The sequence below is a fragment of the Cebidichthys violaceus genome, unplaced genomic scaffold (assembly GCF_023349555.1).
Source record: "Cebidichthys violaceus isolate CVI_PGR_0920_01 unplaced genomic scaffold, fCebVio1.0.p SCAF_74, whole genome shotgun sequence".
In the NCBI taxonomy this organism is placed as follows: domain Eukaryota; kingdom Metazoa; phylum Chordata; class Actinopteri; order Perciformes; family Stichaeidae; genus Cebidichthys; species Cebidichthys violaceus.
Window position 1 is genome coordinate 317,792 of NW_027176958.1, and position 69,883 is coordinate 387,674.

Genomic DNA, 69,883 nt, shown 5'->3' on the forward strand with positions numbered 1-69,883 from the left:
CTGGCGCGGGCGAGGCTTTGGATTTGTATTCGTGGAGCTGTGTGGGGCTGCTAACAGCTCCTCTCTGGTTCCTCTGGGCTTTCTCTCTTTCTCGGCCCACTGATCACGCCGTCTTCCTTTATGTACACACTCGGCCTTTTTGGCTGCATAGTTGTTGTTGTAGTAGCGAATGATACAAGTTACGGAATATGAGGTACTTTTATACGAGTCGGTTTTATTTTAAAATATACGACAGCTGACCTTTTGATTGGTGGACTGACTCGGATGTACTTTTTGTGACTAACACACCTGTGTAGCTCAGTAAATACTGCATCGTTATCCTCACACTTCATCAGAGATCGGTGTGGGATTCTGTCCTAATTCCAATTATCTTATCCATTGTCGGGGTGGATATTCATCATGCAGTCGCTCTAATTGGGATCCTGTGGAGTCATCCATCACGCAGACATTGCACAGAGATGACACTTTATTGATTTCACGGGGGCATGCTTGGGCGTAACCGCATCGATCTCCAGGTGACAGTCGCTGCAATAATTACGTGCCACTGCTGCTAACGGCTATTCTGTTTGACCATCGCGCTGACCAATTAACCACGCGTGGGGGGTAAAGAATCATAATGAGGCTGTTATGATAAGATGAAACCCGGGGATGAAGACCAACCTGCTTTCTGTGAGGAGCAACTTTTTGGTCGTGCAGCGCCGGTCTTGGAGCCAGAGGCGCCACCGAGCTGCGAGTTAGCTCGCTACCGAACATGGCAGCCGATGCGAATAAAGTCAAAACCGTCTGCCTTGACTTTTTCTGCTTGCTCCCCACCACCCCCTCTTCCTCCCTCCTCCTAGAGCAGAAATCATTGGCTGGCATGCTCTAACGGCTCTGTTCATGACATGCTTGGTGAAGACTGGGAGTTGCATTGAGCTCAGGGTAAGCAGGGGGAATTCTGCTTCTCTGCTCTACTTGGCACTGGCCTGCAACACTGCCTGATGTCAGACAGATCACAGCCAGGGAGACTGGCCCTCTTCCCTCGCGCCTGGAAAAAGAATGTTACTAAGACTTGAGACAAGGTTTTTTTGGCCTGGAGGGGGGGGGGGGGGGTTTGCACTGTTGTAGGTTTTCATGCACATGCTCCCTCTTTTTCCACACGGAGCTGGGTTCTTGCCACTCGCCACATAAAAGCAAAAGGGACATTATTGCTACCACATTGCCTCACGGGTCTCTCCGATTAAATGCAACGTACTAATTGGAGCTCCTAGATTAGGTTGCACAATAGAAGGTACTTCTTTGATGATGAGTTCATCCGCTCTAAATGTTTGTATAGACATATGTTCTAAATAAGTTTCCATTACAGAGCGGAGCATACGAGTGCAAGAGTAGCTACTTGCCCTCGAGAGGCCTAATGCCCAGCTTCTCATTTATCATAGTTAACTGCAGGATTTGTCCCAGAAGTCCCTGATTAGGTTGTCTGAGTTTAATGAGACATATCGGAGACCGTGACTGGGGAAATCGCTGCACATCGATCCACCTTGTATTTCAACAATGGTAATGACGGCCGTGGTGTCAATGCAGTGGTCGTAGCAAGTCAATTAAGGATATTCACTTTACTTCACTGTACTCCAGAAATGGAAGTTAATGTACCTGTAATACTTCCATTATCGTCGCCGATTGTGTCAGCGCTAACCTTTTCTTTGCTTAGTTATACTTACAGCCTGGTTGGATACCTTATCAAGAGGAAAAAGGGAGAGTCCTGCGGAGCGTGAAGTTGAAAACCCATTTGTGACTACCGACTGAAAAATATGCTACTTTATACTCCGACAAATAGAACAGATCCATGATTCCGACAGCATGGGCAAAGCTGTTTTTTGCGGGAAAACGCCGTCTTTCTCGCCATAAAGTTTTCCCTTCTCCTCCTGGCCTGTCACATCATCAATTCGGCGTTTTGTTGTTCCTCTGAGATTTGTTTAAAAGTGTCCCGAGCTGTATAAACCTGCCCCCCCCCCCCCCCCCCTTTGAGAACGTGTCTTTACGAGCCTAGACGTGACTTCGTTCTTCAGCTCTCAATATGTCTGCACGCTTCGGTGTTTCGTTATTGCAGCAATCGCATCACAAAGCCCCCGGTCCCAGACGCAGATGACGAGGTGCACAATCGTCTTGTCGTTATAATTGGACACATTAGCATGTAGACATTAGCATGTAAAAGCTGTTGGCGTGCTGCAAAGGACCTTTCTTTCTAGGTCGTACGCAGCACTCACCTACAAATGAGACCTCCCATTTGCTGTTGATTGATGAAGCATTAATTCCAATTCATCAAGCCTGTTGCAATTAGCATATCTCACGCACCGCAACATTAGCTTTACTAATATGAAAGCAGAGCAAACACTAGCAATCAAGAGCACATGTAAAAGAATAATGGAGTTCGTCCCGAGGTCGGGCGCAGTTGTATTTTCTCAATTAGAACGTTCACAACGGTGTTTGAATAGTAAGCCCTCGACGTTCATTTCTGCGTGTGAATATATTCCATTTAGATAAGGCCGGCCGAGTAAATCCCGGTGTTATTTCCCCGTACAAAGACAGACAGACAGAAGAGGCTGACAATGTTGAACAGAGATACAGAAGAAACAATATGAAAATTGAATGCGGGAAGAACAGAGGTGGCGTTTTAGTCGCTGGCATTCAGGATTAGCTTGAAGTGACTTCATTGTCTTTTCTGTCTGCGTTGTCAAACGTACTGACAAATCTGACACTTTCCCCCTACCTAATGTATTTTCTTTCAAAAAAGTTATTTTGTCTTTTTCAGCCTGGAGACAGCATGACAAGACATAAACACGCCTGTAATTATATTGTGCCCGTCTAAGAGATGCAGAGAAGTTACCAAATATTTCTCGTTCAAAGTTTTATGACGAGTTCACGCAGCAGTAGAACAAATCTCAGAGATTTTTTTTTTACCTCCTGTTGTGTCACACTTGCAGTCGTTCTGTTTTTTGTTTTTTTGTGGTTGTTTGGGGTGTCAGGCCGCCTGCAATCGGGACAGGCTCTGTGGCGTTGACTCTCGGTGCCTCTCCTCGAAGCGGACTCCCTGTCAGTCAGACGGAGCCCTGCAGGAGGCCCGTCCCGCGGGTAATGCATTTTAAATGGGAGGGGGGGGCGCGACCCTACCCATCCCCTCCCTTCCCCAACACCTCATTAACCTCCCACTGATTGATAGACATTGCGCTGCTGCTGCTGCCTTGCAGCTTGTGGAATTGGAAATATGGTGCAGGTTGCTGGCAGTTGATAGTTTCGTCTGGGCTGAGTTGAACCTACAGGTGCTGCTGGTGTTTTTTTATGTGTGTAGTGCAGAATGCAACTCTGATTTGGTGTTTTCTCATGCTCTATCAATTCTTTCTTTTAACAATAGCCAGGTACCCACATGAGCATTGGAATAGGTTTTCTATTTTCTGTTCATGCTGATTATTAAAAGATTTATTCCTAATCCGCAGCGGGGGACATACTTTCCTCTTTATGCACAAGGGTGAACTGCTGTTTCCAGGAAACACTCCCATGCTATGAAACTCGTAACCGTATGAGTTAGCAGCCCAGGAATGCTAATGACAAGCCGAGTCAGTTGCAATTTCAGTGGATTGCTAAGGTAGGAAATTAAATTTACCAACCAAAGAATGGTCGTGTAGCAAGAAATCTCTCACTGCTGACATGTCATTTACTATTGTTGGTCCATTGATGACTAGATCAGTTATCTGTTTGACACAGACATGGCAACCACTAAGGTGTGTTTCTTGGTTCCATGTTGCAGACCCACTAAGGTGTGGTTTCTTGGTTCCATGTTGCAGACCCACTAAGGTGTGGTTTCTTGGTTCCATGTTGCAGACCCACTAAGGTGTGGTTTCTTGGTTCCATGTTGCAGACCCACTAAGGTGTGGTTTCTTGGTTCCATGTTGCAGACCCACTAAGGTGTGGTTTCTTGGTTCCATGTTGCAGACCCACTAAGGTGTGGTTTCTTGGTTCCATGTTGCAGACACATGGGTTATGTTATACCCACACTCTCCCAGGGTGTTAAAGGCATGCAGTGAGGCTGACACATACACAGTCACCACACTGGACTGTCTGTTGTGGGCAGATGTTGAGGTTGTGCATCCGACCGAGAACGCAGACCTAATTAAGACTGAAGAAACACATCATTTTATTTGGCTTTCTCTACTCCTTGGCCTCGCTTTGATCCAATGATTATTACCAGCTCTTTGGCTCAGCAGAGGAGTAGAGGGCGGAGAAGCATTGTGTCTCATGCTGACAGCTCCCAAACAAAATAACCCCCCTCCCCAGGTTGTTACAGCTGACACTCCCAGCTGGGTTGTCAGCAGTGAGGTCAGTAAGAGAATCCAGCTGCCTGCTGAGGTTTGTTCCTCTGCTGTGGATTAGCACAAGCCAGCCATCTGCTGGCGTCCCGTAGTGTAATACTGTACATGCACTCGCTTCATGTACAATACATGGACAGTGTCCTTCCCTTCACGAGTGTCCAGTAACCTCGGTAAGGGCAGCCATCATTGTAGTAGGGCAGTAAAAAAAGCAGTAATTGTGAAACCAAGAGTTTGCTCTGATGGAGATGCATAAGTAGGCAGAAGGTCCGACATTAACAAGGTATTGTGGTCATCCTTCCAGCCTAACATGGTTGAAACCCCTGAACTATATGCTGCTCTTTCATCAATTCTCACGTATAAGAAGAAGAAGGAGTTTGCCTGCAGCAGAGGTTCACTTGATTTATTGAGCTTTCTAGATAAAAACTGCAAAATCATTCGGTCACCTCAGAGAATCCCTTCATAGTGTTATTGATTTCTTCACTGTTTTCCTGTCAACAAAATCTCCTCATTCCCTTTTTTTTAAACTTTTTTTTTATCAGATCTCACTATTACGTCCATCTGCTCATCACTTGCCATCGTCTGCAATGTGCATAAGCTAATTACTGTTCTACCGTATCACATAGAATGAGTTATGGATTGATATTGAATGTTTCTTCATGGTGCATGCATGTGGTGTGAAAGTGACTGTAATAGAAAACGTCACACCAGCCTTCTGTCTCGATGCCTGCAGCTGCTCAATTCAGTGTATACTCTTCTAAAGCACGGTTACAGTTTAAATCCCATCACACTGTTTATCTTCCATGCAAGTCTGGCTTAAGACACTGTGATTGATTTTTCAGGATGAAGCCCCTTTAGGGTCACTTCTGAGCGTTTGTTGTCTTTGTCTTATTCTTTCTAGGGGGCTGTTTGCAAGTAACTATATAGAAACCCATTACCTGGAAGATGGAATTGCGGTCACAGGCTCTCACAACTTCACGGTATGTTAACAACCTTTTATTTATTTTTTTTGGGTATTATTAAGGCTGACGCCATTCTTCATCACCCACCCAGCAGCTCTCAGGGATGTCGGGCTTCTGTGGAACCCTTCTTTGTTGGCGGGTTCTGCTTCATTGTGCTCTTCTTGCTCGATGTCATCTATTGACCCAACTGGGTCAGGTGACGTCGCAGTTAGGCCCACTTTTAAAACCGCTTAGAAGCGGGTAATCTTGCACATAAAGGATCCTGTATAGGTGAGTGGGCCCATTTTTTGCTATTTGCCAGCAGATGTACTTTTGATGAAATAAAGGGCGGACACAGGTCACAGAACAGACTCGGTTTCAGGGAACGGCTCAAGTCTTTTTTTTTTATAATGGGTGAATTTCAGACCGTCCCAAACAATGGCTTGCAACACGGGTCTGCAAGAAAATATTAAACTGGTGATCATCTAAGTGCACTTCAGACGTCACACTAAATATTCAGCGCCTTTAGTCCCATTCATGAGCCTTGTTCTTGTTAAATTAAGATTGTACCTTTATCAAAAGTACATCTGTTAAGTCTCTCAAATAAATATTCACTCATTTTGACTCAGGGTCTTTAATGTTGTGGTTTTGTTTACTTCATAACTTACAAACATATCTTCTTTTTTTTTTGCAGTTTATGAGTTAATTACTTCATTAAACTCGATTATACTCGAGTGTTTTCCAACCATGCAAGGTTAGGATTTGGTCTTTTTGTGATGTGCTCCAGTGTTGTGATTAATATTTCTCATCTTCATTAAGCTTATTTATTTATTTGCCAGAGCAAAATATGTTCTGCTTTTAAATATAATGGGTCTTTGAAAACATCTTCCATGGATCCATAAATATCCCTTTATTGAAGGATTTTTTTTTTTATTCCTTAGAAACAGCAAGACTATAAGGAAGGTCTGAGTGTTTACTGCACTGAGTATGATGCACCGGGTGAAACAGTTCAGTCTGCCTCAAAGCCTCCACCTGCTTGCTTGATTTCAGTGATTTGATCATCCGCAGTTCGGAAAGCAATTAAACGTCTAATTTATGTTCAGATACCCGGAAAGCATAATAATAGACATCCTGTGAGGTCTGTGTACTAAATGCCTGGCCTACTTATGCTGAAATCCATAAAAGAGGAGATTAATATAATTCAATAATGGCCAGCCCACGCAGTGAATTTAACAATATTTTCCTCTTGAGACATGCCGCTAGTCCAGAGCTGGCCCATCATTGGCTGGGCTCGGTCAGCATCGTCCAAATTGCTGCCATTCCAAAGCAGAGAGACAATGCAGGAGTCGTATCGGGTCAGCTCAGGATGGACTCCGAGACACGGAGAGGCCTGATGGCCGTGACTCGCGGTAAGATGACTGACGGGTGATGGGTTTTAGGGCTTCTGCGTCTGGTTGTTTTCATGAAGATGAATTGATTTATTGAAGTCTCTAGAATGTTTGAGGAGTCTCCCAGAGCCTTCAGCTTGTTTTTGTTTGATAAACAGCTAAAAATATTCAAATGAAAATGATGTAAAATGGAGGAATCACTCCATGATTGGCTAAATAACAGAGCTAGTGCAAACAGAGGTCGCATTGAGTTACATTACGATGCGTTCAAGCTCTATTCAGTAAAAATGACAATTGGGCTAAGGTAAATTATAACGTTATTATGATGTGTAAGATGTAGTTTTTCGCAAAAGAAACTTAAATAAATCCAGTTGTTTGAGATCTTTACTTACACAGCAATATAAAAAAGGATTTTTAACTTCAAACAGTAGCTATAAGCAGCTTATATAACATCAAATTAAAACTAATAATGACAAGATATTCTTTAATCAAATCAAATATTTACTTAAGAATGCAGAAATGTACTTCTTAATAATTTGAATTGTGCGTTTTTATGCAAATCGCCACTATAGATGCCAATAACGGGGTAAAAGAATAACACTTATTCCAGGAAACTTGAAATTACATTTGGGGAAGGTTTCGGGGAAAGTGGTGAAAAGAGTTGGTCTGGAGCCTTGAAACCTGGAGTATGACGTTGCACTTAAATAAACAAAATTGGTTTAGTTCTGGAATTTAATCAATAAAAATGTAGATTTTTCTAAAAAGGAAACCAATGAGTTCAGTCTTATTCTCTCTTTTGTATATTTAAGTATTTTTTATGCCATTAATCGATGGAGTGATCTGTAGGATACTGAAACAAGTGATAGCTGCAGCCCTCTGAATAAACCCTTCTGCACTCCGTGGACTGGTGGATGAAAACTTGAACGCATGGACCAAAGGATCACTGTAACCTTTCAACCTCCATCCCTCCTCTCATTCCTCTGTCATGACCACAGCCAGCCCTTCATGGGAGGATCTTCTTTTACTGGAAACGGACAGATCTTTTTTTGAGACTGATCCCTAGTTAAGTTATTTGTCCCGTCGGCAGGAGGAGACTGATATAGTGATCTGGGCAAGGGATCCGGAGGGTTCGGTCGTGTGTCAAAGACGAGGTGCTGCTGGAAGCGACTTCAGCGTGACTCAGCCCTCCCTCGGTTCCCTCCGTCCGTTTTTCTTTTTTTTTTACGTACTCCCCCTTTCTCTCTAACGTCCACACGCAATATGAGCACCATGTGCCGTAACAAAAAGCCATCTACTGGGAATATCAATCACCAGCATGGGTATTAGAGAGTTAACTTAGAATAATAAAAGCATAAACAATGTAATGTTCACACCCAGGGTCGCCTCCCACTATAATCTGGGTATTAGCTATTAATCTTTCCAATCCCAGATATGAAGACGTAAGCACTTTCCTCTCTCATTCCTCTCTCCGCAGAAACCTCGGAAACAAAAAGTCTATTCATATCCTCTATATCGATGCATCACAGTCATGATCTCATCAAAGAAACATGAGGCGGTAGCATTAACTCAGCGCACTAAATCCAGCCCCGCTCCTCCCTCGCTACACAAAAATTTCATATTTCATGTAATGGGCTGTCCTTTCTTTGCACCTTTTTACCTCGACATAATGGATCGTTCTCTTTCAGCGCACCTCTAGGTGGAGATGTGGAAAGTGGCCAGACACACGAAGGCTTCTTGAATGTCCTCTGAATAAGATGTTGTGTGTCTTGGGCAGTAGGTTCGGGTTCCATTATCCATTATTTAACCTTGTCTCCAAAGAAGTATATTTATACGCTACGCAACTGTTTCTTTTTGCCAAAATACGTTTCGGGTGAAATGTAAGTGCTGCAAGGATTGTAAGCATTTTTTTTTTTTCCCAGTTCTGTTTGTTTTTATTATTCATATATAAACATGATCATATTTTGAATGTGGCTCCAAATTGTTAAAATGTCACGAATCTCATATCAAATACTTTATCAACTCAGATACAAACAGCAGAAACGAAATGAACAGGCGTTCAATATGTAATACGACTAAAACAATTCACATTTTGTTCTTTTAATATGAACTTTTGTTCTTTGTCAGTTGCAGCAGAACACACGTATTACCGCTGAATAAAGTCGTTATGGCTGATGTGTCAGCAAACGGTTGCCTAATTACACATCCAGCAGACATGGAGCAACACCAGCACTGTTTCATGAGTCATGTTTCTGCCAATGCAAAACGGATTGTAAGTCCGGTCATCGTTCTTCGTTTAGCTCTGTTTTTGGGCTGCTGCTAAATGCTCCTCTATGTCCACCAGATAGTCACTAACGTTTTGGGCTGAACACAGCTGCTGCTTAGCTGCTGTGGCTGGAATTGACGCCGGTAAGAGCAGTTACAAAAAAAACTCCGAAACCTGAACCTGAACCTCTGCCATGTGTTCAGTTTTCTGTTCGCTTTGTTTGTCAGCAGGATTACGGAAAAAAACAATTTTAATGGCATGATTTTTATGTAATTTGGAGGAAGGTTGTAGCATGAGCCAAGGAGGAAGCCATTACATTTTGGAGCAGATCTGAAGGGATTTCTTAAGGATTCAATTAGTGGATTCAATACTAGATCCAGATTGGAGATAAATGCTTACTTGGGAGGTAAGACTGAAGGAAAGTCTAGTGATGCTAATTTAAACTAGCTTGCGTCAGACGTGAGATTATCATAGTTTTATTGCGAAGAAGTTCTGGGATGCAAGATCAACCAAGAGCACCAGAAACTCACTGAAAATCACCGAACGTGCAAAATCAGCAGCCTCTCAACGATGAAGGAAGCCGGACTTTCAAATTTACTGCCTGGAAAACTCACATTTCCTTGTGCGGTGGGGCCGCGTTGGCTGGACCTCACCTGAGCGAGGCCGTCTAACTATAGCATGAAGGGCTGTTTTCACTCTAGACCAGACGCTTCCTCCCCGCCCCTCTCGCTGCCAGGCCCGGTTCAATAAACACGGGCTTCATTTCGCTTTCGTCGCTCAATGCCGCAGCTTGACAGGTGGTCCGCGAAAGCTGGGTAACCTGTGAATGCAGATCTCAGCCATCATCCAGCTGTGGTGATGAGCGTGAATGGCAGAGTTAACTTGCTCAAATTTCACAGCGATCAGCTGGGACGTCTGTTGTTGGACTTGTGTCTTTAATGCTTTAAATTTGTGTCTTTAATACTTTAAATACTGAAATGTTTTTCGTCTGTGCTCACACAGGCAAACTGCTATTACCACGGTGAGGTGGAGGGTCGTGTCGACTCGGACGTCAGCCTCAGTACCTGTGCTGGAATCAAGTAAGTGTGTCAGACACTTTTTTTATTTTCAAATATATGAATTATTATTACTGGCGGGACCCTCTCTGGTGCTCACTCTCGCCTCAACCTCCAAAATAAATTGGTTCAGATAATGTGGCTGAACTGTTTGGCTGGTTTTACAATCAATTGAGCACAATGTCATCAAACCCAATTAAAAACCGTCATCAAAGCTATGAAAGTCAGATCCGAAATGTAAGCAGCAAGAATTATCCTTCTAGTCTGACTCGAGGCCAAGTGTAAGTTCTGCTCTGAGGAATGGCGTGTCAGCGGACCTCAGTAAGTAATGAATTCATTTCATTTTGTCTGCACTAACAACAAGTGATGCACGGAAGTCTTTTTGACGGACAGCTACACATTTGCCCGGCTCACCGAGACAATTTGTTCTGGGTTTGAGTTTGGCAGAGTGCTCGGGCTTTTTTGGGGAGGGGGGGAGGGAGGGAGTGGGGAGGGAGGGGGGGGGGGTTAGTGCGAGTTCATGTGGTTGTGAATATTGCGCAAGGTTTGTGAGAATCTGACACTTTATCCAGACTCACTATTAAATCACAGAGGCCACTGTTTTAAAAAAAAAAAAAAAAAGAAAGAAAACATGAGAAAAAGTTAAGAAAGACGAAACCAGGTCAGATTCATATTCTTTATTCGCTGCATACACATCTCATATGTTTCCGTGCAATTCCGGTATTTGAATTCTGACAGAATGAATAGAATGTGACGAGGCACGTTGTCTAACCTTTCCTCTCTCTCTCTCTCTCTCTCTCTCTCTCTCTCTGCAGGGGTTTCATAACTCTCGAAGGCAAATCCTTCGTACTGGAACCGTCTGCCGATCACTCCGACGGGACTCACTGGATCTACACAGCTGAACACCTCCATTTTGCCTCTGGCACCTGTGGCCACGACTTCAACACATCCTACCCCATTGAACATGCAGACGGCAGTCCGTTCGGGGCTTTCGGCACAAGGGTAAGGATCATTAAACCGTCTGTACTCACGGTGTGATTTGAATGAGAGTATCTATCTTCAAGAACTTCTTCTCCTCTCTTTTTTCCAAGTATTTCTTTTGTATTTTATGCTTTCATTACTAAGTTGAGAGTCGAGATAACAAGGGGTGGGAGAGGTGGGGAATGACATGCTTCAAAGGATCCCACCGGGGCGCCCCCCCTGTCTTTCTTTTTTTTTAAACACGGCAACAAAGTTTGCTTCTCAGAACAAATGTTCTTCAAGCACAGAAAAATAGATATTTTAAATAAGAAGTTCAGCCTCTTTTGACCTCACCAGCTCTTCAACGGGTCAAAGCGATCAAAGTATTTTGATAAGCCCAGTGTTTCTAAACCCTGAGTATACATTCATGAAACGTTCCTCACAGCTATTGATGAAGCTAATAGTGGCGATTGTGTTAACCCTGTCTGTGCCTATGGGCTGTTTCACAGTGTCCTAAGTACGGCGGCAGACTCCTTTTAATGAATAGTTTACATTCAGACAGTGGCTCTGATTGCACACAACGTAGTGCTAAGATGTTTTATGTTACATATTTTATGCATGACATCCTAAAATCTGATTATAAAAGCATTGCACTTGCTCACATTATTGCAATATATTGCAATATGGTAAATGGTTGCCCTCGTATCGTGATAGGTATCGCCAGATTTTTTTTTTTGCAAATCCACAGGCTGAAGTGTTCTTTGTGTTGACTTTGCATACTATTTCCTTTGTGATGAAATGATGCGTACTTCCTGTGGATTGTCTACACAGTAAACCATTTGTAATCCATTTATTTGTATTATTTAAATCCTGTGAGGTCTGCGTCTTTTTTAAAAAAATATTGGATCGCCTGGAGAAATGCAGGCTTTCAACCTCTCTCCCTTTCCTCGCTGCTCTTCACAGTCGTGCTGAAGAATGTTTTTTCAGTCACCATTGTTTTGTTTTTTAGTCTCGCATTTAAAGCTAATGGAGCCCTTTTGATTCCGCTTTTCCCTTTGTGTTTGCCACTCAAAATGTTTTGAGTTGCTGTTTTAATCGCACTTGTGCTCTGAGAAGGACGTGAAGCGGAAAATCTCGCATCGACCAGCTTCAGTGAAAAATGTCTTTTTGTAGCTTGTATTTGGATTCCGGCGGCACAAAAAAAAAAAAAAACACATTTCTCATCCTAACGTTCTTTAAAAAAAAAAGCTAGTTTTGCAACGTAGATATTGTTAAGTGGCCTGTTATATATTTCAGAAGCTACTACTTGTTGAATTATTCACTCATTTCGTCCATCTCATCTAACAGTGGCCATTAGCGATGCGGCTCGCATGGAGAGCCGAGCTTGATGAACGCCTTCGGAAAGTGCATGGGCCGTTAAGTGACACCATTTGCTCCTAAAGCGACATCAGAATGCAGGCTTGTACGTCATGCCTTCAGCAGGACCCGTCCATCAAGAATTAAACACATTGCGTTTTAGAAACCCCGCCCTTGTCCCACACCCTGCACTCAGTTCCTTTCTGCCCCGCTGAGCTGAGGGATAAATCACAAGGGACGCAGGGAGTATCTGTCTTCCGAAGGGAATAGGGCTTTAAAGATGACGAGGGCCCGATAAGTGGAGAACACAGACTCCAGTGATCTCTATCTGACTGGTGAAGGATGGCAGGAGTGTCCAAACACGGCTGATTTATCAGGTCGACGTGAAAGAGACACACACACACACACACACACACAGATAGGTGGTGTAAAAGATGAAACAGATGTCCAAGGACCCAAGGAGGCTAAGCACACATTCCATAATTGTGATGCAGCATAAATGTGAGGTACTTTCCATTTCCTTGAAGCTAATTTTTTATCGTAGCAATTGTTTAATCATTTCATTAAGGGTATATTGACTTTGAGTGTGTTCTGGGGACACAGGCCAAACATATGGCTCCGCTGGCCAAAACAGAATGCCCCTTCACAGTGTTCGTTTTTTAGTTATTCGTGCAGTCATGGGGTTTTTCTGATGTTTTTACTGCCGCTTTTTTAAAAAAAAAAAAAATTTTTATTCCTGGCAAGCTTTGTCTTCAGTGTTAAGAGGGCTGCGAGGATTCAGCACAAGTGAAGAAATCCGTGAAAGTTTCCAACAGACAGGGTAAAAAAAAAAAAAAAAAATATGGTCTAATTCTTATTCATGAGACGCAACACGGTAATCCCACAGGTGATTAAAAACATGAAAACAGATAATATAGCAAAGGATATTTAAAAAAAAGAAAAGAAAAGAGGAGCGAGAGGTCTCGTTAGCAGCACAGAGAAGATCCACAAAAAGTGGGAATATATTTTTTGCTGCACTTGGTGGCGTGCAAGCAAGCTCACCTCCGCATGTTACACGAGGGCGCCGAGGTGTGCTGCTGCTGCTGCTGCTGCTGCTTTGATAAGCTACGATGTGTGCCTTGCTCGAGGGGTCCAGAGATAACGCCGCGTTTGTCGGCAGAGTGCCTCTGGATGATGAGAGCGAGATGGGGGAGAGAAAAGGGAGGAGAGAGAGAGAGAGAGAGAGAGAGAGAGAGAGATATGATGGCTGGCTGACAGGAACTGCACGACAACAACACGAGTTCCTGCGGAACCTGAACACACGTAATGGCATTTTGTGAGTGTCTTGTCTTTCATGGATTAAAAAAAGAAAGAATATCAGGGGCAGTAAAGGTCATTGCCGAAGTGGACTTTAATACGTATGGATTGAACGGACTGGTTGTAGCCTAAACTGTAGACGGTGACGATAATCTAATCACGAAGCTCCATTGTACGGTTTCCATCTTCATCCACACCTGAGCCAGCTCCATTTGCTTAATGAAGGCAATGAGGCAATACGCTTGAAAGTTCCAGTAAGCCGGTCTTTTGTTCTTCAATTCTCTTTCTTCACCTCAGTTCTCTGATACTGAAGCAGAAGTGGTGTGTAGAGCAGGAACTGAGGGAACAAGAGGGAGAATACTCTTGTTCTTTTTTGCCATTTGTGTGGCAAGTTGAGGATTTTTAAATGTTTGGGGGGGGTTGTTGGAAATATTTGCCGATATATATATTGATAGTTTCTCTTTTATACACATTGGCTGAATTGGATGCAGAAACCGATGTTTCTCGTTTCCCAGTGGTAGATTCGGTTTTGTAGTGACAATGAAAACACGCGTTGTGTCTCGTAACCTCTAACTCGTCGGCTCGTATTCATAACAGGGACGCTCTTCTTTGCCGAGTTGATTGAACATTGTGCTCGTGTGTGTGTGTGTGTGTGTGTGTGTGTGTCTCCCTTCCAGTGGCCTCCCAGAGACTTGGTAATCACCATAGGCTGCATTGAGAGCACACTTGCCCATCCTGGCTTATCTATGGAGGAGGCAGATAAGAGCAGAGAGGATCCAGGCTGCCAGGCCAGCACGGATAAAGAGGCTCAGGTTGAAAGTGGGCCATAGTGTGAAGGCAGAACACTTAGCCAGCAGGATAGTATAGGATATCTGTGTGTGTGTGTGTGTGTGTGTGTGTGCAGGTGAGACAGACCCTAGCTCACGTGGTGAGAGTGAGTTGCTGCCCACACACAGCACGAGAGCAGCATCTGCTCCGTGATCAGAGGTTGTGTTTCTCTTGTTTTTTGGAAGAGAAACAATGTCGTCTCCTCTCTTTTTTTCTTTTTTTTTTACGATTTTCTCTATACGTTGTTTCAATTGTTTCCAATAATAATTTTAGCCATGCTATATTCATAGCTAGTTGGTTGAGACATTCATTCATTCATTCATTCATTCATTCGTCCAGCGCCATCATCAGGTCAAAATCTTAATTTGTCCACCATTTGGTTTATGACCACATGCCTGAAAAAGCAAATTTCTGTTAAAGCTGTTATTTTGAATTTAGTGCTAATTAGCAAACGTGAGCGTGCAAACACTCACGTATGTATGGTAGTGCATATGAAAAACACTACACATTACATTACATTACATTACAGTCATTTAGCAGACGCTTTTATCCAAAGCGACTTACAATAAGTGCATTCAACATTGGTAATCAAAAGAACTACTAGTCACCAGAAGTCATAAGTACATTTCCTTTCCCAAACAAGCATCTAAGAGCATGAAGCAGAGCATAACTCAGAGCCAAAGTACAGTGCAGAAACAAGAAGAGCAGTTAGTGCTATTAGTAGTACGAATACAATAAGTGCAACAAGCTAGTATGAAAACAATAAGCGCTAAGTGGAAGGCTCAGGGTAGCACTTCCTGAAGAGGTGGGTTTTCAGCCTGCGCCGAAAGATGGGCAGCGACTCCGCTGTCCTGACGTCAGTGGGAAGTTCATTCCACCACTGTGGGGCCAGGACAGAAAACAGCCGTGACCGGGTCGATCGGCCGCCAGGACCTCTGAGCGACGGGGCAACTAATCGCCCCGAGGCAGCAGAGCGAAGTGGTCGGGCGGGGGTGTAAGGCTTGACCATGGCCTGGAGATAGGAAGGAGCTGTTCCTTTCACTGCCCTGTAGGCTAGCACCAGAGTCTTAAACTGGATGCGAGCTCTTATAGGTAGCCAGTGTAGAGAACGGAGAAAGGAAGTTGTGTGGGAGAACTTGGGGCGATTGAACACCAGGCGAGCTGCAGCTTTCTGGACAAGCTCCAGAGGTCTGATGGCCGACGCCGGGGCTCCGGCGAGTAGAGAGTTGCAGTAGTCCAGGCGGGAGATGACAAGAGCCTGGATGAGAACCTGCGCCGTCTCGTCAGTCAGGAAGAGACGAATCCTCCTGATGTTGTAGAGCAGGAATCTGCAGGAGCGTGTAACGGATGAAATGTTTGCCGAGAATGACAGTTGGTCATCCAGGGTCACACCCAGGTTCCTCGCAGTCCGAGTTGGCGTCACCACGGTATCATCAATGGTGATGGACAGGTCCCGGTGCGGGCAACCCTTCCCCGGGAGGAACAGTAGCTCAGTTTTGTCTAGGTTGAGCTTGAGGTGGTGTGTCGTCATCCACTTCGAGATGTCAGCCAAACACGCAGCGATGCGCGTCTCCACTTGGGTGTCACCGGGGGAAATGACAAGACCAGCTGGGTGTCATCGGCATAACAATGGTAGGAGAAGTCATGCGAGCGAATAACAGAACCCAGAGATGTTGTGTAGAGCGACAGTACACTTGCACTGTCAGCACGTTTGCATTGCCAAATGCTAACATGTTAGCGTTTGAGTACATCCTCACTGATCCACTTGCGTGGCTGTTATTTGTGTTCTTAAGTGTTTGAGTTTGATTCTTTTTGGACATACACTCCACTCTGTGTGCCGGTAGAGTCACTGTGCAGATGTCACATAAATCACCATTGAGCATCATGCTCTTTGAATATTGGAAAGAAAGCAGAGGGTAGTGTTTCACACTGTGCACTGCCAACCGTGCAGGAAGCATCGTCCAAAAAAAAAAAAAACCCCGGTGATTTATGAGTTAATATCCTGGTCCCTGTGAGAGTGTTATCACAGGTACGTGTGACCTTAGCAGCTCTCAGTGGGTCGGACTTGAAGTGCAGCCGATTGCTTTGTGCTGATGCCGCTTCTGCCGCCTTTTTGTGTAGAGCGTAGTTCAGGTTAAAAGCCGTACTTACTAAATTTAGGCTGCCCTTTCCAGAAAGCAGCGGTTAAGTGTGTCTTCCTAATGTCCTTCTTCTTCTACTCTCTCCTCCTCATTTCTCTTCATCTCTTGGTTTATCACTTTGTCATTACCACTCTCTATTTGCGCTCGCATTTGTGCTGCTCCTTATTGCTTTATTCCCTGTCCGCCCCCCTTTTCACCCACCCCTCGCAGCACAAACGCCACGTCCAGACTACGACGAAGTACGTGGAGCTGATCATTGTGGCTGACAACAGAGAGGTAAGCACCGCCTCGACCTCTTCACCCTCCGCTGCCCTATCCCACAGGAAAGGGGCTCGGAGGTCACGTGCTCAGCTGCCCCCTCAATCCCCTCGAGACACAGATAAGATGGCTCCGCCTCTCATGTGCACTCTGAATTATCTCAAAAACTCAGATCTCAAAGAGGGCAAAGAGAAGAAAGTGTTTCTTGCTGACATGAGGTCAGCGTAACGTGCTTCAGAGCCACAGAAAGTGGATAGACGCAGGGTACAAGACAAGGTGGGTGAAGGTTTATCGCGTTAGCAGAGGCTCCGCTGAGGAGCTCTTTGATGATAGCAACTGCAGCAGAAGCGCCAGTGGAATTAAAGCGACACCCAGCGAGAACATTTCCAGAGCCGACGCAGTGTTGATTTGTCCCAAATAATGCCTTTGATGAAAATAAACATTCCGGGAGGGTTGCTCACCTCCCTTTCTCCTTGCTTTTATTCCGCCTGCTTGTGTTGTTCAGTTTCAGAAGCAAGGCAAGGACGTGGAAAAGGTCAAGCAGCGGCTGGCTGAGATCGCCAATTACGTGGACAAGGTAACAATCAAATCAACAGCGGGGGAGCGGGTGTGGGCGTGCGATTTATTAGAGGTCACATCGAGCCTGCTGAGAATTAACCGACTTGCGAGCGGAGGCTGATTGGATTATGAATGGATGATCAATTCCATAACTCGACTGAGAAATGTTTTGAAGAGACGCTGTGATAAAAAAAAAAACGTGCCGTGGTTGGCTGTTTAATAAAACAGAAGCTGCAAAACATGATTTATTCATATGGGAAGTCGTATGTTGATTAATGTTTAAAGATATGTTGAGTGCCCCTCATCATTTGTAAGCGAGTGTTTGAATAGTATTTCTGTTTTAAAGGACCGGTGTGAAGGATTCTGGGGGGATTTATTGGCAGACGTGGAATATGATGTTCATCACTATGTTTTCATTTGTGTATTGTTGTGTTTTCATTAGCCCTAGAATGAGCCGTGTTTCTACAGAAGCCCAGAACGGACAAACCAAACACTGGCTCACCCTCAGATGCCACTAAATACAACATAAAGAAACCGAACATTACGCTAGATTATTATAGATTATACGCCCTTAACCTGAAAACACGTCTCTCTCTCTCTCTCTCTCTCTCTCTCTCTCTCTCTCTCTCTCTCCGCTCCACTTTCAGTTCTACCGGGCTCTGAATATCCGTGTTGCCCTGGTGGGCCTGGAGGTGTGGAGTGATGTGGACAAGTGCCCCATCACCCAGGACCCCTTCACCACCTTGCATGAGTTCCTAGACTGGAGGAAGGTCAAGCTGCTGCCCCAGAAGCCTCATGACAACGCCCAGCTGATCAGGTAGCTCTGCTTTTTAAAGCACACGCATGTAATGGTCGTGTTCCGTTATCCATGTCGCTATTTGAAAGTCATGCTTTATATATGATGTTTTGTAGTATTAGTAGTATTTAGTGTTGTAGAGTTGTTCTTCTTCTTTTGAGAACTCCCGGAGGACCTTCTTAACGTCCGCTCTACAGCGCCACCAGTGGTCAAAAACTCTCCCAGGTACCTTTAAATCGACAGTTGAAGTGTTGATGAGTATGAGGATGAGCATTCTCCTCGCCTCTCCCGCGATCTATTTTGCAAGGGCAGGACAATTGGGACTGGTTTAAAGAGAATACAAGCAAGCCAAAAGCGTTCGTTCCTCCATACACCAATATGAGAATGTCTGCAGCCGGACCTTTCCTTGTCGCTGACGCAGCGCTGTGGAGAAATCGGCCTAATGATGCGATGACCTCTGTTTTCTCACCCCTTTAGTGGGGTCTATTTCCAGGGCACCACCATTGGTATGGCACCCATCATGAGCATGTGCACAGCGGAGCAGTCGGGAGGAATCGTCATGGTACGTAAAAACCTATGTGCCGCAAGAATCTACGCGTGATAAAGTTGTCTTTGATCCATCCCAAAGGAGTACGACAGGCATACATTTTTTTGGGGGGGGTGTCTCTGACTTCCTTCCAGAAAGGAGACTGGACTCATTTTATCATCTCCCCTCCCTCCTGCCCCTCGTTCTTTGCCTGACTCCCCCCCCATCCCTCCTAGTCTGACATAATACTCTCACATTTCTCCCCTGAGTCTCTTGTGTAAGAGTTGAGCTAAGGATTCCAGAGTTGATATTAAGTTGTATTAACTTCAGGACACACACACACACACACACACACACACACACACACACACATCATTTGGGGTTTTCCAGGCAGGCCAAGCTGGTATGCATAGTGCCCTCCACTCTGATAAATCAGAGTGTGTATCGATTACACGAGTGGAAACTATTGCTTCCCAATGAGGTGCAACAAATGAGTGAATTCGAGGGTACGGCGTATCCCCCACCTGAATGAAAAACACAGGGGCATGCCGTAAATGATTACCCGGCGCGGAGCTGCAACCCTACACTATGTGCTCAACGCCATGTCGCATTAGGGCAAGTCATGCTATTATTTTACACTCCGTGTCCCTGATTGGCTGTTTTGTCTTGTAGTCTGGCTGGCTGGTGGTCAGGTTTACAGCTTTATAGTCCCCAGATGGTTCTTCACTCTTGTCCTCCCAGATGGTAAAGGGAACTTGGCCGATTGCGATAGAGCTCTACATATGCACATGCATCAGGTCAGTGACATAAAGGATGAGCCCTCCAACTCCAGACTCTTCTGCCGGGCGAATCACGACCCGGTCGTCTCAGTTGTCTCCCTTCGCTTACAAAGTACCTTTGAACTCATTAGCCAACTTCCCCTATGGGTCTCATTGTTATGTTTCGAGACAGTAAAATCATAAACATCCATCCCCAAACCATCTGGTTTATCTATTTCCCAGCCCCCCCACCCCCGAAATGCTACATTAGTTTCATTGGTGTGGCGAAACAGTGGCATGCAGCGAGCTCTTTTCAGCCTCATCGGTCAGCGAAGGTGTCTTTGTTTGTTTCCGGGGAAACAGAATCGGAGGGTTCAGCCGACGACCGTTACTCTCAAAAGCCCCCAGCAGAGCACTTCATCAGTCTGAGCCGGACTGCGCACACCGCTACTGAATAATGCACAGTGACTGAAGACTCCAGAGGCGCGGTGCTCTGACGCACAGCTCCGCATCCGCGCAAAAGAGCTGATATCTGACGCCGCTACATTATTTAGTTCGGCCTCGTCGTCGCGTTCGTGTTTTACACACCTTGCAGGAAATAGCGGCGCCTCTGCCGACAAAAGCTCTTCCTCTCTGCCGCCGTAGCTTCATCTTCACCGTGCATGCATGTCTCTTTTTTTTTTTTTTTTTTAATTTCCGTTATCTCTGCCGGCTGTGTGATTTTCAAGCTGTCCCTTCTCAGTTTTGCAACCGTTTCTGCTGGCTCTGAGGAGGGTCCGCGTCTTTGTTTGCGCGGATGAGGCAGCACATCTGGCTGGTGTCTAAGTTTGCCGAGCGAGCCGAAGGTGACAGCCCCGCAGTCTGCCGATTCATTTCTCATTTGAGTGCCACAACGTGGAGCAGAGGAAACGCTCTGATAAGCACAGATCCAACAGCGTTGTTTGTTCCATTTTGGCAATGTGCAACTACACTGACTAATGCTTCTCCAGTGGGTCCTGTTGGGAGCAACAATTTGGCCGGCATAAAATGTTTTATTATTTGTTATTTTCCTCAGAGTATGTAATCAGAAACGTCTGTTTTTAATTAGGAGCTGAACACGTTTTATTATAAGCATCATGTCTCTCTTAGATTATACTTAACAAACTTGATTCATAAAGAAAAGAGGTTTTTAGATGAAATATTGGTCAGAGGCAATGTCAAGTTCAGTTCCTGCGTGATTAATGTTGTTGTTGTTGTTTTTTTGTCTTTGTAGGACCATTCAGACAACCCCCTTGGCGCTGCAGTCACTCTGGCCCACGAGCTCGGACACAACTTTGGAATGAACCACGACACCCCAGAGAGGGGGTGTGGCTGCAGGGTGACCGTGGATCGTGGAGGCTGCATCATGACTCCCTCCACGGGGTGAGTCACTGCGTCTATCCTGACAATTAAGATTCAATAGATCTTCAAGATAGCTGACTCCGCGCCGCAATACACATTATTGGGGGAGTTTAATTTCGGCTAGTCGGCCTTCATCGGCCTTAGGACGTAACGCTATCATTCACAGCTGCAGTGCACTCCGGCGAGGCCGCCTTTGGTTCAAATGACGTCCTACTCCGAATCCATCTGAAATGCATCATCATGATGTCAAGCCTTCATTAAGTTTGCATTAATTCAGTCACTTATTTAATGCAGCGAGTGTCGCTCTAAAGAGCCCAGATTGTGACCATATGTAAATATTATTCCATCGGCTCTCCAATTTGAATTTATTGTCTGTAGAGCAGGAAGCTCCATAATGCCGTTGAACCGCCGGGCCGTTGGGGTTGATGGCAGATTCAACAGCTGTGCTAATGTCCTGAAGCGATAGGATTCTGAATGGGAAGCCGGTGGTTCAGTGGCAGTGCACGGCACACAAAAGTACAGTTCTTACTTATCCTGACGCAACCTCAAATAGCCTAAAAAAAAAAAAAAACATGTCTATTGTCTAAGTGTGTATCTAACAAGATGTCAAGACAGAGGTGTAGTTGTCACTATAGACTGTAATGTCTAACGTCTTGCAGCTGGGTAGGGATGTTTTTTGGTGGAAACATTGGGTATCAGTTCCAGCTCAAGGTCTAGTGGTCTGTGGGAGCCTCAGTTTGGGGTTCATGCTGGATAACATCCCTTTGTATTTGGGTTGGATCAGACCCATGAACAACAAGGTAGCACTATTCTTGATTACAGACTCGTAAAGCAACACAGCAGCAAGATGTAGATTTATATTTAACCCCGATTGAGGGTATCCCCGGTCAAGGACTTTATCCTAAAATTGGCAACAAGAAAACAGATAAAGTGCAAGTAATACTTGTTTCCATCTTTCTCTGCTGGCTCTCTCCCTTTCTTCCTTATTTCGCAGCCAGTTCGAGTTGTTCTATTCTTTGACATGCATGCAACTTTAATGTTGGAAAATCTCTCTGCAAGTCCTAATGAATAGTTAAATACCTCTGAAAACTGTCGATCATACAGTTGTTTTTTTTTTTACGTAGGGAAAACTCACCGCTCCCTTAAAATATCTCAATCTGAAGTACGTCGCAGTGATGAAGAATGTAGTTTGAACCAAATATAGACGAGTAAGAAATATATAAGACGTGAATATTTTTTTTTTTTGTGTTGCTATCCACAGAGGCGATGTTTTTTCTTTTCATTCCATCTGACAAAAGAACGAAAATGATCTTGGTTTCAAAAATAATCCCCCTGTAACCCTCCTTATTGCTCCATATTGCTACTCTGCTGTTTAATCCAGGATTAAGGAAGCAATACATCTGAATAAGGATGTTAAAGAACTCTGTATTGCCTCATTCTGCTTCCTCAGTTAATTCTAGGTCAGCGCCATACGCTCTGCCCGAGGCGGTACTACGTCTCCCATGAGATCCAGCTCGAGCCCCTCGTAGTTCCATGCTGGCCACACACACACACACATTGGAATCTGCTGCAATCATTTGAATGCTGTCCATCCAGCTACAGTTGTTTTTTTGTTGTTTATAGCATTGACTGTCGTGTTTTTCTTGGCAGGCGACCGGCTTTTTTTCAAAGCACGATGTGATCACGCTGAATGCCTCATCACAATGCCAGAACTTTGGATGAGTCGGTACAAAAGCCCCGCTGATTACCAGCCCCATGCATTCAATAACTGAAAGTACTCGCAAAACTTGACAGCACTCACTCAGTACGGAGTACCGAAAGTTTTTGTTTTTGCTGCTTTCATTTTAATCAAATAGAGTGCAGGAATGTCTTCATTGTCGCTGATATTCAAAGACTGATACCCATCGAGCTCTGCTGGCGTTGCTGCTGGAGATAATGGGATCCAGTTCATCGTGATTATACTGGGTGGGGGGGGGGTGGGGGTAGTAAAACTACAAGCTGTCCCAGTGCCAGCTGCACATCTGCACAGAGCACTGCTTGTTTCCTGCTCACTTTGGTCACGGTCAGTTGTCGCGTCTCCCTCCCTGTCCATCCCACTATCCCCCCCCCCCTCATTAGTTTTAAATGAGAACAGGCTGGTGGGTTCATCCTTTGAGATTATAACACACACAGGAACACAAACACACCAGCTGAGCTGCTGCTGGGTACTCTATGGACAGAGGCACATATGTGCACAAACATTTTGCATCATTATCAGATTAAAATAGGAGCTCCACAGGGTTCTGTGCTCGGTCCACTTCTCTTGGTTAGTTAGTTCTTTCATCAACAAAGTGTGGCTTGTTACCACCATTGCCAGGAAACAAGATTGGTGATTTGTTTTGAGGTATTCAGGGTAAATGAAGTCCGGGCAGAGACGCATGCACATGAATTTTCTTGCTGTCGGGGTACTAATTGCATTCTGACTGAAGCACAATTTGGCTGAAACGAAATTTGCACCAAGGTGTTTTGGAAAATAAACGTGCTGGTTTCCAGATGTAAGCAAACTATTTATTTGTCTGGTTAAAGTATTTCCTCAATTTAGTCGTGAAAATGTTGCAGCATTTACGCAGCATGCTTTGATTATTTACGTTGTAATCAAAATGTGTTTAATTATGAAGTGCCGTGAGATATGTTCCTATGAAAACAAACGTATTGTCACTTGCCATCTAAGTCAGTCACACAAACTGAGATGTTGATGGACAGAAAGACTACAAGACGCATTATCAAGACAGGGTTCAATTCACACACGGGTCAAGTCCTGAGTAAGATGACGACCGCTGGGAGCGAGATTGATATATTTCCCTCGTCATGTAATAATCAGGAATCACAGAAAGTGAGTCAAAGTCCACGGGATGCCATGGAAATGTGACCCGTGCCCCACTGAAAAACAGGAACTCTCTAGTATGCCTTGTTTAATTGGGTCCAGAGGGAAATCAATGTGAAAATGCTCTTCAGTATCTACAACGTAGACCAGACTGCCAGGCACCAAAGGCCACAACAGATCATATCACCTAATGTCATCACCCAGAGCTCAGGCTCTACATGCTCACGGAAAGCCATAAAAAGAATCATAAAAGTGTAGTGACTGTGGTTTTTGAATAACTTAAGCGAGCATGAAGTATTTGTCATAGTTACAGTTATCGCAATCATGTTTGAATTAACTTTTATTGGTGCCAGAAGATCAAGGTCTTCCCTAAATGTAATAAAAACGGTGATAGCCGAATGCAGATCAGTATTTGCAGATTTCGCATTTTTCCCTAAAAATGCTCTCAAGGACGGCGGGACAATGTTTTTGGCAGATGTGTCATTGGAAAGGCCAGCAGATCTGATTCATAGCCTCATCGGCGTTTTATGGCTGAATAGATGTGACATAAGCTGGCTGTGGAGGGGCGTGCTGGATGGGTTTACCCTGCCTTGTGTGTGTGTGTGTGTGTGTGTGTGTGTGTGTGTGTGTGATCTGAACCACGAGGACCGACGAGGAAGGAGAGAGACCTGCCCAGCTACATTTGGGTTAAAGTGCTCTGACTAATAATGTGCTACTTTGCCTTAAGAGTGTTCTAATCGCTAGTGAAACAGGTTTGGATTCACGATCATAGTCTGCAGCAAAATTATACACAAACACAATCAAGCAACATTTAAAGGTACTGTTTGAGGCATTTATGGGGATTTTTTGGCAGGATGTTTTCTGTAGTGTAAATAAGAATCAATGTGTTTTTGCTCAACACTTAATTCAGGATTTAACGACATAATTGTGCTTGAGAGTCATCAAACAACGCAGGACGTTTTCAATGACACAAATGTTGCTGCTTTTCCGGATCTCTGGCCAAAGAATTTTGAATACATTTTTTTCTTTGAAGACATTTTTTTGGATTCGACAAGGTAGGTAAGACAAACAGCAAGGTCAATGCTAAGTAGAGACAAAAGAAAAGAAACAGAGTCGATATATGATACGTTTTGGTTGTTTTTACTGATGACTTATTCTCTTACTCTCCACAAATATTTGGGTTACCTGTCACGGTTCATCTACCCCCTTGTCAAAGCAGAGAAATGAGAAAATGTTTGAAAGCCTTCACCGCCGTAGCGTTATCGCAGTGTGTGGCAGCTCATAGAGGCCTGTAATGGACCTGGGAATGATTCCTTATCACCAGACCTCCCACAGAGCCATTAAAGCTTTGTCCGGCCCGTTGCTGCGCCGCAGTTAACGGCGATTCGCTTCGTACACTCTTATCAACCGTCATAACTGCAGTATACCTCCGAAAGCTTTGGAACAATGCTGTCAAACACCGTAGGTTAGAGATGAACAAAAAGAACGCCAGAGAACAGAGAATAATTGATATCCGTAATGGAACTGGAGCAGGACCAGATGGAAAACAATGCAGCAGTATGAGACAGAACAAAGAGCAGTCATAGAGGCCCGGCAGAGGTGAACGGGACTCATCCTTTGTGCAGCCAGAACAGGATGAGAGCGAGCCCGGTCTCTTTCCTTTTGAGGCGGCGGCCCAGACGCCCGTGGGATGAGCTGTTGTCTAGAGTGTCTTTAGTTCGCCACGAGCCCCAGATGTGCCCACCGTGACTGGTCCTGGCACTGCTGTACTCGCCCTGGGGGCCCCGCAGCTGCTGAATACCATCCACTGTAATTCATCGGTACCCTTGCCTACTCCTCCTCCTCCTCCTCCTCCTCCCACCCCCGCATCATTGCAGCGTAGACCAATTATTCCTGTGTTGCCTCTCATAAAGAACAGCTGGATCCAGAGACGTTAGCGTTTGTCATGGATCGCATCGGCTGGTAACCGAAGAACGGGGCCCGAGTTCGTGGAAATTGAGCGAATGCAGCAAAACAAGGGGGTGCGACTCGAGCAAGCAAATGTGGCTGGGGCTTTTGGGGGGCAAAGAGGAAATCAACAACAGCGGTTGCTAAGGAAGTGGTCTGCCTGTTGAACAGCAGCCTTGACAGCTGTTCATCATAGCGAGATTCCCTGAGGTGCTCAGCGGGGAGGAAGGGGGGAAAAAAAGAGGGCGCAGTAATGGCTGTTATTACAGCTTTCCTTATTGCTCTTTCTCCTTTTTGCCATTTCATGTCATTACAAATCCACTCTTGATCTTTTTCGCTTTAATCCAGAGAGCGCCGAGATCCGCTGCGAGGTACCCCACTTTCACCCAACACGACCCCTGGATAGCGTTGACGTTTTCGAGAGCAGCGAGTTGTGTGTTTTGGGGAGGGGGGTCAGCAGCAGGAGCTGATGTAAGCCGCCTCCACACACCATAGAAATCAAAAGGCAAAGCCGAGAATGAGGTCATGTCAAAACATTCACAGAGTGTCGTGACATATTCTGGAGGCTTATTAGATGAGAAACCCAACAGTTTGAAAGACTTTTTTTCCACATTGAGCTTCATTGAAATGCCTCCTTGTCTGAGATGAATAACTATTTTACAGCTCCGGCGTCAGTAGAGCCAATGGTCCTGAACTCCGCCACATTTAAACTCGCGTATCACTTCATCGTCATTGAGCTGCGTCCTTTGCGCTGCCGAGGATAGTTGTGGTGTGACTCTCTTGCTGCCAGGTCAGGCCTGTGTGTGAATATTCCTCTTGAAATATGCTCATTGAAAAAAAAATGTGTTGATATTACCAACCGTGACATGTTTGCTGTGGTTTACGTCACTGACATTTTCTAGATCAGAAACACTTCGCAAGCTAACTAGATCATTTCCTTTGCTGTCAACTAAAAATACGTGATACGCTGGATATGCGGCGTGTGTTTGATTCACTCTGTAGACATACTGTATATCTGAACTTAAGGAATTTAAACGCCTCTGAAATGGACACATTTTATATTTAAAAGATGTTCAAAGGTTTACGGGCAAACGTACAGTTTTTGTTTTTTTTACGTCTCCTGACTTCCAGCTGTTGAGCCTGTTGAAAGAAAGATTTTTGGCATCTAAGTTGACCTGGATCTCCCACATATTGTCTCATACATGCACTCATCTGTGTGCACAATAGACACACACACACACACACAGATATAAGTGAGCATATTACATACACATCCACCCATTCTGACCTTTAATGGTGAAGCTGGAGGTAGTAAAAACCTTTTTTTTTTATCAAGAAACACAGGACAAGATACACTCTGCACATATTAATGCACACTACACACACACACACACACACACAGTTATCTAAGGCACTATATTATCAGAGAAATAAAGCCACATGAGGCTTTTGGCAGACAGAGCCGTGGGCTGTGAGCTTTCCCCTCAGAGAGGACCACCCTCTCCGTCCGCTCCAAAAACAATATTAAAAACACACCCTCCCCGCTTCTCCCAAATTTATTGGTGTTGCAAAGTCTTGCAAAGGAAGCACTTTTTGGTTTAAGTTTTTATGATCCCCCGTCTCATAAACCATGCTTTATCAGATCTGCCTCTCTCCGGGGAGGGAGCCGTCACCGGGGCCCTGTGCTGTTCGCATGCTAATGGGGCATTCGGAGAGAGGTTGCCGAGCTCCAGCGGTTAATTGATTTTGCGATTAGCGGCAATTAGTGCTGATTACATCAGACTGAGGAAGACCCTTGTAGGGGATCTCAAGCGTCTTCCTCCCCCCTCTCTCTCTCTCTCTCTCTCTCTCTCTCTCTCTCTCTCTCTCTCTCTCTCTCTCTCTCTGTTTGTGTCACTCACGAAACATGTTTTTTCCCTCCCAGGTATCCGTTCCCCACAGTTTTCAGCAGCTGCAGCAAGAAGGACCTCACGGCCAGTTTCGAAAAAGGCGTCGGGATGTGTCTGTTCAACATGCCTGAGGTCAAGGTGCTCTACGGCGGGCAAAAATGTGGCAACGGCTACGTGGAGGAGGGAGAGGAGTGTGACTGTGGGGAGCTCGAGGTAAGAGTGCAGATACAGACCTCCTACAATTCCTCACCATTCTCTGGTTTATGCCCCCTTCTGTCGAAATGTCTTTCCTAACTGCCACACATAAATCATTCGTAATTATGTTTTCAAACGAATTAAGCAGATGCACTGGTGGGGGGGGGTTTCTGTATAGCTTTCCTGACAGAAGCGTGGCACAAAACCAACGTTCCCCCGAAGTAATAACAAATATCGGCGCAGAAGCTCTCGTAATTCAAACACCAGTCTTCAGAAAAATGAGCTCAGAGATATGAGTGTGAATTTATTCATCCTCTTGCACTGAAGGAGTGTTTGGGAAGAGGCTTGTCTGATCGCGGTGCAATTCACTGAGAGGAAACACCGCTGACAGCTTCGCCCTGTCAGCCGGTGAATTATTTAAATGACTCTGCATTGGCATGCGCATACGTAATGGTGGCACACGTCGCTAACTGTGGGATGATAAAACAGTTCGTCGGGATGCAGCTGGCAATCTGCAGAAGGAGACTGACAATAACAGAATTATGAAATATAAAGGAGACGTCTATAATGATTTGGAAACGGTGTTTTAGATGATGTAATAGCCTACGTGAGAGAATGCCTCGTTGTCTCTCGCGATGCGTTTACACCTCTTATGCCCAGCGAGGCTTTCTGTGAGCTGTTCAGGCTTCAGCCAGGGTTCAGGCTGAAAGTGGCCTTGTCCTTCAAAAACAAAGAACTGTCATAAGCCTCGCAGGCCTGAGCCAGCAGCGATAATAAAGCTCTCTCTCTCGCTGACTTGAGCGACGTCATGCCAAACCAGGCCAGATCCAGAGTTCTCAGACAGCACCTCGTTCCGCCATTAAAAAGCCTCATTAAAAAAAGCCCGGGTCCTATTCCCCACAATCACAGGCGACTTCTTTTCCAGCATGACTCTCCTCCGCCTCCTTTGGCCCCCGGGGACCATGGGAAAGGCCCTTAATGGACCTCAGGCTGAAAAGAGTTCTGGGAGGCCCGTCATTGTCAGCCGTGACCCCTGCCAGCCTCGTCCGTCCACTTCCCCCTGACTCACGCCGCACTCGGCTGAGCAGTGTGTTCAGAGCGATGCTTAATTCCAAGAGGGAGACCGTCCGGTCAGCCTGTGTGTGTGTGTGTGTGTGTGTGTGTGTGTGTGTGTGTGTGTGTGTGTGTGTGTGTGTGCGAGATCATTACGTGCACAGTCAGACGTGCGGTGGATGCATCTATTGCGCGTGGTGGGAAAAGTTACAGGGGTGGTGCGGCACGGATACATGTATGTCTCTCTCTCTCTCTCTCTCTCTCTCTCTCTCTCTCTCTCTCGCTTTGGCAGAGCGCTACACTAGGATTGAGGAAAAAGGACACTTGAGTCCTTCGAGTGTACAACCTTTCGTTATAACAGACTAGCATGTACGGGTTTAATTCCTGGCTGCTAGCTCCGGGCCTGGGTAACCCCGCAGTGTAGTGAACATATCCTGCTGGTGAAGTTAGGCAGCAGATGTAGAATGTGGCTCTTTTTAGATACTTCTTTGTAGTCCTGCGTCGAGCTGAAGAAAAAGTTTCAAGAATCTTGGAATTTGTGAAGTTGAATTGGTCGCATCAAGTCTTTTTTGGCTAATTTAAGGTCAGATAGCGTCTGATGTTATGGCAACATTTTTTGCTTGTTTGTTGAATTTTTTTCTTCTTTTATTCTCTTCTATTAATTTGCCCTCACCATCCAGCTTGTGGTTCCAGGGCTCTGAATGAGTTTGTAAGTCCTCTCAGATGGAAACGTAGTTTTTAGAGGACTAGAATCTGCCGTTTCCTCTCCTCTGCCAGCTTTCTTAGTTGTTGCTGAACACGGTCCTGCTTAGGGCTGCATCCTCTCTGATAACAAAGTCTGAGCGTGTGCTCTGGAGGTGAAATATGATCTCTTTGTGCTGAGTAATTTATTCTTTGCTTTTGGGCCCCCTCGCTTACATCCCGTTTCTGTGCTTGCCTTCTTTTTCCATTATTTTCCATGTGAAGGAATGTATGAATCCCTGCTGCAACGCTTCTACCTGCACTCTGAAGGGGGATGCTGTTTGTGCACACGGACAATGCTGCCAGGACTGTCAGGTATTTTTTTTTCTCTTTTTTTTAACCATCCTGACACAAAACTCACCACATATTTGTCGAAGCTTCCCTCTGGGTGTTTGTCCTCATGACTGTTGCTTTGCTGTCAACATTTGAGCGCAGCTGAAGCCAGCAGGCACTTCGTGCCGTGAATCCGGTAACTCTTGCGATCTGCCTGAGTTCTGCACCGGCGCCAGCCCTCACTGCCCCTCCAACGTCTACCTGCACGACGGCCACGCCTGCCACAACGTCGACGGCTACTGTTATAACGGCGTCTGCCAGACTCACGAGCAGCAGTGCATCACGCTGTGGGGACAAGGTACGTGGAAGGTCCAGCTCTTCTGGCGCACACTGAACGGGTTCAGTGACTGTCGCCAGCTTTTTTTTTTGAATGCGTTTCATTGTGTTTTGCAGGAGCAAAGCCAGCTCCGGGCATCTGCTTTCAAAGGGTCAACTCAGCAGGAGACCCCTATGGCAACTGTGGCAAGGACTCCAAAGGCTCCTTTGCCAAATGTGAAGCGCGGTAAGCTCGGCGTTACCATAGAATCCCATCAATGCATTTAATCGTATGTCTGTTGTGGAATGCAGTGGGGCTTTATACTGTAAACAGTTGATTACTGTGTAATCTGATTGATCAATTCATTGTTTAAAAAGCAAAAATACAAACGTATTATCATCCTTTTTTTATTTGAAACTCTGCTGTACTCTCACTACAATTAATACTTGAAGCTGAAGTGATTTTATACATGTATTTATTTTGTTGAATTACCTATAAACCATATAGACACAGCTGGAAAAACTAGAAGAAAACAACAGTCGGCAGTATTGTCATTATGGTTGTTCAAACTGCTGAAGCTGAAAACAAAACCAATATAAACAATACTGGTTTCCCCTGTTTTATATCATTATAAATTGCATTGTTTGTGTATTTCACTGTTTATCAGACAGAATAAGTAATTTGAAGATGTTACATTGAAACTTGGGATGTGCTGTCCTCGTATTTTTTCCTAAATATTTTAACTTTTAATGAAAAAAAGAATACAAAATGACAGACTCGTTAAACGATGGAAACACTCATTAGTTGCAGCCCTGATTGAAGGTTACAGAGTCGCTTGGTGAAATGCGGGTCAAATCTTTCAGGTTGTGGCATGAAAACACAAACAAGCTGCCTCTTCTCTAATTGGACAGCAAGAGTGAGAGAAATAAATAGAAATAGAAAATAATTGCGGAGGCACACATTTGGGGAAAACAGTGACACGTTGTTCAATTATCACATTTTTATTCTCCCTGTTGTTCGTTCTGTTCACAGAGACGCTAAATGTGGCAAAATCCAGTGTCAAGGAGGAGCTAACCGCCCAGTAATTGGTACCAACGCTGTTTCCATAGAGACCAACATCCCCATGCAGGAAGGGGGAAGGATTCTGTGCCGAGGCACACACGTCTACTTGGGCGATGACATGCCCGACCCCGGCCTGGTCCTGACGGGGACCAAGTGTGGAGATGGACTGGTGAGAGCTGAAGTACAGCCAGTGTAGACGCACAAAATGAATCCATGGTACAACTGGGTTAATAGCACTGGTGGAAAGCATTACTCACGTACAACATAAAGGTACTTGTACACATTCCATTATTGGCAAAGCACATTTTAATACAGAGAAACGCGATGTGTAAGTAAAAAAATAAACAAAGGAAGAGGCATAGAACAAAAAGAGAGACTTGATTTTATTTCCCCTAAGGGAAGCAGTCGAATACCTTTACCACCACTGATAAATAACAATGGCAGCGATCTCTTAACACTCTCTGAAAGCACAATAAAGAGCCCGAATGCTGGGAAATAAAGAGTGGAAAAAGTGATGTGGAGTGACAGGCCATGACTAAGACTTTCTAAGAGGTTCTTCAGGGCGTGTCATCTTGTCATTCCAGACTCGCTCAGCCTCAGACACTGAATCCACTTACTGTTTATTCAGTCCGTTTGGCATCTTTAAACGGTCATCAATTCAGACATCGGTCACCTCGACGATACGGTGGCTCCATTTAGTCCAAATGACTTCTCTATGAGCCGCCACCCTGAAAGAGGATCCCCGCCTCATGCCCTCATCTGTCGAGGGTTCTGTCATTACTCTCGACGTACCGTATGTTTTGGGCGTGGTGCTTTTAAGCGGCCCAAAGTCCACATCGTATAACTTTTTTTATTTTTAAAAAAGCCGCCTTGGCGTATTCTTGTAATATTTCATGCCAATGCTGTTTTATAGCTGCAGTGGTTCATCGGTAGCAAATTAAAAGAACCCCAAAAGCTGGATCTTTTTCTCCTTAAAAGATTCAAAGTTTAGAGTACAACTGAATCTACTCTTTGAGCTCACCGTGTCAACTCTAAATGTTTCCTGTCTGCTTCAGATGTGTCTGAATCGTCAGTGCCAGAACGTCAGCGTCTTCGGCGTGCACGCGTGCTCTGCCAAGTGCAGCAGTCGAGGGGTGAGTACGGCACCTTTCATCCTCGCTCAGAGACGCGAGGACCTGATGTGATAGCTGTCTATCTCAAACCAGTCCCAAGTTGTGTTCTTAATACCCCACTCCTCCCTCACACAGAAGCTCATTTTGGCGGTAATATGTATAAATAAATAAAAAAAAAAGCAATGTGTACGGTGGGTAGGGAGCCGCTACAATGCCTTGCAATCAATCATTCTGGATGCTGAAAGGCTCAATCAATTAGATGTAATGGCTTCATTCATGCTCAGCTTTAAATGTCATTCATTATGCTCTCAGGCAGTCGTCCTTGTCCCAAAAACTGTGTTGAAATCTGAAGGCCGGGCTTTTGTTTGGCCTGGCGCTTGGGTGCAATGACACGCAGTTTGACTTTGAGCTGAGCAGCGCGGATATTGGCTCTTTCTAAAAAAAAAAAAAAAAAAAAAAAAAAAAAAAAAAATGCAGCCCATCAAATGTCGATGGGTGGTCCCGTTTGAGATGAAATATGTGGCTGTGGGATATCACCCTTAAATTCACCGGTAGGTCCCCAAAGGCTTTTGACTGTGACCGGTAACGTTTCATCAAAGCTATACAGAGGAAGCCGTTTTTTGTTTTTTTTTACTGGCTCCTAAAATGAATCCTCTCCAGAAGTTCTACGGCCATATTTGTTTGTCTAGTTCCAATTAAGACTATTTCTATGAAGCTCTAGGGACTGTTTTACTCGCAGAAATAAAAGGATGTTGCTCCTCAAGGAGACAGGACCCCCCCCCCCCCCCCCCCCCCCCATATGTACAGATTAGATCAAGATGTCGCCCTCATCACCTGCTCTACATTACCACGCTGGGGAATCCTCTTAGACGGTACCATTCCTCCACTCTGCAGGGCAGGAAGACGAGAGAGAGAGATAAAAAAAAAAAAAATGTGGAATGAGGCAAAAACGTCTGCTCTGGTTTTTTAATCTTTGCCATGTGGAGCCTAGTAGTTCTGGCTGCTGGTTGACTCCATGCAGCACATGTCTGCATCTGCATCGTGAGTCTTTGTTGACTATGGTGTCTAGCGCCGAAACGCATCAGTCAGAAAATGAATAAACAATAGTTTTATTAATTGATTAGTCATTTAACAATTTGAGCAAGAAAGCACTGCTGCATATTTAGATGTTAAAGCCTCATCTAACTAGTTAATGGTCCTTTTAAATATGCTGCAGGTGTGCAACAACAACAAGAACTGTCACTGCGAGGCTCACTGGGCCCCTCCCTTCTGCGACAAGGCAGGTCTTGGAGGGAGTGTGGACAGCGGCCCCATCAGATTAGCAAGTGAGTTGACTGCGCCAGTGTATGTTGACAGATTCAGTCCGGCTGTCATGTGTAGTGCTGGAAGACGTTTGTCTCTGAGAATCACCCGTTATTGCCATGTGTGTCTGTGTGTGTGTGTGTGTGTGTGTGTGTGTGTGTGTGTGTGTGTGTGTGTGTGTGTGTGTGTGTGTGTGTGTGTGTGTCTGTGTGTGTGTGTGTGTGTGTGTGTGTGTGTGTGTGTGTGTGTGTGAGCAGACAGTGGGACTCTGACAGTGGGCATCCTGGTGGCTCTCCTCACTGTCCTGGGAGCCGGTCTGATCGTCTGCATCAAGAGGAAAGCTCTACTGGGCCTGCTCTTCACCAGCAAAAAGAACCCGATTGAGAAGCTCAGGTGTTTTTTTTTCACAGCATGATTTGTAATAATAATTTGAATGTAGGAGCATTTGTTAAAAAAGCAAATATCAGCAATAGATTCCGCTGAGAGGGAACAATTTTTATAATTGTTTTTGATTTCTTAATTTGAAATATGTTACCATTGTAACGGACGTAATAAAGTGTATAATTACAGATAACTTCCTCTTTAAATTCCAGATCAGTAAGCGCTGCGATCGGCGGACCGTCGGCTCCGAACCAGCCTCCGTCGTCGAGCACGACGTCTCCATCGCGACCGGCCCCGCCTCCGCCGCTCAGCGCCGCCATCTTCAAGGTCACTAGATCACATCCGTCTCCTGCAAATGGACTGTTGTACAATGTCTGATTCCTAACACATGGCGGGGGGGGGGGGGGGATCACCGGCAGACGACTGTAGAGTATTCTCCCAGGAATGCCGCAGCTGTTTCGTTAGCAGTGAGTAATTCTCGACAGGAATGACGTGTGGGGTTTTTTTCCGCACAAATGGCAGCTCATTCAAATCCAATTAAATCATCCCCACTCCACGCGGACGTGTGGAGGAGGTAGCGATGATGGAGTCAGCGGTGAGCAGTGTGTTCACATTAACAAGCTACCTGTTAAGAGAGAAATTTTGATTTATCTGCCCGTTTTCTCACATGAAGAATGTTGATTGCGGGCGGCTTACTTGAGATATGAAGTCACCCTGCTGCTGATGCATGCAAGACAGAGCAAGATCTATTTATTTCTCCAGCACAGAATGCCTTAACTACTCCTGGCCTGACATGCTCTGTAATGGGAAGAGACCTGCGATCGATCGGGAGCTGAAATAAGAGGAGCCGTGTCAGAATTGACATTTTGTTGCTACGGGTTGCCCCAACGAGTGAGGCAATATGCTGCGCATTAACCACGAGATCGGTGTTTTCTGTTAGGACCATGTGGTTTTCATTCGAGATCAACGGTAAGAGGAGAAAGGATGTAAGGCTGTTTGATGTAAGCACAGTGCAAGTGAGGTCATTTTCCAGTTGGTCGGGAGCTGTGTTAAACCGCCGCATGTGTGCGCACTTTTGCACGCGTTACATTGTGTGTTTTGTTGAGTTTTTTTTCCGCACATCTGGCCAGGTCTAAATACTAGGAAGACTCATGTTTCGGGCTGTTCTTAGCGGTAGTGCGTGTGGGCTCTTTAGCTGGGTCCACCTTTTGAATGAGGCCAAGTGTCGGTCCCCCCCCCCCCCCTTTTTTTTGATAGGTAAGCTGAAGGGGAGTCGGGGGAATAGTGAGCCGGCGGGTTTGATTTACACTTTATCTTTGACAGCATCAGGAAGAACAGGCAGAGGAAGAGGAGGAGGCGAACACGACATGTTTCTGATCGGAAGCAGACGGTTTCATCCTCCGGCTCTTCTTCCTGCTTTTAGACGAAGCCTTCTCTTGACTGTTCTGGTTCTGCGTTTCATCTCTCTGCAGCCTCACCACCGGGGGCCAGAGGCGGTGCTCCCACCGGCCCCCTACCCCTCCCACGGCCTGCGCAGACTGCCCCAGTGCCCCCCGGTTCACCTCAGCCACCCTGTTCCTCTGTCTCTCGCCTTGTCCCTCTCGCCTGGACCCAGGCTGGCGAGACCCCCGTTGCCTCCGCCTCACATCCATGTCGCACCGCGGGGGGCGTCCTTTCGAAGCGCGTCCCGCCATAACTCCTGCAGGATGGTCATGGTGAGTGACTTCCCTGTTTTCGTCACTTGGAAACTTTTTATTTGACGATGTTACTTGGTCTACTACAGCCCATAATGCATGACCAGGGACACGATGTTGTTCGCTGCACCTACAGTGTCATGATGTCAACCGTTTTTCACGGCTCTTTCGTGTCCTATAAAAGCATATATGCGTGTTGACAGTAATGTACCGTCTCGTAAAATAACGAGCTCACCCGGGGAGCTAGCGTCATCGAAGCGAGACTTCACATCTACAATACAAACCACCGCATGAATAATGAAAAGGGAGCCAGCCATGAAGAAGGGGGGGGGCAGAGAAGATGAAACAGCAACTGGAGTGAGCAAGTATGTCCAAATATCACAGGGTGATATTAAAATTTGCTGCCACCGATATTCCATGGAGTTTAGTTATGGCACTGCAGATTGTCAAAGTTGAGGGGGAAAAGAAAGCCAGAAGTTCCTGGTATTAAATCCCTCTCACTCAGTGATTCTCTAAGACTTTTATTTGCTTTAATCCGGTTTGACATGTACCCTGTGGGCAAGTGAGGCAGAGAGAGAGAGAGAGAGAGAGAGAGAGAGAGAGAGAGAGAGAGAGAGAGAGAGAGAGAGGATCCAAAAGACAGAAAGACAAAATGATCAAGGGACAAAGAGAGGCTTGAGGGAACGAGTGGATTAATCAAATATAAATCGATACATTTTTAAAGTCATTTTTCAGGCAGGAACTGTGACCGTTCACTGGTTCCAGCCTCTCAAATTTGTTTAATTTGTCTGTTTTATATGAATGCAAATTGAATACCGTTTTGGTTTTAGAGTATTGGTCGGAAAAAAGCGAAAATGTCTCCTTGGCCTGTGGAAAAATCTGTTTCATTTCCAGCCATTTTTGTTGATAAAGGGGGAAAGTATCACCAATTACAAGTCAGTTGCAGCCCTTAAAGAAACAAAACAAGGATGAGATGCGGATGAAAAATCCGCAATGAGTTCCAGCCTTTAAGGACAGCGGTAACAAGGACGCCACGGGGGAGCTGAGGTCAAAGCGATGCTGCAGTATCACGCTAATTAGAGGTGTGCTAAACGGATAATGACATTCCAGTCGTGTCCAGATTAATGGAGGGGTCACAGAGGAGGCCTGGCTTCAAAAAACACAACGCTGTTCTGGAGGGACTACATGTTGAGACACATCATATGACGGGATGAATCAACATTCCATAAAGAGCCTGGCTCAATTAAGATGAGATGAGAACTTTATTGATCCCACACCAGGGGGGGGGGGGGGGGGAATTCAGAGTAAAAAAAAAAAACAAAGACACAAAAAAGGTGATTGAAAATGAAAGAAAAGACACAACGTATATTCACGATATACACCTTTCATGATGGATAAATTGACTCCTTCAAGTAACTTAACTCCTTAACTCCTCCACTTTGCTTTCCAATAGAAACAGGGGCCGTTTTAAAGAAGCAGCTCCATTTAGCTTTACAAAGCTTCTTGCCTGCTGTACAGGTGGAGATGCGGCAGCTCCTGGCACCGCTTCGACTTCGGGAAGTAGAATTTCCCACTCAGCCGCTCCTATTTAATGTCAAAGTGTGAAACCGAACGTGACGGCCCGTTGGCAGCAGAATTCGTCGACAGTATCTTTAGCAGCTGCTCTGGCAGCTCCGGGGCGTTGACGGAGCCTTCCATTTCCATCCCAGAGAGAAAGCTCTCTGCTGGGGGGGGGGGGGGGGGGGGGGCACGGATGTGTTGTCCGCTGGGAGAGTTTAGTTATTCTAAGTATCGTTTTGTGCCTAATCACCTCATCAGGCATGCTCTTTTCATTTGTCTGCATCCCTCTTTACTACCCATTTGGTATTGTTCTGATATTTTTGGATGGAGCTCAAGTTGGCCCCCATTGCACGGCAGTACTGCCTGTCAGTGAGATGAATTAGTAGCGGTACTTTAATGCTTCAGATTGTCGTGATACGTGACCTCAAGGATGCAACAGCAGAGACAAATCATGCATCAGAGGCTTCACTGACAGCACAGAGTTTCTTCTGTGTTTATGAGTGATGGTTTGAATCTGCTTCCATGCTTGTTTGGGAGGAGGTTTCTTTGCAACCAAGAAGAAGAAGAAGAGGAGGAGGATGTGAATGGAGACCAGATGGGGGGGGGGGGGGGCTAGGTAGCAGGCCTTTATCATGATCTCAGTCTTCTAGAGATGATTCAAACCACATGACTCTTCCTCTCATGGCAAGTTGCGTGGGCAGGGCTGCCCTGGTGCCTGAGAGGCAGAGGAGGACGAGACAGGCAGGCCCCGAGCTGTGAGTGCCACCTGGTGGAGATTCTCAGTTATTGTTTCTATGTGTCTCGTTTCTTGTCTAGGAGTTGGAGAAGCCCAGTCCTCCTCAGAAGCCCCTTCCCGCCGACCCGAGGAGCTCTCGTCTGGTTCGAAGTTCCTCTGTAATCCAAGGGCCCTCTTCTGTTTGCGGCCCTGCACCCACACCCGGTGTGCCCAGACCTGTGCGCCCTTTCCCACGCCCCAACAGGTGAGTTCAGAACCTTCACCATGTAAAAAAAAAACAACACTGAGGCTGGTATCACTCACTCCCTTCTCCCTTCTCTAGACCCAGTCCCAAGCAACCACCAACACTACCAAAGCCTTGCATAATTGCCAACGTCAAATACAGCAGCTGAGAAGATAAGGGGCGGAAGGGACGATGTTGTGACGAGACACTACAAGAATTTGCACTATGAAAACTCTTAAAAACCTTAAAAAAAAAAAAGAAAGAAAAAAAAAAAAAGAAGAAGAAGATGGCGGCTTCTCTTGAGTATTGAATGAGGAGATGCGCCGTGTCCCTTTGGTGCTCTGTCCCTGAATGGTGCTACAAGTCTGTGCTCAGGTACATGTAAAGTATTTATAATCTGTATTTATTGCCACGCAGTGCACTGTGCCAGACACTTTTACTACACGGTAGCAACTTTTGAATTTTTTTTGTTTGCCGCTTGCGTCGGTTTCACACATTTTTTATTTTTTTTTTCCCCGCCTCATCAACTGGTCTTCATCAAAGACAGTGACGGAAGATTAAAAAAGTTTTTTTGTTTTTTATTAAAAAAAAAAAGCCAATTTGGGAAATTCTGTATTCGCAGAACATATGAAATATGTTTTAATGAAGGGAACCCTTTACATGCTGGTTTTGTTCTGTATGCTACAGGAAGGGCTGCAGAGTGTTTTGCAATGACAGATGAGAACAGACAACGCTTGTAGTTCATGTGGAACCCAATGGGGGTTTGTTTGTTTTCCTTGAAGGGTAATGCTCTCATTAGCACCTTTTTTGCGTCAATCTGATGAGGCTTGAAACAACAACAGAAAAAGAAAGAAGCGGTGTTACTGCAACAGTTCTGCAATCGGAGCGAAGAGGGGCCGGTTGAAATCTCCTCCGCATTTATATTTCGGAAAAGGTAACGAGTCGATTTTGGGAAATGTCACCGATTTGCCATTTCCATTTCATTTAACAAGACCCAAGAGGCTCCGTTGAGGGATCTGGGTTCTGAGGTATAGGAACTGAACACGGATCTGAAATGAGGCGAGATCAAGGAAGCGTTCAGTCCTCAGAGAGAGCGAACGTCTCTGAAACATTGCTCCTCTAAAAGGTCACGTGTGTGTTTTTGAGCTTTTTTTCCCTTGTGTGCCTGTCTACACACCGAGGACTCTCCGGGTGAAACTCTGTGAACACATCACAGACTCACTGAGGACTTTCTTAAAGCCGCGGTCACGCAGGCGCCATGGAGGCACTCGCGTGTGAAATCCACGCCACGTTCATGTGTGGATTTTTTCAGCCATTGTTTTTCTGTGGGAGAAAAGGACCGAAGGACTCATTTCTAGATCTCTTTCTGCCACTGAAGTGAAGTGTCATCCAAAACTGCGTGGCAGTTATTCATTTTCTATTTTTTTTTTTACCTTTTTTAATTTTGGCTATTTGGGATGAGGGTTTTATTAAAAGCCAATATACACAATCCTACATACATTGTATTTGTGGTAACTGAACATTTTTTTGCGTATCCATTCACACTGAGCAACTTTTCCTTTAAGCACAGCTCTCCTTCACAAATATGTAGGCTAAAGAGTGACTTTGAACTTTTTGTTACTTTTGATACTGCTATCTTTTTAATAACGCACTAGTTTTACAGTCAGTGCTTTGTTTACTTTGCTTTTCAATGCTACGTGTTCATGTACTAATAGTCAGTATTTGAGTCCTGTCACCTGACTGTAGGTTATGTCCATAAGTTCCATTTATGTCGTGTTACAGGTGAACACCTTTCCATGGAGAATGCTTTTTTTTTTATACAATGATTGTTTGATACATCATATGTAAAGAAAACACTTAAAGTGTCTGTGTCTGGTCGTGTCTTTTTTTTTCAACACTCATGCAGTATTAGTTTTGCAAACACTTAAGAACATTTTTGTCTTTTTGATCTTTGTAATGTTTTCAGTAAGAGGTGTTCCATATGAAAAATCTATTATAGGAGAGAAACAATTACGTCCGTGTTAAAAGCCCTTTTAACACGGACAATGGCAACTTCACTCTCCACTAATTTGTAAGAACACAAAGACTTCATACTGATACTAGATTTCATAATATATCAAATTTTAAAACTACAATTTTTTTTGGTGTCTACAAAAAGTAACCTTTCTGTCAAGAGCCTCTGGCATTTCTTTTTATGCTTGAGCCACTTTGCAGCCGGGAGATTGAACACTGAATACAGTAATGCGTGTAATTCAACAATCTCAAATTGCTTTTAACCATTTAACACCGACACGTGGGGCTTATTTCAACGGGCCGAGTCTTTGTCTAAAAGCAATTTGCGGAGGTCTTTGTGAGGGATATGAATGCTGCTTCAATCAATACAGGTGTGGGATCATGCCTTCACTGTTGCCCACCAGGATTTTCATTTGCTGGCGCTGACCTGATGGAGTCAAGTGTGTGTGAGTGTGATTAAAATGGTTTCTTTCTTTCTTTTCTTTAACGATACGGAGAAAAAAAATTGCTGATGGGAAATCGAAGCTGGTCCACACAATAACAAGGACGCACTGATGAGAAGATCAGCAAAACATCATCATAGTCACAAAGGCTGCAGCTGCAGACAGAGGATGTAAAGGCCAAAACCAACAATAAAACATAGACACTGTCCTGTGGTTCATGCTTAATATGTGGTGCGGTGCATCGTTAACATACCTGTTTATTCTTGGTAACTATCAGACATGTTAACGGACTCTTGAGTTGAGACATTTAAGTCTAAGACACACTATATTAAGTCAACGCGTGTCAAACTGGACCGAGAATCAACGAACAGCTCCTCCTTGTGGAGACGCTGCAGCCTGCAGCAGGTGAATGGGTGAACTGAAGAGTATTTCCATTACATGTTTCACATCTAATTTAAACAACAGCACTTACGGTTTTATAAAAGCCCATTTAAACAACAACAACAACAACAACAACATCCACTACCTTAGTTGTTTTATTCATTATTATGTTTCCTTATAATTATGACATATCTAAAAATGTACTATACTATACTATTCTCATGTTGTCATATTTATGGGAATGCAGAATGTAGTAAATATAAGGAGAACAAACTACTGTCTGTTAAAGAGATAATACTTTATTAAAACATTAATTGATAAGCATTTAAACAATAAAACACCTGCGTTATTCTTGTAAACATAGACAGAGAATCTATTTTTACGGATATTTTGGATTTGATATGAGCATCACAGTCCTCGCTACTCGTTACCCGTGATGATTTGGGATAATCAGCAGATTATGACAGCGGGCATTGCTCAGGAGTGGATGTGAAGCCCTGTGCGAATCAAAAGCACGTGCGTAGCCACGCTGAGGAGGAATTACGCGCCGGGTGCGCACTGCGAGCCAGGCAGCCTTTACCAGAACAGCTCCAAACTCTTCACAGCTTATTAAATATAGTTTTAGCAAATTAAGAAGCCAAGTAGAGCGAGAGAGACTCTGGTCATTTATCACATGTTCGAGAATGGAGGATATGTTTTACGGAAAAACGGATTCTTCTTTTTAATCGTTCCGATATTAAACGAAATGAAGCCGTAGCTGGAGTGGTAGGAAACCCCATTTGTGAACTCTCGTACAACAAACATACATATATATATATATATATATATATATATATATATATATATATATATATATATATGTGTCATGTCTGATGAAAACATTTGCCCTGCACGTGAGGAGTGCCCTGCGGAGGATCCATTTGGCTTTGGAGATGATCTGGAGTTAAATCAATTCGATGGATTGCCATTTTCCTCACGTTACTACAAACTGCTGAAAGAGAGGAAGACTCTGTCGGTGTGGAAGGTCAGGGGCGAGTTTGAAGACGCTCTGGTGGAGAACCAACTGGTTATTGTGTCTGGGACAGCGAAGACTGGGAGGAGTACACAGGTAAGACGATGTACGGTCAATAAATATGCACGTTTTATTTAACAGAGACAGAAATAAAAGTTCTGCTCTCCTAAATATGATTAAAATGCTTAAAAGTTGAGTTGTTTACTGCCCAGCATTGCCATCTTTATCTGCTGAACAGTAACAACTTTTTGCTTTTGATTCCTGTGGCGGTGGGTTTCTCTCACTTTGACATGTATGGAAGGAGTTTGCATTATGTGAGCTCGTGTGAACAGGCTGCCCAGCTCAGCAGATGCTGTTGTGTCACTGTCATGGCTGTCCAAGCTCCAGGCTGACGGTCATGCTTCACAAAGGCTCCAGCAGGGGTGTTAGGGGACCTCCTGCTGCTAAGCCCTGATCCGCTGGAGCCGCCTCATGCTGCCAAAGCAATTTTGCATTATTAGCAGATAATACCATAGGATATCTGCCGTCACTGTTTGTTTTGCAATATAAAAAGCCTGTTGGTGCAACTCTGAAAGGAATGCTCTCAGAGTCCATGGGAATTACAAATGTGTTTGGTGCAGAGTTTGCCAAGTCTGTCAAGACGAACAATGAAGTGAGAAACATTCATGTTCTCTTTCAGATCCCTCAGTGGTGTGCAGAGTTCTGTCTCTCCGCCCAGTACCGGCACGGCATGGTTGTGTGCACGCAGACCAACGGACGGCAAGCTGTAGATCTGGCCCTGAGCGTGGCCGACGAAATGGACGTCAACATAGGCCACGAAGTGGGCTACGCCATCCCTCTGGAGAACTGCTGCTCCTCCGACACTCTTCTGAGGTCTGTCTATCTCACAGCCAGACGTATCACCCACAAACTACCCGTCGCTCATAATCGTTCCTTCTTCTTTCTGGTGCTCCTCAATCGTGGATGAAACAGAAATATCCCTGAAGTTGCTACTCATGGTTGCATAGTTTTGCTTTTATAGTAGCTCTTAACTATGGCTTTCACCGCTCAGGTACTGCACCGACCATATGCTGCTGAGGGAGATGATGTCGGACCCTTTTCTGGAGCACTACGGGGTCATCGTCATCGACCAGGCCCACGAGAGGACGGTCAGCACGGACACGCTGCTGGGTCTCCTCAAGGACATCCTGCCGCAGAGGCCTGAGCTCAGAGTGGTGGTCCTCGCCGTCCCGCCCGCGACCGACAAGCTGATGAGCTACTACGACAGCGTCCCGCTCATCGGCCTGGAGGCCTCGTCTCCCGCCGAGGCGGTCCACAGCAACGGCGGCAACAAAGACTACTTCTTCTCAGCGCTGAGGCTGGCGCTGGAGATCCATCGAACCAAAGAGGATGGAGATGTTGTTGTGTTTTTTGCCTCGGCCGATGTAAGAGATTGTTGCGATTTGTTTAAGAGCGGTTTGATCGGACCAAAGCTGAGATTGGTTGAGCACTTGTATTATCTTCTACAGGAGGTCCATTGCGCCCACAGCATCCTCCAGAGAGAAGGCACCAGGCTGGGAGCGGAGCTGGGCCAGATGGTTCCTGTGGTGCTGTGCCCCCGCCGGGGAGGGCTACCGCCTGAGCAACCCGGCTCCAAGAGGTCCAGGAGGGTTTTCCTCTCTACCACACAGGGGGAGGATATGTGGTGGGCCACAGAGTCTGTCAACTTTGTCATTGACACAGGAGTCCAGAAGAAGATGGTTTGTTTTTTGCAACAAAACATGTCTACTTTAAATGATTAATACAGTGATTATTAACTGGCATGTTTGGATCTTTGTAGGTGTACAATCCAAGAATAAGAGCTAACTCGGAGGTTCTTCAACCCATCAGTCAATATCAGGCAGACGTACGCAGGCGGCTGTCTGGACCAACAGGTATGTCTGACAGTCTGCTGCAGCTGGACAATATATGAACCAATGACCTGGTAAAACATCCTGGAATCTTGAATATAATAACGCTGGATTTAATCAAATAAACTGAATTTATGTCCTAGGTAAATGTTTCTGCCTGTATCAAGAAGACGGCCAACTTCCTGCAGAGAACTCCCCACAGATCTTGGAGTGCAACATCACACCAACAGTCCTCTTCCTAAAAAGGATGGAGATAGCCGGCCTTGGACAGTGCGATTTCATCGACAGACCAGGTGACGCAGCCTGCTAGTGGACATCATTGTATAAGCTTCTTTTTTTTTTTTAATTCTGAGGTTACTGGTTCCCACAGAGGACATCTCTCTTCCACCCTAAAACACAGCCAGAGAGAGATGTGTGTGTGTGTGTGTGTGTGTGTGTGTGTGTGTGTGTGTGTGTGTGTGTGTGTGTGTGTGTGTGTGTGTGTGTGTGTGTGTGTGTGTGTGTGTGTGTGTGTGTGTGTGTGTGTGTGTGTGAGCGAGGGGTTGTTTTTTTTTTTTTTGGCTAGAGGAAGCACAAATGAATTTGCTCTGTGTAGCTGTTTGGGCCCAGTCAACCGTGATTTAGCTGAGCTGACAGGACCCTGCTACTAACTATTGTCTGAGCTCTAACCACCCCTAACATGAACAGAACAGGCTAAAAGAGGCCAGCTCATTAACGATTATGCAACACGTCTCGTTAGGGCAGCACCAGACAAGTACAATGAAGAGAGAGAGCACGGGCCAAATGTACTGTAATATCTCCATTCTCTTGCGGAATGTGTCACGGAAGTTACTTGCCCCCTTTTTTAAAGATATAGACATTAACATATCAAGTGTAGTGATTTTAAAGCAGGATGAGGAGAGGGATTGGGAGCCTCCCAACTATGTACATTGGGTTTTTCAAATTCCATATATAGCAGGTTTAAGTGTGATACACTGAACCAAAAACAAAAAGATAATCTAAAAACGATTCTCTCTTTTGATTTATTAAACTCGAGCCTTTCCGTTCCTTGTCACAGATCCCGAGGGTCTCATGCAGGCGTTGGAGGAGCTTGATTACCTCGCAGCTTTAGATGACGATGGCAACTTGTCTGAGATTGGCATCATAATGTCTGAGATCCCTCTGGACCCTCAGATGGCCAAAGCGCTGCTGGCCTCCTGCGAGTTTGACTGCGTGAGCGAGATGTTGACGATCGCGGCGATGCTTTCAGGTACCGTTCGTCTTCCGACTTCCACTCGGAATAAGACGTGTTCCTAGCGAGCGACGGTCCTTGTCACTGGTTTGTAGATTCACCAGATGGACATCATTGTAGTGGCTCATTTGCAGATGTTACGAAGCCGCGGTTTCTCCCAGACGTGGAACCAGATGGTCTTTGGTAAGAGTGGCTTGTCTCAGCGACTATGATGATGTTGTTGTGTCTTTTTAGCGTCAAGCTGCTTCCTGGAGCCGCCTGCTGGTATGACCCACGAGGCAGTCCAGTGTCACAGGAAGTTCCAGCACCCTGAAGGAGATCACTTCACCCTCATCAACATCTACAACGCCTTCAAACAAAGCCAGAGAGAACAATGTAGGACCAGAATCAATCTACTCTCACTGAAGTACTGTTGTACAAAAAAAAAGAGTTCCATACTGTTGCTCTATTTCTGACCAAAATCCGACTTCACTACAGTATGCGATGCGGGGTTTTTTTTTCCCCAGACTTCACAGCTGAAAAGTGGTGCCAGGACTATTTCCTCGATCATTCCGCCCTGAAGAAAGCCGAGGCCATTAGATCAGAGTTGACGGACACCCTGAACAGGATCGAGCTTCCCATCTCCGAGCCCTTCTTTGGAACCAAGACCAACACCCACAACGTCAAAAGGGCTCTGCTGGCCGGTTTCTTCATGCAGGTAATGTGGAAACTAAATCTCAATGTGTAGGAAGAGATGCCAGTAATTGAACCGTTGTGAAGATTGCAGAGTTTGTTTCCTATTCGTAGATCGCACGAGATGTGGACGGATCGGGAAACTACTTCATTCTGACGCACAAGCACATGGCTCAGGTGCATCCCCTGTCCGGCTACGGGCCTCAGTCACACAAGCTGGGGCTGCCTGAGTGGGTCGTGTTCCACGAGTACACGCTGTCGGAGAACAACTGCATGAGAACGGTCTCTGAAATTTCCCCTCAAGTGTAGGTCGAGCTCTCTTTTCGATACGTCACGCACACAAACAGATTAGAGTTCAATTCTCATGCGCCACACTGTGACAAACATGTTTTGATTGTTTTTGTTGTTGCAGTAAAATTGAGCCATTTAAATCTTTTTAAATCCTCTTTAAGTCTCCATGTTTTGTATAAAAAAAATAAGTATTAACCATATTCTTCCTTGTTTTCCATGTGATACAATTTCTGTTTGTCACTTTTAGGTACGTTCAAATGGCGCCCCTGTACTTCTTCTACAATCTGCCCCCTAGTGAAAGCAAAGACATACTGCAAGACATGTTGGAACCAGACGGATCCAGGAAACGTGAAGACGGGACCCAGAAAGCCTCGGCAATCTGCGGCGATGCCGACAGCGGCTGTGCGGTGGTGCCGCCGTCTTATGACAGATGTGTGATTCAATGATCCAAAATCATAAATGAGCTGTGATCTGTTCATCAAATGTTTTAAAGGCAATGCGAACCAGGGGCTTTAAAGTTAAGTTATTACATTGCTTAAAGTGACGACGGTCACACGTACATGAAGGGTGATGACTGCATGATGCAAAATATAAAATCACACATTTTTGTATTAACTGTTAGAAATACCTGGGGACAGGAAAAGCCTTTTTCCCTGATTGCTTTCATCTGAACAAGTTTGTTTTGTACCTTTTTTTTTATATATATATTAGCTCTCCTCTTCAACCCCGTCTGTCTGAGAATGAAAGTATCTCGATGGCTGTTTACATTTTAATGAGCAGCAGATGGACGTCGTCTGTTGCTCTACTTTAAGGGGAAGGAAAAAAACCTTCCATCACACCACTTGTGCACGAAGCCGGGAGGACGCAGATTCAAAGAGACGGTCCGACACACTTCCTGTATCTCGTTCCCGACACCTTTCTCTTCAGGTTAATGCATGTGAAGCTCTGGTTTGAGACTGAAACGTGTCAGATTAAGAAATGATTGTCAATACGTGTAGATATATAAAGCATTTATTAATTGTAGATGGCAAAAGATCAACAGATGTTTACATAGAAAATCCTCAGAAACTCCATTCAAGATTCCACAAATTAATTTTGTATTCTGTATGTTCCATTTCATGTCAAAAATTGGCTTGCTACCAAGTTATGTGGAGGGAAAATCTAGGATTTGCTTTCAAATGGATACATTTATAGAGCTTTACCGCTCGGTAATTGAATTGAATGACATCCGCTGAGACTGGACTCTAAGCTCATCAGTTGTCATTAACATAACATTGAATTGTCTTGGTTCATAATCTTGTTCTTAAAAAAAAAAAAAAAAACCTTGCTGTATTTCTATTCATATGATACAATTGTCTGCAGTATGAGCAGGGTATATTAAAGTGGTATTTGTAAAAACTGCATCTCTAAAAAAAAAAAAAAGAAGCTGTCACTGCACAGCATGTCCTAAATGTCAGCTTTGTAATACTGACGGTACCAAAATATGTTCTTCTACCGTCTCTTACAGAGTTACACTGAACTGTTTCCATGAGCCTGAAGGTCTTCAGTTTGTCGTAGTTTTATTGGTTGGGTTCACACAGTCAGGTATTCTTTGAGTTTGGTCATAATAGCAGGCATTCTGTCCGCCGGTATCAGCATCACCGTCCTGAAGGGCTTCATGGGCACGTCGTCGAACGACCAGCGGCCGCTCAAACAGGTGTCTGTGTCTTCCTGGACCGAGTAGTGGAACTTCATGATGGCTTGCTGGAAGGACAAATACAGACAACGGTGAATTCTGTAAATATTCTAGGCACGAAAACAAATGTCTTACATCTCTTCTTTGAAAGTAGATTTAGAATTAGAAGGTAAAAACAGCCTGAGGTCATGAGATAGCAATTAAAGTGTTATTATCCAAATACTGAATGAAACGCGTTCCTTGTATATTAAGTTAACATCTCAGCCTCTTCTTGCATTTACCTCATAGAAGAATTCCTCCTCTGCATTGACAAACAAGTATTCATCTTTGGGCGCTCCTCCTCTGGCTGGAATACTCCTGTTCGCCTCTTTGCAGGTCTTGCTGATCATCAGACAGTAGTGACACTTCCCACTGGGCATATTCGTCCTCTGAGCTTCAGCTATTTCTTCCCTGCAGGACAGAAATTCGGTTTATTATCCTGCGCACAATATTGATCGACTTAAAAGATTTATTTTTACGAGGCGCCGTCAAGTATCCATTCAAGACAGGAGTGGAACTCACTGGAGCTGCTTGTGCAGCGGGAGGGCGATCTGTGGGGGAACGTTGATGAAGCGCTCACTCAGCAGCAGCCCGACGGGCTTGCTGGTGTCATTGAGGAACTGCTCCAGCTGTTCCGTCACACTGTGGGTAGAGTTCTTCTCGCACTGATCCACGATCAGCTCCTTCAACTCCTCCACACATTGCACATCCTGGCAACAGCGAAACGACATCAAATGAGTTCATTTTCTACGTTATTAAAGCCCCTCCCAAGAAGCCAACTAGCCTGCGGTGTTACCTTTCTCTCCGTCAGGTTGAGCATCGTGATGAAGCCAAATACTTCATCGGGGTCGTCATCGTCGCTGTCTTCTGGCACCTCAGCTTGCTGGAGCAGACAAAAGAAAGTGAACATGTTAAGAGCAGAAAGTTGCTGAAACGTCCCCCCGTTACATGCGAGATGAGGTTAAACTCACCTTGATGACACTGCCGAGATGATTCTGTTGAATGATGAGGTCCGTCATCTCTGAAGTATTTACATGAGCCTTCAGGAAGAGCTGTATCCAAAACCACAACAGACGTGAGGCCATGCTTACACCAAACACAACATATGAACATGATCATTTATATCTAAAAAAAAAAATCTTAAATATGGTCTCAAACCTGGTGTAAGAGTCTCTTGACGCCATTGAAGTCGTTGCTTGAGATGGCGTGAGCTTCAAAGTCGACCATGACCTCCTGCACACGAAACAACAACAACAACAACAACAACAACAAAGCAAGTTAACGACAGAAAGCTGCCTGCACGTGGAGAAAGTATTTATTAAACTACTTTTGGTATAGTAATAAGGTAGTTGATGTACTTATTGTATGAATGAGTCATTTTTGTTTTTGACACGCGCTGGAAAAAATACTTTCCTATTGTTACCGATACCAACGTAAAGTAACGTAAACGTTACTACTTAAATATAACATTGCAGTTTGTGTAGGTTATTAATACTAATCGTCTCAGTCCTGGTTGACAGCGACAGTATTTAATGCTAATGTAGCGTCCTGTTACCTTTAGCCGACAGCTGAGTTGGCTAGCTAGCTAGCTAGCTAGCTAACTAGCAAGCTAGCATGCGTGGAATTGTTTGTTCTTTTACCTCATTGATCTCCTCCTCTGATGCCTCGCTGTCCTCCTCCCCGGAATCGACATCGTCCCCCTCCGGATTCTCATCGGAGCTGTTCTCACTTTCCTCGGGGTTTTTACCCAAACCTACTGCTCTTTTCTTAGCTGAAGAAGCCATGCTTGCAAAACAGTCAACACGCGTTTCAACTGAAGTGGGCGGGGCAACTCGTAAAAGTTCAGTTCACGGGGAGTTTGGAAACTGTGAGTCTGACGCCGCCATTACGGCTCCGCTATGTACACGACTTGCCACTTGCCGTAGCAACCGTCAGAGCCGCAATGTTGGCTTGTAGCGCTTCGCGAAAATGGACTAAACCATTTCAGAAAAAGGGGACAGGAGTTAATTGAAATGTGGCTAAACTACTATGATTCCGTAATAAACAGGTAATTTCATCATGTTGTTCAATAGTTGATACTATATCCGTTGGAATAAATAATAATTTTGTAGAATTTACTTGATTTTTTAAAAAGTTAGTCAAATATACAATGTAATGTCTCCCCTTCTTGACCATGGCTGAAATTTGTTATGCACTCAGCAGTTGCGACAACTCAAGGTACATGCATATCCCCTAATATTTTGTCTTCTTTCAGTATCCGTTGTAATTAACATCATTGTACTATACAAGCGATATCACGTTATATATCAACCGCTTATTATCACAAGGCGTTACGGACAGGTTCTAATAAGCGGACGGTTGCTAGCTAAGCTAAACTGTCATTCGGGACGCCTTGCTAATGTAAACAATAACAGCAGAAGACGCTAGCCACATTATAGCTAATGCAACATACGTAATACACGTATCCAAAGAGAAAGTGTGACATTAGTGCTTCTCATTTTCTCCTCACGTGCAGCCCCAATAATCGTGACTCAACAGTATCGTTATCGGCAGGTCGCATATGACAGTTTTAGGGTGTAGCTTGTGCCTTCACACCCACTGTCCTCAGTCTGTTTTTTGCAGTTTTTGAGTGTCTTGCTTCGGCTGTATTTTTTGACAGCAGCATTCATATTTCACCCTGGTTTGAGCTGTTGTGTTCTTCCCTATTTATTTGTATCGATCCAGCTTCTCAAGGCCTTGTCGAGATGCACGTGCTGCTTCTTAAAGAGCCTAGAGATGGAGCGTCTGGACCTGATCCTTACATTAAGGTAAAAAGCACATGTTAGCACTGTGTGTTCAGATATGTATTCTCAACAGTTGTCCGTACAGCTGTGCATTTCACGGATACTATTGACAGGAAGTGCTTGTTTTGTTTCCACAGGAGCTGGCGTCCCATGGACACAAAGCAACCCTGATTCCTGTGCTGTCTTTTAAGTTTGTCTCATTAAACACCTTGTCAGATAAGGTACATTCCATCATTACAGTATTACATTAGTATTTGCATCATTCATGTGCATATCTATTGCTTTTTGTATCATTTTGTCTGTTGTTTAAGATGTCTTCCTTTCTTCTTCTTCTTTTTTCTCCAGCTTTTCCAACCAGAAAAGCACGGAGGTCTCATATTCACCAGTCCGAGAGCAGTGGAGGCTGTGAAGATGTGCTTAGAAGCAGAAGAAAGAAGGGAAGGTGAGAGAATATACAAAGGAATTGCGTTTTTAAATTAATAGAATTGTTGCACCCTGTCATCTTTTTCCCTAATTTCTATTTCAGAATGGAACAGCTCCGCGAAAGACAAGTGGAACAGCAAGTCCATCTACGTGGTCGGGAAGGCAACTGCTGCATTAGGTGAGTTATTGTCTCGTATGAAAACACCTGACATTGTACTACTGCTTTTTTTTTTTTATCAACCTTTGCTATGGTAATGCTAATTCTAGCAGAGTGTGGCAGGCACCTGGTGCTCACAGAGGTGTGTGAGGTGATGTTAAAGCCCTCAGTCATTTGGAAACAGGTTGTACACAAGTGACAGTTTGCTGCAAACTGCAGCACCTGCCTGACGTGTGTCTTGCCTTCCTCCTTTAGTGACGCTTGATCTCTTTGTTGTCGGTTAGTTGTGTATTTAGCAATTGAAGCAGTTGAGCTGAATTTTACGTAATCGTTCATTTGTGTAATTTTTCAGTGATGTGTTGTTGTTGTTTTTTTTCTTCTTCTTTTTCCTGCATAGTACGCAACCTGGGTCTGAACCCTTTGGGCGAGGACACGGGGACAGCAGATGTCCTGTCGCGTCTTATCCTCGAACGTACGATGTGACTTCGTACTCCCACATTCTTCACCGTTCAGTTTTAATGGGACCTGTATGATCGTTCCGCTGACTAATATGACCTAATACTTGATTCTCTTCATTTCCATAGGAGAGGACACAAATATTCCACCGCTTTTTTTCCCCTGTGGCTCCATCAAAAGAGAAGTGTTGCCCATGGCTTTAAGGGGAAATGGTAAGATCTCAAGATTTACACTCGAGGTGGTAAAAGTCCCACCGGGGCTACACTAATTATAAAATAATAATTGTGCTACCTTTTATCACTGCGGGGGGGGGGGATCTCTGTCTTTGTTTCCAGGAGTGCCCCTCGAGACGCTGACTGTCTATCAAACAGCTGAACATCCAGACCTGGAGAAGAATCTGAACAACTATTTCACAGAGCAGGTAAAGAGCGCCCCTCCTTAGAGAGAAGCCATCTTCTAAACGGAGCAATTTCCTCATTCGTCTGTGCATTTGCAGGGCGCTCCGGCCAGCGTCGCTTTCTTCAGCCCGTCGGGGGTGAAGTTTTGCTTAGAGGCGGTACGGAGGCTGTCGGGGGAACAGCTGACTCAAATCAAGGTGCCAGCCTCCTCGTAGGCACATTTTAAAACGATGCATGGATCTGCAGCACCTAACGGATATTCGGTGCCCTCTGACAGCAGCTTCTTTGTTTCCAGTTTGCAGCCGTCGGGCCCACGACGCGAGACGCCATGGCGGCAGAAGGCCTGTGTGTCAGCTGTACGGCAGAACAGCCAACAGCCGAACATCTGGCAGCAGCGATAGCCAAAGCTCTGCAGTAACCAGCCGCAGCTCCCTGAATCCATCCACTTCATCCTCTCTCTTTGTATATTCTGTATTATTTATGTGAATCATTTGTCTGCTTTACTTTTACCAGATTTCTATGTACATCAGCTAATTTGCACTGAGGAGAAAAAAAAAAGTAGCTTTTTGTGCCATAAGAGCCTCAAGAATGTAAGTGAATGTAATTATAATATTTATATTTATGTTAGTTATGTTCAAGAAAGTCTATCTAGCTTTTGTTTTTGAAAATAAACGCTTGTCAATGTGATGATGGGAGGTTTGGTTCGTGGTTATTCATTGTAAAACACTCAAGTGTGTGTGTGTGTGTGTGTGTGTGTGTGTGTGTGTGTGTGTGTGTGTGTGTGTGTGTGTGTGTGTGTGTGTGTGTGTGTGTCCTGTTCAACACAGGTGTTGGCAGAAGTCATGGCTGTCCTAAACTGCTATTGTCCACATGAAAGTGAAGGCTTTAACCTCTTTCCACAGGTCAACAGCAGTCCCTTTTTTAAAACCAGTGGAGCGTGTGTAGCACATCCATACAATCCAGTGAAATGAAGCGGTTGGAGACAGTAAAGACGGGTTTACTTTTCACACCAAGCTGAGCAAAGTGGGATACCTCCAAAGAGTCGCACCTTTTAGATGGGTGTGGAGAGAAACTCTGCCTATAAAGCACCGTGGCTTCTGACTTACTTGCATACAGCTACCTGAGGAAACCCCGACTGCCACGATGCTGACTTCCATCCAGCTGATGATTTTGCTTTTTTGGACGAGCGTTTGCTCAGTTATTGCAGAGAAACTTTTCCACAACCGGGATCATTCTGATGTGCAGACCCTTAACTCTCACCAAGCTGAGGTTATAACAAACAAATACACGGCAGAGGTAAACATCTTAACCTTTTTTTTCCCCCAAATGCTCTCTTCCTTTGTCAAACTTCAGCATCTTTCAGATTCAACATTGTAATCCTATAATGTAACCCGTGTCTTGTTGCAGCTATTTCTCTCCAGGTATGGATTCATTACGCCAGTGAACTGGGAGGAGGTCCGGGTTGAAGATTCAGAGACCTTTAACAATGACTTCCTGGGTGACGTTCAAGACGTGATCCAGGAAGGAACCTGGCATCACTCAAGGGACGCTCCACAGGATGGTCGCCGCGACGGTCTAACCGAGAGCCAAGTGTTTATCTCAGCTCTTAAAGAGTTCCAGAGGGTGTCGGGTCTGCCTGCCACAGGTGCGTTTGATGAGGCCACCAAGGTGGCAATGAACAAACCGAGGTGTGGAGTCCCCGACAAGGAGATCGACCCCGTAGCGCCGGAGACCAGCGGCGCCTTAGATGCCGAAAGCAGTGCAGGTAACGCTCTGAACGAGACCGACGGCGACAACACATTGAGTAATATAACCGGTGACTCTTCTTTTGGTACCGCTGACCCCTTTGAAGATGACATATTCAATGTTAATGACACAGAAGGTGTTCTCACAGGCTTTTCCAATGACACCGGCATGAATTACACAGACGACTTTCACTCGTACGACGGCGTTTTAAATAGCACTTCTCTAAACGACTCGCACGATATCAACACGGACGGTCACGGGGTGAGTGTCGACGGGAACGCCGGTCAGAGTAACGCGGTGCGACGCAGGAAACGTCACCTCGCCGCTCTCGTGTCCAAAAGCAGGCGCAGGAGGGACTTGGGTGAAACCGGTTACATGGCCTTTTCCAAGAGGGTGTTGAAATGGAGGCTGATTGGAGAAGGATACAGCAGTCAGCTGTCCGTTGAAGACCAGAGGCACATCTTCAGACTGGCCTTCAGGATGTGGAGCGAGGTGTCTCCCCTGGAGTTCGTGGAGAACACGCGTTCTCCGCTGGAGGACATTGACATCAGGCTGGGCTTTGGCACAGGTAGGTCTGACCCAATACATAACATTTCCTTTTTTATACTTTAAAAAAAGCTGTTGTTAGTGCTCTGAATGAGGATGTACTCAACTGCAGCACCACGGTTCTGTCTCCAAGAAGACTCAGTCTTGGCAACAGATCACACTCTAACTATTCACCCATGAATTTCAGAACATTCCTCCATAAGTAACAACTATTTGCTGATCATTTTTTAATTTAAATTCACACAGAAACCAGCTTGTTTTCTTTTGTTGTTGTTTTTTTAACTCATGCCACTATATTTCAAACAGGAAGGCATCTGGGCTGCAACCAGAGGTTTGATGGCACCGGTCAAGAATTCGCCCACGCCTGGTTCCTGGGCGACATACACTTTGACGATGACGAACATTTCACCGCTCCCAACGCTGGCAGTGGGATCAGTCTACTCAAAGTAAGCACGATAAAAGGGAATCATATGACGTATAATGGAAAAGAATAATACCATTTTTTATTTCCCTTGTCTGTTAGGTAGCGGTTCATGAGATCGGCCATGTTCTGGGTCTCCCCCACATCTACAGAGCTGGCTCTATAATGCAGCCCAGCTACCTGCCGCAGGGGTCGGGCTTTGAGATGGACTGGACGGACAGGAAGGCCATACAGCACCTCTATGGTACACGGTTACAGCACCACCTAGTGGATACTTACACACACACACACACACACACACACACACACACACACACACAGACACACAGACAGACAGACAGACAGACAGACAGACAGACAGACAGACCAGGACAGTCATAGATTCAGTTATATTTGCAGTAATAGATTGACACAAAGGAATGAGTTTTCTTCAATGCGCTTATGTTTGAACTCAGGCGGCTGTAAGGGTCGATTCAACACAGCATTTGACTGGATCAGAAAGGAGAGGACGCCCTACGGGGAGGTGGTCGTCCGCTTTAACACCTACTTCATAAGAGACGGCTGGTACTGGCTGTACGAGAACAGAAATAACCGAACGCGCTTCGGAGATCCGGTTGCCCTGCAGGCCGGCTGGCGTGGAATCCCCATGGACGGAGTGGACGCGTACGTTCACGTGTGGTCCCGGGAAATAGATGCCGTTTACTTCTTTAAAGGTTAGGCCCCCGAAAGGTAGTCATTTTCACAGCATATCTCCAAAGATGGTATTTTGGTGAATGGTGTGTTTTTTTTGGTGTACAGGTGCTCAGTTCTGGAGGTATGACAACGAGAACGACCAGGCGTTCAGACAGGACCCCGAAGGCCACCGCTACCCGAGGTTGATCTCTGAGGGTTTCCCAGGCGTGTTCGCTCCCATTGACACGGCCTTCTACGACAGGAGGGACTCTCGCGTCTACTTCTTCAAAAGCACCTTTGTAAGAACTGAATCCTTATCTTCATATCACCTTCATCTGTAATACGGTTAATTGTAAATTTGTCTGAGAATATCAACTAAGGCGACTCCTGTAATAGTTCTAGATTCAATATTGCTGATGTCACAATAGTCTGCCACAATATGATTTTAAGTCAATTCAATCGATGTGAGACAATATCATCTGCAGTCGATCGGTTACATCTATAGCAATTCACAATAAGCGACAAAAAAAAAAAAATCAATTCGTTACTGAGCTCTGTTGGAAGAAGGTGCGCTTGGTCGGAAAACGGTGACGCAGACGTGGGAATTTCAAAATAAAGGCACATCTTCAAGATGATGACACACGTCGATGTTTCAGCTTTGCATCAATGATGTTTGATTGTTGATCGCTGAATCGATGCATCGTCATACCCATCACCGTTATCTTACCCCTGATAATTCTGTGTTTGTAAAGGTAGCCTCTGTCAAATGTGTTATTAATAAGCCCTAAAGTTGTGTTCATCAAATTACCGAAAACTAATTGACATTCTGAAGGCCTGGAGCCTATTATTACAGCACAGGGCTGCTTGTTGGTTTCTGGCATATTATCAAGCTGCCGTGTATAGTCTGCTCTGTGCAGACGAGGTACAAACATAATACACTGAGTATTAAATATGTATACATAAGCAAATGTCTTGGCGAGACCAAAGCCCAAGCCGATTCATTGTTCCTCAGCATTGTGATGGAACATATGCACGCAAACAAACCTGCTACGCTTCCTCTGCGATTTGCTGTAATTGAATTGATTTCTATATAAGAGAGGAACACAATTATCTGTTCAAACAGGTGTACGCATTTGACGTGGAAGCCAACAGCTTGGCACCAGGCTTCCCCAAAAACATCAGAGACGTTTTCCCTCCAGTGGTGAGCGGAGACCATCCAGATGGCAACATCGACGCGTCGTACTTCTCCTACACCCACAATGCCGTCTTCCTCCTCAAGGGCACGCGCTTCTGGCAGGTGTTGGGAAGCCGCGATCGCTGGCGCCGGCCCTCCCTGCCACGAAACGGCCTGCTGCCGCACGAGGAGGTGGATCGGCGCTGGTTCGACATCTGCAACGTTCATCCCACGGCACTCAAACTAACCCGCTGAAGCAGGGATTCATTAAACCCCCACTGATGTGCGCTGATGTGGACTGCTGATTCACCTGTGGTGGTATGTATATACATGTTGTCACATGCCTGTAGACATCCTCTACTTTAAAAAATATATTTATCTATAATTTAAGATCTTAAAGACAAAAACAACAGAATATGTTTGCTTACTTTTAATGAGGTGTGTTATTAATGTTTCAGCCGCTCTGTCTGTCTTCCACTCCGAGGTGCCAAATGCACAGCGGCATGAAAACTATCCTAATGAACCTCTAATGACTAAGATATTTAGCATTCGTGAGAACATACTTATTTATGGATTGTTTACTTATTTTGACGCAGACACCTCATTTCACTCACGCTGCGGCGATATTGCTTTGAAATGGCACACTGACAAAGACGAGGGGATGTTTATGCAAGAACATATGAAATAATGTCAAAGCTCACAGTATACACACACACACACACACACACACACACACACACACACACACACACACAACATAGAGTGACACATTGGACCTGTATCTTTTGAAGAACGATGCGGGAAAAGTTTCTGTACTATTATGTGTGTATAAAAATGGAAATGTATTCAGAAGACTGAGAGTGGTTCCTTGGTAAACTTATAGATGAAAGCATTCTTTCTTTCTTTTTTTTATTTAAAGAAATGCAATATATTGATTTAAAATGTATATCATCAGAAATATTACAAGTGACGGATTAACAGTCATCCAGATTCCTCAGGTTTTGCTTTATTTGCACGACATGTTGCTAGGATGGATGCAACATAATAACCGGATCCTCTCGTTGCCCTGCGATGAGGCTCATGGAAATATACATATATGCGTTTGCTCCCATGACCTCTTGTTAGCTTGACTGTCTGATCTCAGCACTGAATGTACCAAACTATCACTTCCCTCTGAATCAACTGCAGAAACTCCAGCCTATAGCTGCCTGCAAGCAGGAAAGAATATCACCAGTCCAATGTATTTATAGAGCTCAATGTCACAAATCACAAATTTGCATGAAGGAGCTGGAAACCATGGAATCCCTTAATGCTCTGATTCATCCCGAGCAGTGCAACAAGCTTAAAGGTCTGACCCGGAAGAAAACAATATAAGCTTTATCAATAAAGAAACCTGGAGGTGGTGGAACACAGCGATCCGTTTCTTTGGAATTCCTTCTTGCTATGAAAGGTTAAAGATTTTACACGCTATCAATCAAAAAAAAAAAAAAAAGACCCTCTTGAAATTAAGATTGAAGCAAAAAATGATTGAAAAAGCCACTCACTTACTTAATGCTGTTCCATTTTACAGTAATCATTTGAGCACGGCGCAAAAGAAGCCGACATCGATTCTTGTGATCAATACGTTACTTGAACACTCTTATTAATTCCGCTCATTTTAGGAGATTAAGCTCCTGGTGGGCTCCGGATAACTAGCGTTGTGCTCCAGGCGCTCCATAGGCTATATTAATAAATTGAAGTAGAAATCAATTACAAGCACAGGAACAAAATGTCACGGTAAGTGGGGCTACAGAGACGGATGTCGTGAGATGATGAGTCTTGCTCTCGCATGAGCAGAACGAGCTTTCTGTGAAATACATATCTTTGTGCATCCTTTTTTTTCCTGTGCTTGTCATCTTCAGATAACATTCCTTGTAATTTTCATCTAGGATTTGAGTAACTAAATATCATGTCCGGCTTCTTGGTTGAAGTCCACTTCAAAATGTAAAGATTTAATTTAGTTATTACACTATTTGCAGACGAATAGAACTAATAAACACCCCGTAATCCAGCGTGAAGTCACATTTGTTTGACTATAATGTGCCATATGCTTGTTGCTGCAGCATATTGCCGTTTGGTTGTCATCCCAGCAGGAAATATTGACAAACTAACATTGAATCCAGTCCACATAAGATGATGCAGTGCAGTGGAGGTTTTGTTTATCCCAATATGAAACACCATACATCTCCTGCTACCCTGGAGTTTCCCCACATTGAGAAAATCCTGAATACATACTGTTATTCACACATGCGAGTCCCCGGCTGCCGGAGCGCGCGGCTCAATGATCTGTGCTTTTTGCACTCGCAGTGCCGCTATTGAAGCTCCCCCGTCCCTGCACCCCCGGGCCTCTTTGGATGCGACTGAGATAAATGAGATCAGTCATGCTGATGGAGCCTGAGCCTTGCTGCAGCCTCAGAGTGATACAAAAAAAAAAAACCCTGTGTCATGGCACAGGAATCCACACGGGAGGTACTTCAATAACCGGAGAATGGGACGCGAATGGTGCCTGCAGCACATTCATTTCTATAAAAAAAAAAAAAAAAAATCTCGCCCCATTTCTGTCTCAGAGCAGAGTGTGACACATAGGAATCAATCACTTCTAGCACCGTTCCAGCGTAACCTACAGTAATGTGTCTTTGCGCGCGCCACGGGATTAGTCTAACAAACTGCTGCACGTCGATACAGTAGCGTGTTGCATTTGAATGCGTCCCGGAGAATCTCGTCTGCGAGCTCCCGGCTTTGAACGGATATTCTTGTTGTCCCGTCAGCGATCTCGAGGGTTGACTTGACAGCGAGGATGATGTCGCTTTCAATATGTTCGTGTAAAGAGAACATTACCAGGATCCCCCCCCTCCCCCTCCCCCTCCCCCTGTTGATGGGACATGATGGCATTTTCCTCTTGTCACACATCGCGGGACGGATTGTTTAATAGTTTCAATTTATTGTACGCTCCAGTTTGAGGAATTGTTCGTTGTACGTGTCACAATAATCACGCGGCACTGTGGAGATCCGTCTGCCGTGAATTGTTAGATTGTTTGTTGGAGACAAAATCTAAATAAGAGCAGAAACAGCAGAGGCTGAGATATCCTAACTTTTAGCACCGTGTATGTTCCAAAAACACTGGATCTTTCACATCCCATAATGCAACGCCAAAGCATCTCTTTGTGAACGCTCTTCACAGGCTGAGTAGTACTCCCTATGATGAATAATCTTTACATTTCCTAACTCACAACAAAAGTATTAAAACGTTATCTCTAACAAATAAAAACGATAAGAAGACAATATCTTCAACATTGGAGACAAATGATGATTATTTTGTGGTTTTTACATTCTCAGAATGAGACATATTTACACTCCAGCACTTTGACAGGCCTTATATTAGCATCTACACCTACTGTGAAGTCTGGTGCCGCTGTCTTATTAAAAATGTAAATGCATAACACCGCAGCTTCAAGCAGGTAAACGCTTTGCTCTTTGCTGCAGGAGAAGGGGCCAGTAGAGGGCAACCTCAACACATAGAAGTGGCTCAACTAGTCCTCAGTGGTTACCCACAATTCTCTATTTATTTATTTTTTTCAAAGTATTGAGTTTTTCCACATGTTCTACAGGCATCTTTTGCATTACCCCACAAATGCGTTTGACATTTTGTATTGATCTGAAATGCAGCAGGGAACAAAACACTTGTATGTGTATTGTGTGTTCACTTTAGAATGATAAATATGTGTTCTATGCGATATTGCATTGAGGTATTGGCAGGTACCTTAATGCCTTTCTTTGCATTGTTGCACTTCTGTTTGTGACTACGTCAAATGTATTTTGAGAGCGTAATAAGAACGGGGAGGATTCTTTCCGCATTCTCTGTGTGTTCCCCTGTTGCCAGAGGTCTACTGTGGAATTCTGACGTGTGTGTGTGTGTGTGTGTGTGTGTGTGTGTGTGTGAGTGTGTGTTTATCTTGAAATGACAGGTTATGGAAATACATTTACCTTGGTATACACACGCTTATGTGCTGTGTCTCTCCATGTTTGTTAGGGAATTTGTTGCTGCTGCTGCTGCTGCCAGAGATTCCGCAGCCGTACCGAGGCAGAGTGCGGATCAGCATTTATTCTGCAGTAATAAGCGCGGAATTCAGACTTCTTCCTGAAAAGCGGATTTTGAGTTGAAAGTTGGAGTTGCGCATTAACTCTGAGTGGCATCGTTAACAAGGCTCTGGCTTGTTTACAGAGGTTCAAAAATCAAGCAGTCTCTCACCTCGCTCGGGAAAAATACACTCGGGAATACACACTCGCAAAACATACGCCCACGATTGCACAAATGCAGACACGTGTGCGCGCTCTCACAAGAATCACACACACACACACACACACACACTCACAGATGTTCCCCCCCCACATGTGTCTCTCCCTCCTCCCCTCCTCCCCTCTCTGCTTCTCTTCTTGCCCTCGGATAAAGAAGTTTGGATTAAAAAGAGAATAATACTCACTGATGCCTTCACAACCGCCGCTCAATTTCACATTCAAATCAATGTTTTCAAAAGCTTTTTTTATTTTTTATCATCAAATAGTTTCTAGCAAAGTGCTCCTCGCTAAGGATCTTTAATGTTGAGGAGAGGTAAATAGGATTTGGGATTCACAAACCTAAGCTTTCATGCCGTCATTACTCCATGAAGACGTCTGCAGTAAAAAGCAAGGGTTGTTTGTTTGTTTTTTAGTTTCTTTGACTTTATATCACTCCTTGCTCACACATGTAAGCAGGAGTCACTATGCCAAATTGACATAGTACAGTCATTACATGTCTTCTCTTGAGACTAGTCCCTGTATCAGACAGACTCATTTGAATGAGAAATCCAAATCATGCAAGTGTAATTAAGCATTCCGTCGCCTCATGTGGCCTTTACATATTGACTAAAATACCTGATAAACAAATAGTGTGGGCGTGAAAGAGGACATGTTTGTCATACCGTCCCCAATAAACGCAGTCGGCCCGCTAATTTGCTTCCATATATGTGGTGGAGGAATCTCTCCCGCCCCGCCGCACACTGAACCTTGACCTTTTTTGGCTGAGGAGGAGTTTTAGAAACAAAACAAAAGGGCCTTTTTTTTTTTTTTCTGGCGACGTCAGTATGAGTGGCAGCCGCGGGTCACAGAGGGGAGGGACGAGGCCGTCCCACGCATGGCCACACAGAGGGGACTGCCCGGCCGCTGTCTCTGTCCCCCAGAATGGGAAAGTGACAGGAAGCCTACGTGCTGCTTTTTGTTTACTTGACTTGTTTTTTGCCGTCTTAAGTCTCAAGTCCCAACTTCACGGACACAAAATACTGTTTTGTGTGTGTGTGTGTGTGTGTGTGTGTGTGTGTGTGTGTGTGTTGCTGTTTCCGCCCGTCGACGAAATTGCCTTCATCTGATGAGTCCTTTTATTCTCCTCTGAGCTACATAAACACACCTGCTTATGAGACCACTTGTACATTCAGGAGCACCAAACAAGGAATTTGTCAAGTGGTCGAGCATTTGGGGTTCCTCCTCCTCCTCCTCCTCCTCCTTTCTTGCTTCTCTTTCTCCTCTCACCCACCACCACCACCACCACCACCACCACCAAGCTGGCCCTACTCCTCTACCCGTGCCCTCCATCTCCTCCTCCATCTCTCTCTCCTACGGCTGTCTCCTTATCCTCACCTCAGCACCCCCCCCCCTCCCTCCCTCCCTCCCTCTCTCTACCAGAGGAACAGATGGGCTTTAACTCGGGGGGGATTGATGGTTTTGTATGAACAGTCCTTTACTTAAGTGGGGGGGGGAAGGGTGTCACACTTTGTGTCACATGCCATGTCTGTGTGTGTGTGTGTGTGTGTGTGTGTGTGTGTGTGTGTGTGTGTGTGTGTGTGTGTGTGTGTTAAGGTTTCACTTTCAGCCTTGATTTTGGCTAGAGGACATTTTTTTTTATGTGTTTTGTCTTTTGGACTTTCGGAAACATACGATTGAAGAATCAAGATTTGACTTGTTAGCACATGAAAAAAATGTACTTTTACTGTTTTTACTCTTCATGTTTTACTGATAAAGCACCTCACACTCTCTTAGCCATGCAGCAAACGTTAACTAGCAGCGATTTATTACAACTGGGGTTTTCTTTTGGACTATTAATAACATTGTACCAGGGGCGTAAATATAGACTGTGCAGGCAGTGTGGTTGCACTGGGGCCCGTGTGGTGGTGATGGGGGGGGGACTCAGAGAGAGCTATTCCCAATACAATAGCCTAAGTAACTCATTCTACTGTAAAATCCAGCACAGTGTTGGTAGAGTATATATATATTTTTTCTTCTAATGGTGTGTGTGAGCGCTACATAGCTAGTAACTCCACCTGATCTCACAGGCTTATAAAAGGCACGACATTTAAAGGGCATTCTGCGTGTCACAATAACACAGTTTGTGTCCTTTTCCCGTTGCGTCCTTACTGAGAAACAGCTGCACTTAGATCACAAACAGAGGTTGCTTCCGGCCCGGAGACGTTCCGTTCCTCGCGCTAAACGAGACGTCAACGTTGACATTTTTTTTGTCTTTTCGTAAAGCTAACCAAGCACTTCTGTTGCCTAACTCTTTCCTGTGAAGACGGGAGTTTATTTTGAAAAGACCGTATGCTCGTAATGAGCATGAAATTTGACACTTTCCTGCTGGCTTTCGTAGGAAAAAAACGTACATATAGCTTTTCATAAAATATCATATTGGCCGGTACTTTAAAAATACCAACAATCATATGGAAAGCGCCGGTATGCTGTCCTCACTTGGTCTTGTGAGGCCTTTATCTCTCTCTGAGCTGCCTGTAGGAGCCCTTGATAACAAGGCCCCCCCGGCCCACACGGAGAATAGGCTGCCCTTTCACACTGACACCGGACACGGCGAATGACTGCCACTCTCACCTCGTGATTGTAATCTCTGGAAACCGTACAAAATGTTGACACATCTGCTCTGCAATAAATAAATAAAAGCACACTCTGTAACACAGTTCCCATGCGTGACGAAACGCGGCGCAACGTGAAGCGTCCATTTATTTGTCAGCGAGCTCCGTACTCAAAAATCCTAATCTAAAAGTCGTCTCCCTCCCGTAACGTCTGTGTGTTTTTCTTAAATATACATGTTGCTCTATGCCGCGTTCATGAAAGATGCATCCCTCTCTCTCTCTCTCTCTCTCTCTCTCTCTCTCTCTCTCTCTCTCTCTCTCTCTCTCTCTCTCTCTCTCTGTTCAACACAAACAGCGGGGTAGTTGTTTTTGCAGCACCGCAGCTGAAACCTATTTGAAAATAGACCTCAAGAGTTGTTCTTCTCCAAACAGCTGCCATTATTCATGAATGTCAGCTACGGGATGTATTTCATATGTCAGTGTCGGAGAGATTATATTACGCTACAACCTCTGGCTGGTTGTTGGTGACGGCTTTTGTTTGGTTTTTTTTGCGCCAAACCGTGCATCAGTAAAATAAATATTGCATGCTTTTCACCTTGAAGGATTGCGGTGTGTATATATTCTAACCAATGCTCCAGGAAGTGAGAGAATTATGTCTCTCTCCTCCTTAATGTTCATGCATTACATTTTGGAATACTCAATAGGCAGGGATCTCGCTGCAGGAGCTGGAGTCTGAGCTTTGGCTCCCTCCCATGTAGGTCACACCTTATTACGGCAAATTTAAAAGTTCTTGCCATGACTCTCTGTTTAGAAAATGAGCAGGAGGTCCCCCCCCCCCCCCCCCCCCCGTGTGCACGTGTGTCACGGATTTTAAACGGTGCCGTTTCACCTCCTTTCTGAGAGTGTTTTGTTTGATCTAAATGAGAATTGGAGAAAGTGGAACAGCTCGTGAAGGAGCGGTGAGAAATCGAGACTGACGTTGCCACCTCATAGCCCTGAAATTGTGCGGAGTAGTTGTGCCAGTCTCTTTGTCTGGAGATTAATGTTGCGTCAGTCGCATTGTTTGTACGAGGGCCACTAGCCAAATTGCATGGCGAAATCTCGCTACTCCAAAAAAAAACAAAAAAACATCCATTCTGATGCAGAGGAAAATAAGGAGAGCAGCGTTTTCGGGGAGAATCGTAAATTTATCTGACGTGCATGGACTCCCGCTATTATGGGCTATTGATATTCTGCCAATCAAAGCTTGCCATTTGTGGCATCATCGGCCTCTCTGTTTTAACTTTCTATGTGTGTCTTTGAATGTAAGTGGAACATTACAGGCCTGTGATAGTGCGGTCGCACGCACACACACACACACACACACACACACACACACACACAGCCCTGAATTAGGAGGCCCCTCTTTCTTTTTCCTTGTTTCTTTCTCTTTTCTGCCGGCTTTGCTCAGGGGCATGACACATTTCTAGAGGGGCTTTGGATCCCCTAGCCTGATAATTCCTTCAATTATTCAATGGTTGGCTGGCATGATGAAGTGAGGCCGCGAATAAAGCAAATCTGTGAGAGCGTACGAGCTCCGACAACGCAAACACACTATTTAGCGCTCATTTCTCTCTGCTTGTCCTCGAAAAGGTGTACACCCAAGCGTCCTGGAAATGGTTGCGCCACAAGCAGGGGTTCGGCGCCTTGTACGCAGAGCTCTCACACACACTTCCTGCGAATTCAAGTTCAAAACGACTTGCGGTTAGGCAGCTTATTGCTGCTTTGCCAGGTCAGCAGCGCTGGCGGTCTTCCTTTTACTTTCTGCGGAGGTTCTTTGTGAAATCAGGCCGGGGCTTCTTTTTTTGCGTCGCGACTCGATAGAGCGAGCGTGCATCAGATTATAAGTTACATTACATTACAGTCATTTAGCAGACGCTTTTATCCAAAGCGACTGACAATTCAGTATCTATCTACGCACCGTAGACACAGCTACAGGAGCAATTCTGGGGTTAAGTGTCTTGCTCAAGGACACATTGACATGAGACTAGTGGAGCAGGGGATCGAACCGCCAACCCTCTGATTGAAAGGCAGCCATGCTCTCCACTTAGCCACGGTCACCCCGAGTCTTTTCTCGACGGAGAGGCGTCACTCCGGTGACTTAATAAAAAAAAAAAAAAAAAAAAAAAAAAAAAGAAGCCTGATCTTCGTCGACACCCTCTAACTTAGTGCAGTCAAGTGTATAGGACAAAAGCAAGAGAAGGGGTGGTGTGCTCCACCCTAATGAAGTTGTAGGTCTTGTTCCTCGCTGCGCTCTGTTGGAGAAACAAAGCTAATCATAGCGAGAGCAGCCCCAGACTGCTCCAACAGAGGGACCAGGTGCTTGTTTGCTTTTTTTTTTTTTTTTCTTCTTCTTCTTCTTCTTCTTCTTTTTTTCTCCTTTTTTCTTTTTTCTTTCGCCGAGCACCTGCCTTTAACCATCTGCACCTGCTGTCTGCAATAAGACAAGGGTGCAGCACACTCGCAGCGGTCCCTGGGTGTACGATGGGATGGCTCGGTTTGATTGCGACGATGCCTCAAAGACAAAACAAGCGCGCAGCGTCTCTTTATCTCCTCCTATGAATCCTCCAAGAGAGAACAGAAAAGTCTGACTCAACACTGACCCTCTTTGTTGCCCCCGACAGGAAACTGAACAGAGGCATATTCTGCATCTTACATAAGATCAAACCTCCGCTGTGTGTGCAGACAGCGCTGTCAGACAGCTTTAGATTGGTGTTGCATGTACTTTTTTTTTTTTTGCTCCAGCGACGTCCCATTGTTGCATGATGTTAATCTCCTCGGCAACAGACTCCTGATGCATTTGGTTCACAGGAAGGTCAAGGACGAGTCAAACGCCCCGCCCTCTTCCTGCAACAAAGCTTGTATGGAAAAAAAAAAAAAAACGTCAATAACTCAGAGCTGCCACACCCACTCCATAGAGGAGAGAAAGTCCGCTCTGATATTTGACTTTACCTTGCGGATCACTGCGGACTTCTTTCACTTGAAGATCTCGGCATTGAATAAGCACAATTGTTCAGGTCGTGAATCAGCGAGTAGAGAAATAGGATTTTCTTCTTAACTTTCTGAAGTTGTTTCCGTGGAACAAATCTTTTCTTTTGGGAACGCAGTCGAACTTCTGTTGGCTGGATTTTGCTCTGGCCTTCGAATTCCAAACACTTCGCCCGTGAATAAGAAAATTCAAAATATGCTAGAAGTGAATAAAACGGCGTCTTATTCTTTTGAATACAGGACACAATTGAAGATGAAACTATGTGCCACCCTGCTCTTCGGTATCTCACTCTGCTGCCGTCTCTTTGATGTGCGAGGTAGAAAAATAAAAGAGCTGTGCACCTGTGGGGAGCATAAGAGGGTGATGGTGGTAGAGAGGGGGACGGGGGGGTGGGTGGGGGGGGGGGGGGGGACTGCAGGGTTGTGAGCGACCGCCGACTTACTTGAGTGTCTATCCACCTTGGCCTGCTGCTGCTGCTGCTGCCAGCACTGCTGTGCCAGACTCTGCTCTTCCAGATAAACAAATGCTAGACAAATTTCTCTTTGTTAAACCTGTGTCGACTGCTGCATAATAATGAAGGCTGTTGCTGCCAGAGCATGTGTCCAGCCAGTAATGATCCTCCTGTCTGAGAGAACAATGAGGGAAAGAATGTATTCATACAGACGGGGCGCTCTGCCGCTCTGTACATTCTTCCCTTGCTGGACCGACTCGGCTTTTGGCGTTAATGCGCTTTTGTAAACACAGTAGTCCAGTCACTCCGCGCAATTATCCTCCAACGTATTCATGGCGGATCTGGGATGCAGCCCGGGGCGTCGGTTCTTACCGTTCGTTTTGTTTTTGGCCGTGACTCCTCGTTCAACTGACTCTGATATTACAACGTTGAGGCTTTTCAGCCCGTTTGCTTGTACTCGAGGACAGATTGTTAAGATTAAAATTGCAGCGCGGTACGAATACATCTCATCACTGCTGGACAAAATGCCAAATCTTTAGTGATCTTATGACAGAGATCAATTAGGGAGGGGGGGGCTCTCTCAGTGCCTGGCTCCAACAGGGGCCCCCCTTATCATAGGAACAATAATACAACATAAGGCTACTCTTCTTTAAAATCCACATCTTAAAAACATCTCTGCGGACTCTACCTAATTATGCATGGAGAATGTCTGAGGGGGGGGGGGGGGGGGGGGGGGTGAGGGAGGCTGACTAGTGGAGGACTTTGTGGGGCTTGAGTGCACCGCTGAAGGCAGCCAAAGTCTACTTTGATACCTGGCAGCTGGATCTCCTCCCGTTCCAGATTAAAATTACTTTCAGAATATCATGCATCATTACGACTGGCAAATTGGCCAGATCACAAGGTTACCGTGGTAATGAGGAGAGGACGACAAGGTAAACTGCAGCGGCGAGATTCAAATGTGAGGCATATTTGCCTTACAGGGACTGTAGAATAGGGGGGGGGGGGGGGGGGGGGGTGGGGGGGACACGTCTCATATTGTGGAGGGTGACCCCCTTCCAGAGGTCACATCCAATTAAACAAACAAGAAGAACGTAGGATTCTCTTCCATGTGTAAAAAATGCAAAGAGGCAATCCCCAGCCTGGTGTAAAAATGCAAAGTCCGTCTGCCAGGATCATTTGAAATTCTTGTTTCCCCTCCTCCGCTCACGTATGTAATATCATCTTTGTTTAATATGTATGTAATGGGACGGTGAAGAGAGCTAGCACACGGTGCCCTGAGCAAAAAGCTCGTCTTCAGCTGTTGCACGGCAGCCATGCATTTGATGAACGCTGTATTTATGGAGAAAGAAATGTTATCCGGACTATTAGACTTAAAGTGTGTTTGTTCACCGACTGCGTCTTTAATCCCTTCAGCCTATGCTTGAAATGAATGTTTCTGCAATTAATTGTATTCAAATATACAGGCTTAACTTGTATATTATACATGTATAGTTATGTACACATAGTTATACGTCAACTTAAAAGATGAATTAATATATAACATGTCAGATGTTGCATCCTGCTGATGTGTCATTGTTTTGTTTACAGCTAGTTTGCGCTGGCCCTTTAAGAGCCCAGAAAGTCAGTGCAGGTGTAGCTATCAAAAGTAAAAGTACCAACTATGCAGAATGATGTAGTATTGTTGTCTTAGGTATTGGATCGTTAATGCTTGACGGCATGACACGTTTTTAGCATTTTATGTTTCCATCATATTTCCTTCACTGATCATATTTCTACATGAAATCTGAATCTAAATCAAAGTAACCACAGCTGTCAGATACATTTGGCGGAATAAAAAGTACAATTTCTCCTCCTGAAACAAAAGTGAATTAGCATAAAGTCACATAACATGACTTCAGATTCCACCTCTGGTATTATCATTTGTTTTATAAGAAGACAATAAAATGCCGAATATGCAGAATATACAACCTTGAAAAGCTATGATTTTTTGGGAATTTAAGATGAGCAAATGAGACACGCTGAACTCTGAAATGAGACACCTGGCATGTGATCAGCAGCTGACCAGCCATATGTCTGCTTGTGCCCAAAGTCTGTCTCTATAACTGTTTGTGTGTGTGTGTGTGTGTGTGTGTGTGTGTGTGTGTGTGTGTGTACTGCAGACCTGCTGCTGCTGCTGCTGCTGCTGCTGCTGCTGCTCCTTCAAATGACAGACGCACTGATTTAGTTTTTATTGCTGAATCTTACTCCGGTAATGAAGTTGGGACTGTTATGTTTCTCTCATTACCTTTTCATTAAAGATATGACTAGAAAATGGGGGTTGCCATGGCGATGGCTCCACGAAGCCTCCAAGCTGCATGCGGTAGCTTGCATTGTTTACTCTTTTTTGCCATCTTCAATAGGAAAACGATGACCCACCCCCCCCCCCTTCCCTTTATGGATCAAACAATGACCTGACGCAAATAGAACATTCTTCAGCGGTTCCTATTCGTTAATGCTGAGAGGTTTCATTAGCTCGCTCGTTGCTCCCAAAAATGATAGCCTAGCTGATGCAACTGGGGTTGGGGGTGGGAGGGAGTAAAAAAAAAAAAAAAAAAAAAAGTAATTCACAGGCTGTGAGTAGTAATTTACACAGAAGAGATTAAAGAAAACGGTATGGAACCATTTTGTCTTAATGACAGCCGGGCTTATTATCTGCAACAACAACAAAAAAAGCAACTGCCTTGTTTGTTAAACCTGGCGCAGTGGAGTCGGTCTTTCATCGGGTTGCGATGAACGCGAAGTATAAAGTATATAAAAAGTGTCTGACGTTCATCGTGACATGTAGACCCAACTATACGGCCCAGGCTATTCGAGAGAAAGCTT

General features: G+C 44.9%; 5 protein-coding genes across 6 annotated transcripts; 4 read left to right on the forward strand and 1 right to left on the reverse strand.

Annotated features, from left to right (window-relative positions):
• The first annotated feature begins 485 nt into the window (after positions 1-485).
• Positions 486-40,061, forward strand: LOC137892038 (disintegrin and metalloproteinase domain-containing protein 12). The gene is made up of 24 exons (XM_068736934.1): positions 486-515; positions 3,006-3,111; positions 3,896-3,905; positions 4,007-4,057; positions 5,245-5,323; positions 9,938-10,014; positions 10,806-10,992; positions 16,782-16,847; positions 17,335-17,406; positions 18,035-18,204; positions 18,661-18,745; positions 20,720-20,868; positions 27,582-27,759; positions 29,761-29,850; positions 29,971-30,166; positions 30,262-30,370; positions 31,157-31,355; positions 32,242-32,319; positions 33,515-33,623; positions 33,858-33,993; positions 34,194-34,308; positions 35,454-35,696; positions 38,052-38,215; positions 38,294-40,061. Exons 1-24 carry the CDS (start codon positions 486-488, stop codon positions 38,361-38,363), a joined length of 2,769 nt encoding a protein of 922 aa, XP_068593035.1. The 3' UTR covers positions 38,364-40,061.
• Positions 40,062-41,896: 1,835 nt separating this feature from the next.
• On the forward strand, positions 41,897-47,551 carry dhx32a (DEAH (Asp-Glu-Ala-His) box polypeptide 32a). The gene is made up of 11 exons (XM_068736956.1): positions 41,897-42,139; positions 42,723-42,916; positions 43,095-43,467; positions 43,552-43,782; positions 43,863-43,956; positions 44,076-44,225; positions 44,990-45,181; positions 45,398-45,538; positions 45,670-45,860; positions 45,950-46,140; positions 46,374-47,551. Exons 1-11 carry the CDS (start codon positions 41,897-41,899, stop codon positions 46,570-46,572), a joined length of 2,199 nt encoding a protein of 732 aa, XP_068593057.1. The 3' UTR covers positions 46,573-47,551.
• bccip (BRCA2 and CDKN1A interacting protein) lies at positions 47,120-49,666 on the reverse strand. Its single transcript, XM_068736957.1, has 7 exons — positions 49,481-49,666; positions 48,999-49,073; positions 48,812-48,892; positions 48,637-48,723; positions 48,363-48,550; positions 48,083-48,251; positions 47,120-47,869 (listed from the first exon to the last, which is right to left on the reverse strand). Exons 1-7 carry the CDS (start codon positions 49,622-49,624, stop codon positions 47,699-47,701), a joined length of 915 nt encoding a protein of 304 aa, XP_068593058.1. The 5' UTR covers positions 49,625-49,666; the 3' UTR covers positions 47,120-47,698.
• Positions 49,667-49,989: 323 nt separating this feature from the next.
• Positions 49,990-52,744, forward strand: uros (uroporphyrinogen III synthase). Of its 2 annotated transcripts, XM_068736967.1 has the most exons (10): positions 49,992-50,057; positions 50,565-50,647; positions 50,761-50,844; positions 50,969-51,065; positions 51,150-51,224; positions 51,601-51,675; positions 51,788-51,871; positions 51,995-52,080; positions 52,156-52,254; positions 52,353-52,744. In XM_068736967.1, the coding sequence occupies exons 1-10, from the start codon at positions 50,030-50,032 to the stop codon at positions 52,473-52,475; spliced, it is 834 nt and encodes a 277-aa protein (XP_068593068.1). In that variant the 5' UTR covers positions 49,992-50,029; the 3' UTR covers positions 52,476-52,744. The 2 variants fall into 2 exon arrangements, with proteins under 2 accessions (XP_068593069.1, XP_068593068.1); XM_068736968.1 differs by lacking the exon at positions 51,601-51,675 and having other exon boundaries at positions 49,990-50,057.
• Positions 52,745-53,200: 456 nt separating this feature from the next.
• On the forward strand, positions 53,201-56,871 carry mmp21 (matrix metallopeptidase 21). The gene is made up of 7 exons (XM_068736966.1): positions 53,201-53,353; positions 53,465-54,371; positions 54,656-54,795; positions 54,873-55,014; positions 55,226-55,483; positions 55,569-55,741; positions 56,566-56,871. The coding sequence occupies exons 1-7, from the start codon at positions 53,201-53,203 to the stop codon at positions 56,869-56,871; spliced, it is 2,079 nt and encodes a 692-aa protein (XP_068593067.1).
• The last annotated feature ends 13,012 nt before the right edge of the window (positions 56,872-69,883 follow it).

Coding starts and splice junctions, on each gene's coding strand:
- dhx32a (XM_068736956.1), top strand. CDS start 41,897: ATGTCTGATGAAAACATTTGCCCTGCACGTGAGGAGTGCCCTGCGGAG. Junction 44,226..44,989: donor CGATTTCATCGACAGACCAG/GTGACGCAGCCT, acceptor TCCTTGTCACAG/ATCCCGAGGGTCTCATGCAG. Junction 46,141..46,373: donor TCTGAAATTTCCCCTCAAGT/GTAGGTCGAGCT, acceptor TGTCACTTTTAG/GTACGTTCAAATGGCGCCCC.
- LOC137892038 (XM_068736934.1), top strand. CDS start 486: ATGCTTGGGCGTAACCGCATCGATCTCCAG. Junction 30,167..30,261: donor CATCACGCTGTGGGGACAAG/GTACGTGGAAGG, acceptor TGTGTTTTGCAG/GAGCAAAGCCAGCTCCGGGC. Junction 33,994..34,193: donor AACCCGATTGAGAAGCTCAG/GTGTTTTTTTTT, acceptor TTTAAATTCCAG/ATCAGTAAGCGCTGCGATCG.
- uros (XM_068736967.1), top strand. CDS start 50,030: ATGCACTCAGCAGTTGCGACAACTCAAG. Junction 51,676..51,787: donor GTCGCGTCTTATCCTCGAAC/GTACGATGTGAC, acceptor TCATTTCCATAG/GAGAGGACACAAATATTCCA. Junction 51,872..51,994: donor CATGGCTTTAAGGGGAAATG/GTAAGATCTCAA, acceptor CTTTGTTTCCAG/GAGTGCCCCTCGAGACGCTG.
- bccip (XM_068736957.1), bottom strand. CDS start 49,624: ATGGCTTCTTCAGCTAAGAAAAGAGCAGTAGGTTTGGGTAAAAACCCC. Junction 49,074..49,480: donor CAGAGGAGGAGATCAATGAG/GTAAAAGAACAA, acceptor TTTCGTGTGCAG/GAGGTCATGGTCGACTTTGA. Junction 48,551..48,636: donor TCAACCTGACGGAGAGAAAG/GTAACACCGCAG, acceptor CGCTGTTGCCAG/GATGTGCAATGTGTGGAGGA.
- mmp21 (XM_068736966.1), top strand. CDS start 53,201: ATGCTGACTTCCATCCAGCTGATGATTTTGCTTTTTTGGACGAGCGTT. Junction 54,372..54,655: donor CAGGCTGGGCTTTGGCACAG/GTAGGTCTGACC, acceptor TATTTCAAACAG/GAAGGCATCTGGGCTGCAAC. Junction 55,484..55,568: donor TGCCGTTTACTTCTTTAAAG/GTTAGGCCCCCG, acceptor TTTGGTGTACAG/GTGCTCAGTTCTGGAGGTAT.